The sequence below is a fragment of the Thalassophryne amazonica genome, chromosome 14 (assembly GCF_902500255.1).
Source record: "Thalassophryne amazonica chromosome 14, fThaAma1.1, whole genome shotgun sequence".
In the NCBI taxonomy this organism is placed as follows: domain Eukaryota; kingdom Metazoa; phylum Chordata; class Actinopteri; order Batrachoidiformes; family Batrachoididae; genus Thalassophryne; species Thalassophryne amazonica.
The window spans coordinates 65,217,300-65,289,388 of record NC_047116.1 but is presented as its reverse complement, the minus strand read 5'-3'; the positions used below and the strand labels follow the sequence as shown (position 1 = coordinate 65,289,388).

At 42.6% G+C, this 72,089-nt stretch overlaps 1 pseudogene; it reads right to left on the bottom strand.

Annotated features, from left to right (window-relative positions):
• Positions 1-26,237: 26,237 nt before the first annotated feature.
• LOC117524289 lies at positions 26,238-51,972 on the bottom strand (annotated as a pseudogene).
• Between the last annotated feature and the right edge of the window lie 20,117 nt (positions 51,973-72,089).

Below are 72,089 nucleotides of genomic sequence, written 5' to 3'. Positions count from 1 at the left end.
CAAAATGTTATTTTTGGCTCCTATGTACAATTATAAATGGTTAATGTTTATAAGTAAAGTATGAATAAGAACTGAAAACTGGTTACTAAACCACGGGTTATGCCCATTATGCCAGTTTAGCTGTCACGGTTGCTAGGCATCAAGGGATAGAGCTTTGTAGCGTGCAGTCTTCCAAGGATGCACTCCTTGAACTGAGAGACAGCCATTGTGACTTATTGACTTGTGACTTATATGCTTTCAGTGTGGAGCTAAAAATATGAGCTTACAGTATTTAGAAACAATACCTTAAAAAGGGGAGGTGATGGTCTAGTGGTTGAGCGTTGGACTTGAGACCAGAGGATCCTCGGTTCAAATCCCAGCCTGACCGGAAAATCACTAAGGGCCTTTGAGCAAGGTCCTTAATCCCCTAGGTGCCTCCTGTGTGTCGTGGGCACCTTGCATGGCAGCACCCTGACATTGGGGTGAATGTGAGGCATTATTGTAAAGCGCTTTGAGCATCTGATGCAGATGGAAAAGCACTGTATAAATGCAGTCCATTTACCATTTACCTTTGGAGCAGCCTAATGAACACCATATTATTAACAGTATAAGTTGGCTGCTAAAAAATAGCTCAAGTATACTTGTTTTGCAGCCAGGTGCAAAGGAAGTTAAAAAAAAAAAAAAAACTTTTGCCATATCAACATGCAGATCCACCTCAGATCTGCTGCGGCAATCCCGAGTGAAACAAGGGAGAAGCTGGAGCAGGACCTTGGTAAAATGCTGGCCAGTGGCCACCCAGATAATTCCCTGCACAAGTCACTAGTGATGGCAAAACAGGGCATCATGATGTTTTTGTGTTTTTTTTCTGAGTTCTCTCGATTGCAGCTTGCCTTCAAAGTGCAGTGTACTTCAGTTTCTTTGGAACATTTTTTTCAACAAGTCGTATTCCTCTACAGTTCTTGTATCTGGATAGAAATAACAACTGAGGCCCATTGGAAAAGAGTCCATGACTACCTCTGGATGGGATGCCGATCCATTACAGGTTGCTTCCCCCAGCCAAGGCCAGTACCCACTCACAGCTGGGTGGACTGAGACAATGTAGATGGAGTGCCTCATGCAAAGACACATACAGGTAGACTGAAGCACACACCTGTAAAGGATCTTTGGTCTGTAGCAGGGTAACTTGGGAAACTATGGTCTCACACACACAGATTGTGGCAAATTATACTGAAATCACAGTATTTTGAGCATTTGTCTGTTCCCTGACTCCTCCCTCTACATTTGGCTGATTAATATCAAAGCTGATATGTTGATAACAGTTAATCTCAGAATTTCCCTTGAAGGACTTGTTTTTGCAAAGGTCAAGGTCATTGGAGTGAAAGGTTAAAATTTTGATATCCTTCCTCCAATTCCACTCCAATTTACACCAAATGTGGCACACATTCATCGAGGTGCACTGCAACAAATTCCCATTTTACTTAACAGGATCCCGACTGACAGTCGGATCCTGTTAAGTAAAACAGTAATTTGTTAACAGTGTGGCTTGCCAAGTGAAGGTCAAATTTGCTAAAGCTTAATCACTGGGGCTCAGGTCATACTGCTTTTACTGATTTCTACCACAGCACTGACCACAAAATATCTCTTAAATAATTAATTTTGGCAACGATCATGGTCAAGGAATTTAATTATCACCCGGATTTGGACCAAATGTGGCACATACCTCCAGAATGTCCCTGGCATGCCAACCCAGTCTCACGGCAAGTCGTGATTCAGCAGCACGAATATACATGAATCTATTGGTTTGTGATATTGTGACAAAAAGCACCTCATTTTCGTCAAGGCAGCACAAATTCATTCTAATTCATTCCTTGATGGCTGTGTGAAATTAAAAGTGAAGTGGGGGGTCGGGGGGGTTAGGTTATGGTTAGGGTGGGGGGGAAGAGTAAGATTAGGTTATGGTTAAGGTTAGGGTCGGGGGTAGGAGTAGGGTTAGTAATAGTGAGTTAAAAAAAAACCTGTCATGAAAATTTAACTCATTTCGTCACGGGAGCACAAAAAAAAAAACAAAAAAAAAAAACAGTGTGAGACTGGGCTGGGCATGTACAGCCACATGTCAGTCATCTGTCTGAAGGTCTGCATCACTGGGGCCAAATGTCAGATTGTCAAAGTCCTTACTGCCGTCATGCCCATGGGTATTATTAGCAAGTGAATTAAAACTCAACAGAAAGTTTTCACAAGTGTGATCCCAACTTCACCGCAGCCAATGCAGAGAACTAATATCAGACTTGAAAAGAGCCTGAAGCCTCTTTCTCACATCCCCAAGAGCCATACTCACTGTGTGGAAGAGAAGAGCTCAGTTTAATTAAATGGAACTTAATGCAGCATTTTACTATCAGGTCTGTGCCTCCTCCCCACCTTTCCCTCCCGCATCTTCAAAATTGCAGCACTCTTGTTAGAATGAACAAGAGAAAAGTACTGAAGGAACATCTTGATGGATGCCACCGAGCAACTCTAAAATCTCAAAGATTTATATGCATAAATGAGCAGGTTAATTGCAAACAGTTACAAAGTCATTAATTGCACCTTGTCTTGATAAATGAGGATTTACAGCCTCATGTTTTACAAAGGCAAACATAAGTATTTGCATGATGAGCGGTGTTCAGTGTCTTTAAGATGACATTCATCTCTTCCAAATCACCTGATGCAAAATCTGACCATAAAAGCAATGATCATAACAACATCTCAATAATGGCAGCAATAAAATTGTGCCTCAAATGAGGGGTCACTGTTTATTGCTGCAAAGCAATATTGTGCCACTCCAAATACCCTACTTTGGAAATAAATCTCTCTAATAGTATGCACAGTCTTGTGAGCAGTGTTCTGTCTGTGCTGGTAAACCATTTGCATTCTCAAGTCACATTTGTATTGTATTTTAGGCTAATATAGCTGTTACATCATCATCAGCATCAGCATCATTCAGAAAATATATTTGCTTTTATTATGATGATACTCAGTCACTTCCCACTATGCACATTGCTGCTCACTGTTGGTTCATTTTGGCTTAATACAAAACTTACCCAGCAGACGTATGGTCTTAATATCTCTTATTCAACTGTTTTACATACCATTATGGTTCATTGTGTTAGTAGGCACAAAGTGTGCCTGTTTGAAGTGACAAAACCTCATAAGCAGAGGAACGATTCTGTGCATATGTGAAACCTTGTTACGAAAAAGCAGGAAGATGGACTATAGTGGTTGAAAAACACACACTGGAAGAAAGCGAAGATTGAGATCAAATTGAACCCCCCTCCCCCCCAAAAACCCCAACAACATAAAAACAAAAAAGTGTTTGATTCCAAAAGTAGAGTAGAGATCTAATGAGAATAAGGATGATAGTGCACATTGAAGATAGAGGTGCACAAATGTTTGGATTTTGCCGAATACAGCGCATCCAAGAAAGTATTCAGTATACAGCCTTATGCCCCGGTCACACGGCACTTAACGAAGGGCCACGAAGCACTAACAAAACAAGAAATCTGGACTTTTGTTGGCATCATTTAACCTTCACTCAGCTTTGCTCCTGTCACTGCCGCTTCGTCAGAATTTTCAAACTGTTGATAAATGTGAACAAATCCTAACGACAACCTCAATTTGTCAGTATCTCATTTTTCTTTCTGTCGATGGTTCCTTATCGTTTGCGTAGTTCCCGGAATGTCAGCATTCTGTATGACTGTCATCCAACTTCATCCAACATCCCAAGTCTGACGTCTTGCATGAACGCCTATGATATCTGAAGAATTGATAACTAAAGCTCAGACAAGCTGAATGTAACATCCTTGTATCGCTGATGACCCGTCCATGTGTGGGACGAAAAGCAATGTTGTCATACAGAAACTATAGCGGCAAGAACATTTTATCAATTACTTTAACTACAACCCCAATTCCAATGAAGTTGGGACGTTGTGTAAAATGTAAATAAAAACAGAATACAATCATTTGCAAATCCTCTTCAACCTATATTCAATTGAATACACCACAAAGACAAGATATTTAATGTTCAAACTGATAAGCTTTATTGTTTTTGAGCAAATATTTGCTCATTATGAAATGGATGCCTGAAATACGTTTCAAAAAACCTGGGACAGTGGTATGTTTACCACTGTGTTACATCACCTTTCCTTCTAACAACATGCAGTAAGCCTTTGGGAACTGAGGACACTAACTATTGAAGCTTTGTAGGTGGAATTCTTTCCCATTCTTTTACTATGAAGCCATGCTGTTGTAACACGTGCAGAATGTGGCTTGGCATTGTCTTGATGAAATAAGACGTTGCTTGGATGGCAGCATGCGTTGCTCCAAAACCTGGATGTACCTTTCAGCATTGATGGTGCCATCACAGATGTGTAAGTTGTCATGTCATGGGCACTAACACACCCCCATAGCATCACAGATGCTGGCTTTTGAACTTTGCGCTGGTAACAATCTGGATGGTCTTTTTCTTCTTTTGTCCAGAGGACACGATGTCCATGATTTACAAAAACAATTTGAAATGTGGACTTATCAGACCACAGCACACTTTTTCACTTTGCACCTGTCCATTTCAAATGAGCTCGGGCCCAGAGAAAGTGGCAGCGTTTCTGATGTTGTTGATGTATGGCTTTCGTTCTGCATAGTATAGTTTTAACTTGCACTTGTAGATGTAGTGACGAACTGTGTTTACTGACAATGGTTTTTTGAAGTGTTACTGAGCCCACGCGGTAAGATCCTTTACACAATGATGTCAGTTTTTAATGTAGTGCCACCTGAGGGATTGAAGGTCACGGGCAATCAATGTTGGTTTTTGGCCTTGCCGCTTACGTGTAGAAAGTTCCAGATTCTCAGAATCTTCTGATTATATTATGGACTGTAGATGATGGAATCCCTAAATTCCTTGCAACTGAACATTGAGAAACATTGTTCTTAAACTGCTGGACTATTTTTTTCACGCAGTTGTTTACAAAGTGGTGATCCTCACCCCATCTTTGTTTGTGAATGGCTGAGCCTTTTGGGGATGCTCCTTTTATACCCAATCATGACACTCACCTGTTTCCAATTAGCATGTTCACCTGTGGAATGTTCCAAACAGGTGTTCTTTGAGCATTCATCAACTTTCCTAGTCTTTTGTTGCCCCTGTCCCCGCTTTTTTGAATTGTGTTCCAGGCATCCATTTCAAAATGAGCAAATATTTGCATAAAAACAAAAAAGTCAAGCAGTTTGAACATTAATATGTTGTCTTTGTGATGTATTCAATTGAATATAGGTTGAAGAGGATTTGCAAATCATTATATTCAGTTTTATTTACATTTCACACAATGCCCCAACTTCATTGGAATTGGGGCTGTATTTAATCACCTTCCACCTGTATGTGGCTGGCCTGCATGTGCACACGCAATGTGAAGACAACATCTCTCACCTGTTGTCAAGACCATACATTCCCACACCTGTAGATGCTGCGGACATGAGCACAGGTCTGACTGTGCTAGGTCTCATACCCACTGTCGGTCATGTCATTGTGAATGTTTCGTTTTGATTTTGTTTAAAGCATTGAGGTTGACGTTCGCTTCATTTTTCTTTCTTTCATTTTGGTTTTGTTTTGGTCCTTTTTGTGCTCTTGATTTGCAGGCTTTTCGGTGATGGGAAAAGTGCAGAATCAGTTGTCCACCTTTTCTATATGATTTGTGACTTTTTCTTTTGTTCAGCTATTGCTGTGTTCCATGTGACCGGAACTTAACTTTGTTCCACTTGTGTACATGATTAAGCAATTTATTTTAGAATGAAACTTTTAGCAGTTATCATTATATTTAAAAAAACAAAACACTGTATTCCATGTATATGTCATATAGCCAGAAATGGATTGGCTTTCTTTAAAAGAATTCTGTACCTGTAAGAGGGAATGATTTGCTGCAGTTTTTTTTTCAGGTGTGGAGCCGCTTGTCAGAGTTATGTGAGGAGAGGAGTAGGTGGAAAAATGAAAAAGTAACTTAGCTGTTTTCATTTCTGAAAACCTAAAGGAGTTTTGGGCAGTGTAAGGGAGGGTAGAGCACCCTTTTAGCACCAATAATAATTGGACCTCATGGAAATGATTTTATTATGCTGATAGATGCCAGTGAATGTAGGGTAGCTGCCAACGAGTCAGGCAGATGAGATCTTCGAAATGATTCTAATGGATTCCAATGACTTTGTTGGATTTGTATTTAATCAACAACACAGTACACAGCATGCCTCTGACGGATGGAGGTCTCTTTTCATAATCATCACTGTTGCATATAATGGCTGCATGTGACAGATTTAATAGGAGGCAGTGAGTCCCTGGGACTGGCAGGAGCTGCCAGAAAAGTGCCAATTTCATTTTCAGCCTGTGAACAAGCATCTGGCCATTGACATTCATCACTGACAGCATGTCATTAGAAAGCCATTTTAACCTCACTTTAGGAAACTTTTCAAATCCTTTCTGTGATGGAGACAGACTTTTCATTAACACCACATGAACACTGACACGTATGAGCTTAAAAGCTATACCAGAGAGAGAGAGAGAGAGAGAGAAACTCATTGTGTGTGTTGTGTGGGCCGCTGAAGAGGAGGTACTGCTGGCCCACCACCACCAGATGGCGCCCTGCTTGGAGTGCGGGCTTCAAGCACGAGAGGGCGCAGGAGCCACTGGGAGTGACAGCTGTCACTCATCCTCAGCACCAGCTGTCACTCATTCATCTCATCACCATCACCATAAAGGCCGGACTGCAACTCCACCTCCTCGCCGAGAAATCAACTACCAATCAGGTAATTTTCTCTGCTGAACAAAAACATTGTGTAATAGTCTGAACTTCTTTTGCAGCCGTTATCCTGTGGTGTTTGCCTTATCTGTGGGATTGGCGTTTGGTGTGATCAGCGACGGCTTCGCTACACACTCCAACCAGATAAGTGGTTTGACAGGAGCTGCACGAGTGTGTGATTGGAGGTGGAGGTTCTCCCTCCTTTTCTGAATACAGACTGTGGGATTACTGAGTGTGCGAACTCACACTCATCTGGACTGTCTCTGTTCTCTGCCAGCAGTACTGGGTCTGACTGCTGAAGACAGCGGCCACCTGGGGCGCAGGGCTTGGCGGCTCTGGTGTTCTTCAGCTCCGTTGGCGGTGGAAGCTGTGTGGATCCGGCTTTTCTCTCGCCAGGCGTCTTCTATCGTCGAGCCTGCCCACACGTCACCTGGTGTATGATTGACAGTCACTGTATTATTATTGTGTGTACTTCGTTGTGTGATTCACAACATTAAATTGTTACTTTTTGGCTTATCCATTGCCCGTTCATTAACGCCCCCTGTTGTGGGTCCGTGTCACGACACTTTCACAACAGTGTGTTCCCTATGATTTATTCCATACATTATGAGACTGTTCTAAATATATATTTACATAAATTCAGCAAAATGATGAGTTCCTTTTAAATTGCCTTTTTGTTTCAGTGACACATTCATAATATTGTGAGGAAAATCATTGCTTTTTACACCAAACATGATCTTAATCAGTCCCTGATGAAGTCTGTGTCAACTACTCTAACTGCTATTTGCATCAGTTAACATTTTGGCAGAGGGCTGGGTTTGGAAACAAATTGATTTTCCAATTCATATCAGTCTTCATTTAAAATGTTCAGTGTTGATTGATAAAACACTGAGATTGTTACATTCTTGGCAGACGTAATAAATTAATTTGAATTTACTTATTTGTCTGTCTGTCTGTTAGCAAGATTGTTTCCCCATTTTCCCAACTTTGTCTGATTTGGGGTTTTATTTGAGCCTCCTAGTCTGTTTTTCTCGTAAGTTTAGTATGATTACGTCCAATAACGATGTAATAAAATCATCAGTGTTTATTTATTTTGTCTGCAAGATTACAAGCAAGATTACATCAAAACTACCGCACGGATTTTGATGAAATTTTTTACCACAGATTAGATTAGACCAAGGAAGATGCCATTAAATTTTGGAGATGATCCAGATCCGGACTCTGGAATAAGTTTCACTTTCTATCTATAGGCTATAAAGGATTACGTCAAAACCACTTCACGGATTCTCATCAAATTTGCACAACAGATAGACATTAGGACATGGAAGACTCAACTGCATCCAGGTCATCCAGATCCGGATTGGTGGATGTCATAAATCTCTGATTACTCTTGTTAACAGACGTGTTTGCCTTTGGATGAATGATGCCTTTACTCCATTATTCTTGTGTGACCAACCTCTGATTCTAACACGAGAGCTTACCTCCTCAATTGAAAACAACACTGAAGTTACCACCAGGATGTAAGGCAGATATGTGGATCCATTTTGGATTTAATACAATACAACAGACAAGAGTTGGAGAAGAGCAAAATGGACGTAAAATACAGCAGAAAAAATAAGTATAATTTCTAAAGGTGCTGCAACCCCAGTTCCATTGAAGTTGGGGCAATGTGTGAAATGTAAATAAAAACAGAATACAATGCAAATGCAAATCCTCTTCAACCTACATTCAGTTGAATACACCACAAAGACAAGATATTTAATCTTCAAACTGATAAACTTTATTGTTTTTATGCAAATATTTGCTCATTTTGAAATGGCCACCACCCCTGCTATGTCACTACAGTTGCAGGCATCCATTTCAAACCTCATCCCTGCCACATTTTTCCATGTAATGTGGAGTTGCGTCAGGAAGGGCATTCGGCGTATAACTTCTGCCAATTCAACATGCAGATCTGCCTCGGTTTGCTTTGGTGACCCAGAGTGAAAACAAGGGAGCAGACTTGCTGAGAGTAGTGACATGAACCTATCAACAGGTAGGCTGCATGGAGCTGTTTTGTTTATTAACTCAGTGCATTCTTGAAATTAATTTTTGTAACTTGAACTTTTGTCTTCCACAGACAAAATCACCACGATTGTTAATCCTTATAGATTTGTTTGCACATACATTTATCAACAGATGTAAAAACAAAGAATGAAATATAGTCACGTGATTACATGCCAATGAAAGTAACAAGACTTCAGCTAATGTGGTAATTGTTATATCCTCATACCTTACTTCACCTAACTGCATGGATAATGTTAAGACGGAGACCACTTCACCATGCGGCCGTAGCCATTTATTTTATTTCCTGAAAGAAACAGCAGTCTGAATATGCATCAACCATGTAATACATCCAACCTCTAAAGGGCAGCATCAGATTCAAATCTCATTTGTAAACAAATGTTCTTGTATGCTTTACAACCCCAATTCCAATGAAGTTGGGATGGTGTGTAAAATGTAAATAAAAACAGAATATAATGATTTGCAAATCCTCTTCAACCTATATTCAATTGAATACACCACAAAGACAAGATATTTAATGTTCAAACTGCTAAACTTTATTGATTTTGTGCAAATATTTGCTCATTTTGAAATGGATGCCTGCAACACATTTCCAAAAAGTTGGGACAGTGGTATATTTACAACTGTGTTACATCACCTTTCCTTTTAACAACACTCAATAAGCATTTGGGAACTGAGGACACTAATTGTTGAAGCTTTGTAGGTGGAATTCTTTCCCATTCTTGCATGATGTATGACTTCAGTTGTTCTAAGTCCCTGTTAGTAAATGATATAATAATTGATCAACATATTGATTTATTCTGCCTTACAGAAACCTGGTTACAGCAGGATGAATATGTTAGTTTAAATGAGTCAACACGCCCGAGTCACACTAACACTAGCACGGGCCGAGGCGGAGGATTAGCAGCAATATTCCACTCCAGCTTGTTAATTAATCCAAAACCCAGACAGAGCTTTAATTCATTTGAAAGCTTGACTCTTAGTCTTGTCCATCCAAACTGGAAGTCCCAAAAACCAGTTTTATTTGTTATTATCTATCGTCCACCTGGTCATTACTGTGAGTTTCTCTGTGAATTTTCAGACCTTTTGTCTGACTTAGTGCTTAGCTCAGATAAGATAATTATAGTGGGCGATTTTAACATCCACACAGATGCTGAGAATGACAGCCTCAACACTGCATTTAATCTATTGTTAGACTCAATTGGCTTTGCTCAAAATGTAAATGAGTCCACCCACCACTTTAATCATATCTTAGATCTTGTTCTGACTTATGGTATGGAAATTGAAGACTTAACAGTATTCCCTGAAAACTCCCTTCTGTCTGATCATTTCTTAATAACATTTACATTTACTCTGATGGACTACCCAGCAGTGGGGAATAACTTTCATTACACTAGAAGTCTTTCAGAAAGCGCTGTAACTAGGTTTAAGGATATGATTCCTTCTTAATGTTCTCTAATGCCATATACCAACACAGTGCAGAGTAGCTACCTAAACTCTGTGAGTGAGATATCGTATCTCGTCAATAGTTTTACATCCTCATTGAAGACAACTTTGGATACTGTAGCTCCTCTGAAAAAGAGAGCCTTAAATCAGAAGTGCCTGACTCCGTGGTATACCTACAAACTCGCAGCTTAAAGCAGATAACCCGTAAGTTGGAGAGGAAATGGCGTCTCACTAATTTAGAAGATCTTCACTTAGCCTGGAAAAAGAGTCTGTTGCTCTATAAAAAAGCCCTCCGTAAAGCTAGGACATCTTACTACTCTTTACTAATTGAAGAAAATAAGAACAACCCCAGGTTTCTTTTCAGCACTGTAGCCAGGCTGACAAAGAGTCAGAGCTCTATTGAGCCAAGTATTCCTTTAACTTTAACAAGTAATAACTTCATGACTTTCTTTGCTAATAAAATTTTAACTATTAGAGAAAAAATTACTCATAACCATCCCAAAGACATATTGTTATCTTTGGCTGCTTTCAGTGATGCCGGTATTTGGTTAGACTCTCTCTCCGATTGTTCTGTCTGAGTTATTTTCATTAGTTACTTCCTCCAAACCATCAACATGTCTATTAGACACCATTCCTACCAGGCTGCTCAAGGAAGCCCTACCATTAATTAATGCTTCGATCTTAAATATGATCAATCTATCTTTATTAGTTGGCTATGTACCACAGGCTTTTAAGGTGGCAGTAATTAAACCATTACTTAAAAAGCCATCACTTGACCCAGCTATCTTTGCTAATCATAGGCCAATCTCCAACCTTCCTTTTCTCTCAAAAATTCTTGAAAGGGTAGTTGTAAAACAGCTAACTGATGATCTGCAGAGGAATGGTCTATTTGAAGAGTTTCAGTCAGGTTTTCGAATTCATCATAGTACAGAAACAGCATTAGTGAAGGTTACAAATGATCTTCTTATGGCCTCAGACAGTGGACTCATCTCTGTGCTTGTTCTGTTAGACCTCAGTGCTGCTTTTGATACTGTTGATCATAAAATTTTATTACAGAGATTAGAGTATGCCATAGGTATTAAAGGCACTGCGCTGTGGTGGTTTGAATCATATTTATCTAATAGATTACAATTTGTTCATGTAAATGGGGAATCTTCTTCACAGACTAAGGTTAATTATGGAGTTCCACAAGGTTCTGTGCTAGGACCAATTTTATTCACTTTATACATGTTTCCCTTAGACACTATTATTAGACAGCATTGCTTAAATTTTCATTGTTATGCAGATGATACCCAGCTTTATCTATCCATGAAGCCAGAGGACACACACCAATTAGCTAAACTGCAGGATTGTCTTACAGACATAAAGACATGGATGACCTCTAATTTCCTGTTTTTAAACTCAGATAAAACTGAAGTTATTGTTCTTGGCCCCACAAATCTTAGAAACATGGTGTCTAACCAGATCCTTACTCTGGATGGCATTACCCTGACCTCTAGTAATACTGTGAGAAATCTTGGAGTCATTTTTGATCAGGATATGTCATTCAATGCGCATAATAAATAAATATGTAGGACTGCTTTTTTGCATTTGCACAATATCTCTAAAATTAGAAAGGTCTTGTCTCAGAGTGATGCTGAAAAACTAATTCATGCATTTATTTCCTCTAGGCTGGACTATTGTAATTCATTATTATCAGGTTGTCCTAAAAGTTCCCTGAAAAGCCTTCAGTTAATTCAAAATGCTGCAGCTAGAGTACTGACAGGGACTAGAAGGAGAGAGCATATCTCACCCATATTGGCCTCTCTTCATTGGCTTCCTGTTAATTATAGAATAGAATTTAAAATTCTTCTTCTTACTTATAAGGTTTTGAATAATCAGGTCCCATCTTATCTTAGGGACCTCATAGTACCATATCACCTCAATAGAGCGCTTCTCTCTCAGACTGCAGGCTTACTTGTAGTTCCTAGGGTTTTTAAGAGTAGAATGGGAGGCAGATCCTTCAGCTTTCAGGCTCCTCTCCTGTGGAACCAGCTCCCAATTCAGATCAGGGAGACAGACACCCTCTCTACTTTTAAGATTAGGCTTAAAACTTTCCTTTTTGCTAAATCTTATAGTTAGGGCTGGATCAGGTGACCCTGAACCATCCCTTAGTTATGCTGCTTATTGTATGGCCTTGCCTTACAATATAAAGCGCCTTGGGGCAACTGTTTGTTGTGATTTGGCGCTATATAAATAAAATTGATTTGATTTGATTTGATTTGATTCAACAGTCCGGGGTCTCTGTTGTCATATTTTGCACTTCATAATGCGCCACACATTTTCAATGGGCGACACGTCTGGACTGCAGGCAGGCCAGTCTAGTACTCGCACTATTTAACTATGAAGCCACGCTGTTGTAAAATGAGCAGAATGTGGCTTGGCATTGTCTTGCTGAAACTAAGCAGGGACATCCCTGAAAAAGGCGTTGCTTGGATGACAGCATGTGAAAGGTACATCCAGCAGAGCCTTCAGCTTTCAGGCTCCTCTCCTGTGGAACCAGCTCCCAATTCAGATCAGGGAGACAGACACCCTCTCTACTTTTTGCTAAAGCTTATAGTTAGGGCTGGATCAGGTGACCCTGATCCATCCCTTAGTTATGCTGCTATAGACTTAGACTGCTGGGGGGTTCCCATGATGCACTGAGTGTTTCTTTCTCTTTTTGCTCTGTATGCACCACTCTGCATTTAATCATTAGTGATTGACCTCTGCTGTCTTCCACAGCATGTCTTTTTCCTGATTCTCTCCCCTCAGCCCCAACCAGTCCCAGCAGAAGACTGCCCCTCCCTGAGCCTGGTTCTGCTGGAGGTTTCTTCCTGTTAAAAGGGAGTTTTTCCTTCCCACTGTTGCCAAGTGCTTGCTCACAGGGGGTCGTTTTGACCGTTGGGGTTTTTCTGTAATTATTGTATGGCTTTTGCCTTACAATATAAAGCGCCTTGGGGCAACTGTTTGTTGTGATGTGGCGCTATATAAATAAAATTGATTTGATTTGATTTGAAATGTGATGGAACACAGTGGTAAACATACCACTGTCCCAGCTTTTTGAAACGTGTTGCAGGCATCCATTTCAAAATGAGCAAAATGTTTATCAGTTTGAAGATTAAATATCTTGTCTTTGCGGTGTGTTCAATTGAATATAGGTTGAAGAGGATTTGCAAATCATTGTATTCTGTTTTTATTTACATTTCACACAATGTCCCAACTTCACTGGAATTGGGGATGTAATACATAACATGAATTGCTGATTGATATTGATATTTTGACTGATTTGTTGTTGATTTATTGGGAATCTCCAGGTGCTGGAGTCCTCAGCACTGAGGCGCCCACATGCCGGATAATGCCCAGAAAAAAGACAACTAGCCAGAATGTCAAAGCAGAGGTTCCCACATAATCCAAGTGATATGTTAAATCTGTTTCTCCCCAACTAATCATTTGTTGGCCAGAAAGTCATTCAAATGATCCCCAAAGATCCTTTGAAGAGACAGAGTATGAAAGCCATCCCATGATCTCTTTAGGTCAGTGCCCAGAGTTCAAGTTGCAAAGTGAGACAGGAAGGTCCAGGTCCCTAAGACTTAGACATTCATTTTCTTGTAAAGATATCAGCATCACCAAACACCTCTGTCTAGGCACCTAATTGCCCTTTAACACTTTTCCAGGCATCTCTCAATAATAAAGGCCAATGATCCATTGCATGGATGTCTAATAAATTCAAATTCAAAATCCAGTAACCTGAATGTCACTGCTGAGATAAGTGATTGTTTCTACAAGTTCAAAACTTTAATGGCATACAGATATACTTCCACATGCTGAGTTCAGGAAGTGACAGAAAGCTTAGATTTTAGTCTTGATCCAGGACAACTGCAAACCCACACAAACCAACTCCTCACTCAGCTTCTCAAGGGCTGCAGTTATATGTTGATTCTAAAAAATATCACAGCATTTTCCATAAAGTCAAGTTCAGTAAAAAAAAAAAAAAAATGCTGCTTCGCACAGCCCAAGACCAAATCCACACCAAATCCGTGCAAAAATTGAACAGTATAGGAGCCAGACCACACCCCTGATGAATGCCAAAATTAACTGGAAAAAATGTCACAGATTCTATCATCATTCTTCACAGTGGCTGATATCGAGCAATTTATTGGAGATCTCAGAAATTTTCAGGGAGCACCCTGGTCAACTAAATGGAATGAAAATCAGCACAGGCTGCAGTCAAGCACTACAGATATTTGTGCTTACATTCAGTGAATACTCACAGAGCTAGGATATAGTTTATCGACTTCTCAGGCATAAAGTCAGTTGTTCTGGTCACTGAGTGGCAAGTAGCTTGAACTAAATCCTGTTAAGAATAATCCTTGCAAACACCTTTCCTGAGCTAGATTTGCAACCAACAATTTTTGGCAAAATTCCTTACAAAGAATGCAATTTGAAGTACTGGACCAAATGAAGTAATATTTCTGACTAAAATACATATACGCATCTGTACAAACATCAATCAATCAATCAATCAATTTTTTTATATAGCGCCAAATCACAACAAACAGTTGCCCCAAGGCGCTTTATATTGTAAGGCAAGGCCATACAATAATTATGTAAAACCCCAACGGTCAAAACGACCCCCTGTGAGCAAGCACTTGGCTACAGTGGGAAGGAAAAACTCCCTTTTAACAGGAAGAAACCTCCAGCAGAACCAGGCTCAGGGAGGGGCAGTCTTCTGCTGGGACTGGTTGGGGCTGAGGGAGAGAATCAGGAAAAAGACATGCTATGGAGGGGAGCAGAGATCGATCACTAATGATTAAATGCAGAGTGGTGCATACAGAGCAAAAAGAGAAAGAAACAGTGCATCATGGGAACCCCCCAGCAGTCTACGTCTATAGCAGCATAACTAAGGGATGGTTCAGGGTCACCTGATCCAGCCCTAACTATAAGCTTTAGCAAAAAGGAAAGTTTTAAGCCTAATCTTAAAAGTAGAGAGGGTGTCTGTCTCCCTGATCTGAATTGGGAGCTGGTTCCACAGGAGAGGAGCCTGAAAGCTGAAGGCTCTGCCTCCCATTCTACTCTTACAAACCCTAGGAACTACAAGTAAGCCTGCAGTCTGAGAGCGAAGCGCTCTATTGGGGTGATATGGTACTACGAGGTCCCTAAGATAAGATGGGACCTGATTATTCAAAACCTTATAAGTAAGAAGAAGAATTTTAAATTCTATTCTAGAATTAACAGGAAGCCAATGAAGAGAGGCCAATATGGGTGAGATATGCTCTCTCCTTCTAGTCCCCGTCAGTACTCTAGCTGCAGCATTTTGAATTAACTGAAGGCTTTTTAGGGAACTTTTAGGACAACCTGATAATAATGAATTACAATAGTCCAGCCTAGAGGAAATAAATGGATGAATTAGTTTTTCAGCATCACTCTGAGACAAGACCTTTCTGATTTTAGAGATATTGTGTAAATGCAAAAAAGCAGTCCTACATATTTGTTTAATATACGCTTTGAATGACATATCCTGATCAAAAATGACTCCAAGATTTCTCACAGTATTACTAGAGGTCAGGGTAATGCCATCCAGAGTAAGGATCTGGTTAGACACCATGTTTCTAAGATTTGTGCAAATCTAGCAAAAATCTATTTAAGCATAAAAATTCAAAAAGAAAAAATAATATAGAACCTTCAACTGCACCACAGACTAAAACAGTTAAATGTGGTCTATTAAACATTAGGTCTCTCTCTTCTAAGTCCCTGTTGGTAAATGATATAATAATTGATCAACATATTGATTTATTCTGCCTAACAGAAACCTGGTTACAGCAGGATGAATATGTTAGTTTAAATGAGTCAACACCCCCGAGTCACACTAACTGTCAGAATGCTCGTAGCACGGGCCGGGGTGGAGGATTAGCAGCAATCTTCCATTCCAGCTTATTAATTAATCCAAAACCCAGACAGAGCTTTAATTCATTTGAAAGCTTGTCTCTTAGTCTTGTCCATCCAAATTGGAAGTCCCAAAAACCAGTTTTATTTGTTATTATCTATCGTCCACCTGGTCGTTACTGTGAGTTTCTCTGTGAATTTTCAGACCTTTTGTCTGACTTAGTGCTTAGCTCAGATAAGATAATTATAGTGGGCGATTTTAACATCCACACAGATGCTGAGAATGACAGCCTCAACACTGCATTTAATCTATTATTAGACTCTATTGGCTTTGCTCAAAAAGTAAATGAGTCCACCCACCACTTTAATCATATCTTAGATCTTGTTCTGACTTATGGTATGGAAATAGAAGACTTAACAGTATTCCCTGAAAACTCCCTTCTGTCTGATCATTTCTTAATAACATTTACATTTACTCTGATGGACTACCCAGCAGTGGGGAATAAGTTTCATTACACTAGAAGTCTTTCAGAAAGCGCTGTAACTAGGTTTAAGGATATGATTCCTTCTTTATGTTCTCTAATGCCATATACCAACACAGTGCAGAGTAGCTACCTAAACTCTGTAAGGGAGATAGAGTATCTCGTCAATAGTTTTACATCCTCATTGAAGACAACTTTGGATGCTGTAGCTCCTCTGAAAAAGAGAGCTTTAAATCAGAAGTGTCTGACTCCGTGGTATAACTCACAAACTCGTAGCTTAAAGCAGATAACCCGTAAGTTGGAGAGGAAATGGCGTCTCACTAATTTAGAAGATCTTCATTTAGCCTGGAAAAAGAGTCTGTTGCTCTATAAAAAAGCCCTCCGTAAAGCTAGGACATCTTTCTACTCATCACTAATTGAAGAAAATAAGAACAACCCCAGGTTTCTTTTCAGCACTGTAGCCAGGCTGACAAAGAGTCAGAGCTCTATTGAGCTGAGTATTCCATTAACTTTAACTAGTAATGACTTCATGACTTTCTTTGCTAACAAAATTTTAACTATTAGAGAAAAAATTACTCATAACCATCCCAAAGACGTATCGTTATCTTTGGCTGCTTTCAGTGATGCCGGTATTTGGTTAGACTCTTTCTCTCCGATTGTTCTGTCTGAGTTATTCTCATTAGTTACTTCATCCAAACCATCAACATGTTTATTAGACCCCATTCCTACCAGGCTGCTCAAGGAAGCCCTACCATTATTTAATGCTTCGATCTTAAATATGATCAATCTATCTTTGTTAGTTGGCTATGTACCACAAGCTTTTAAGGTGGCAGTAATTAAACCATTACTTAAAAAGCCATCACTTGACCCAGCTATCTTAGCTAATTATAGGCCAATCTCCAACCTTCCTTTTCTCTCAAAAATTCTTGAAAGGGTAGTTGTAAAACAGCTAACTGATCATCTGCAGAGGAATGGTCTATTTGAAGAGTTTCAGTCAGGTTTTAGAATTCATCATAGTACAGAAACAGCATTAGTGAAGGTTACAAATGATCTTCTTATGGCCTCGGACAGTGGACTCATCTCTGTGCTTGTTCTGTTAGACCTCAGTGCTGCTTTTGATACTGTTGACCATAAAATTTTATTACAGAGATTAGAGCATGCCATAGGTATTAAAGGCACTGCGCTGCGGTGGTTTGAATCATATTTGTCTAATAGATTACAATTTGTTCATGTAAATGGGGAATCTTCTTCACAGACTAAAGTTAATTATGGAGTTCCACAAGGTTCTGTGCTAGGACCAATTTTATTCACTTTATACATGCTTCCCTTAGGCAGTATTATTAGACGGTATTGCTTAAATTTTTATTGTTACGCAGATGATACCCAGCTTTATCTATCCATGAAGCCAGAGGACACTTTTTGATCAGGATATGTCATTCAAAGCGCATATTAAACAAATATGTAGGACTGCTTTTTTGCATTCACGCAATATCTCTAAAATCAGAAAGGTCTTGTCTCAGAGTGATGCTGAAAAACTAATTCATGCATTTATTTCCTCTAGGCTGGACTATTGTAATTCATTATTATCAGGTTGTCCTAAAAGTTCCCTAAAAAGCCTTCAGTTAATTCAAAATGCTGCAGCTAGAGTACTGACGGGGACTAGAAGGAGAGAGCATATCTCACCCATATTGGCCTCTCTTCATTGGCTTCCTGTTAATTCTAGAATAGAATTTAAAATTCTTCTTCTTACTTATAAGGTTTTGAATAATCAGGTCCCATCTTATCTTAGGGACCTCGTAGTACCATATCACCCCAATAGAGCGCTTCGCTCTCAGACTGCAGGCTTACTTGTAGTTCCTAGGGTTTGTAAGAGTAGAATGGGAGGCAGAGCCTTCAGCTTTCAGGCTCCTCTCCTGTGGAACCAGCTCCCAATTCAGATCAGGGAGACAGACACCCTCTCTACTTTTAAGATTAGGCTTAAAACTTTCCTTTTTGCTAAAGCTTATAGTTAGGGCTGGATCAGGTGACCCTGAACCATCCCTTAGTTATGCTGCTATAGACGTAGACTGCTGGGGGGTTCCCATGATGCACTGTTTCTTTCTCTTTTTGCTCTGTATGCACCACTCTGCATTTAATCATTAGTGATCGATCTCTGCTCCCCTCCACAGCATGTCTTTTTCCTGGTTCTCTCCCTCAGCCCCAACCAGTCCCAGCAGAAGACTGCCCCTCCCTGAGCCTGGTTCTGCTGGAGGTTTCTTCCTGTTAAAAGGGAGTTTTTCCTTCCCACTGTAGCCAAGTGCTTGCTCACAGGGGGTCGTTTTGACCGTTGGGGTTTTACATAATTATTGTATGGCCTTGCCTTACAATATAAAGCGCCTTGGGGCAACTGTTTGTTGTGATTTGGCGCTATATAAAAAAATTGATTGATTGAAGTACAATAACTTCAGTTTTATCTGAGTTTAAAAGCAGGAAATTAGAGGTCATCCATGTCTTTATGTCTGTAAGACAATCCTGCAGTTTAGCTAATTGGTGTGTGTCCTCTGGCTTCATGGATAGATAAAGCTGGGTATCATCTGCGTAACAATGAAAATTTAAGCAATGCCGTCTAATAATACTGCCTAAGGGAAGCATGTATAAAGTGAATAAAATTGGTCCTAGCACAGAACCTTGTGGAACTCCATAATTAACCTTAGTCTGTGAAGAAGATTCCCCATTTACATGAACAAATTGTAATCTATTAGATAAATATGATTCAAACCACCGCAGCGCAGTGCCTTTAATACCTATGGCATGCTCTAATCTCTGTAATAAAATTTTATGGTCAACAGTATCAAAAGCAGCACTGAGGTCCAACAGAACAAGCACAGAGACGAGTCCACTGTCCGAGGCCATAAGAAGATCATTTGTAACCTTCACTAATGCTGTTTCTGTACTATGATGAAATGCACATTTGTGTGTGTGTTTCACACCATTTATAAGTGTACGATCCTCCTTAAATAAGCTGGATCTACAGCTCCATGGAAACAAAAAGACTGTATGAACAGACAGTGAGTTTGCTGGGGGGACTTAAAAGTGAAACGTTAATGAGCTCATTGTTTTCTCATCATACTTCACATACTGATGTGACAAATAATGAAAAATATAACACAATGCTAAAATACCCTCGGCTGCATGGGCATTGTCTTCTTTATAATTATACATTTATTGTTATTTACATTAATGATTAAGAACCTATTGTATTACTTACAATTTGTACATGTTCAGTAAAGCCCCTCAAACAATCAGTCAATCAATCATAAACAATATTTATGTTTGTGAGCTTTAAACAAGAGCGGACGTTAGCTTTGAGATAGTGCCCGTTAGCATGCACGCAAAATTGTCTTCTAAATCACTCCACAGGTGCTTTCAGATTGCAAAAACAGCGTTTCCAGTTTTAGAAGTGTGTATTTCTTGCTATATTTTACATAATATATGATAAAGGTGTTCTTTTTAGCCAGAAATAAAGCAAAGTTTGGCAGCTAGCAACACCAGGAAGGGCCCCTTCACACATAGTGTGAAGTTTGGACGAAGTGCACACTTAGTGCACATGACGCAGGAATCATGTGCAAACTGTGTAATGTCGGTCCTGTTGCCTGAACGACGGAGTGTGCGCTGTGCGAACCCATCGCACCCTCTTGCGGCAGGTGCCAGCCAAATTTCAGGTGACACACATGAACACCTAACACCGCTCGCATGACACTTAGAAAATGTGTGGCCAGTTGCACTCTTGGCACGAAAAGAGACTGCAGATGACCACTGTCGTACTCGCAGAAAAATTTGTCAAAGACCCACACGAGTGTGGCCTTGGTGTGTGCCCTCCCACTGAAGTGGATGTGGAAATCTGTGGATCTGGGCATTCCAACTGGACACCACGTAATATGTTTGAACGGACATGGACAAACCACTTCCCACTTTGATACACATGTCTGTTTGCTGTTATCAATTGGACATAAACAAAAACATATATCACTGTGGCGATGTGCTGCAGTCAGCGAGCGCGTGCACAGTGCGCACATGAGCAGGCTGCACCCAGGTTGAAATGGACTATCAGATCAGAACACGCAGGAGGCGATCTCACTGTCACGTCACCCAGCTCTGTTCCACATGATGCGGTGTCCTGCGGCGCGTCGGCCACAAGACACATGCGTGCGGCCGGTTGGAGACACGCCAGCAGATGTGGACATGAATGAGACGAGCGAACTGCTTCTCATTCATGTCATTTCATGACTGTATGTCTGTGACCATGCGTCATTTTTACAGAGGAACAGATGGATGATATTTGTATTGCTTGCTTGATAAATGTGATGTTTTTATATGGTGTGTGATTATAATTTTTTTTTGTAATACTTCCATGTCCTTCCTGATATGAGGCGGATTCCCACAGCTTTCACAGAATAGCTCCACAGCTCAGTGGTAAAGTCACTGACTGGTAATCCAGAGCTCTTGAAAGGCGTGAGTTCGCATTCAGTGGGTGGTGTGTTTTTTCATTTTTTTTTATTTATACCACATAGCTCCTCACTGGTGAACAAGACCCCAAGGTACTTGAACTACTTCACTTGGGGCAAGACTGTATTCCCTACCCGGAGTAGGTAATCCATCGCTTACCTGCTGAGAACCATGGCCTCAGATTTAGAGGTACTAATCCTCATCCCAGCTGCTTCACACTCAGCTGTGAACTGATCCAGTGAGTGTTGGAGGTCACAGGCCAATAAAGCCAACTGGACCACATAATCTGCAAAAAGCAGTGATTAGACCCTGAGCCTACCAAACTGGAAACCCTCCTCCCCCCAAATACACCTCGATACCATGTCCATGAATATCACAAACAGGATTGGTGACAAGGCGCAGGCCAACCCCCACTGGAAACAAGTCCTTCTCCAAGTCCACAAAACACATGTAAACTGGATGGGCATACTCCGAAGCACCCTCCAGGATCCTTGTGAGCGTGAAGAGCTAGTCAGTTGTTCCATGACCAGGACAGAACCTGTCCTCTTCCTCTTCAATCAGAGGTTCGACTATCAGCTGAACCCTCATTTCCAGCACCCTGGAGTAAACTGTAGCAGCGAGGCTGAGTAGTGTGATGTCCCTGTAATTGGCATGCACTCTCTGGTTCCCTTTTTTAAATATGGGGACCACCACCCCAGTTTGCCACTCCTTAGGCACTGTCCCAGACCTCAACTCAATGTTGAAGTGACAACTCATCCAAGACAGTCCCTCCAGAAACAGAGCCTTCAGCATTTCTGGACAGATCTCATCAACCCCCGGGACCTTGCCACTCTGGAGTTGTTTGACTACCTCAATGGCTTCCACCAGGGAAAATTACGATAATCTCCCATCAGCTTCCAGCTCTGCCCCTACTATAGTGGGTGTGCTGGTCTCATGCAGGAGATCCTCAAAGTGTTCCTCTGAGATAACATATCCCAGAAGGACTCCTTCTTCAGTCGGACGGCTTCCCTGACCACTGATGTCTACCATGGTGTTCGAGGATTGCCGCCCCTTGAGGCACCTACAGTGGGGGAAATAAGTATTTGATCCACTGTCAATTTTGCAGGTTTGCCCACCTACAAAAATGGAGAGGTCTGAATTTTTATCATAGGTACACTTCAACTGTGAGAGACAGAATCTAAAAAAAAAAAAAAAAGAAAAATCCAGAAAATCACATTGTATGATTTTTAAATAGCTCCCCCTCTAGCTGCCACCTTATCGTGGTGGGGGAGTTTGCGTACCCGGATGATCCTAGGAGCTGTAGGGTCTCCCAAGGAAAACAGGTCCTAGGTGACGGGTCAGACTAAGGGCAGTTCAGAACCTCCATGACCAGTAAAAGATCAAAGACCGTGACGTCGCCCGGTATGGCGGAGCCGGGGTCCCACCCTGGAGCCAGGCCTGGTGGTTGGGCCTTAGCCCATGGGGCCCGGCCGGGCTCAGCCCGAAAGAGTGACGTGGGCCCGCCCTCCTGTGGGTTCACCACCTGCAGAGGGGGCCATGGGGGTCGGGTGCAGAGAGGATTGGGTGGCGGTCGAGGGCAGGTGGCCCGGTGGCCCGGTCCATGCTCACAGCCCCTGGCTGTTGGGACATCGCATGTCACCTTGCTGGGGGGGAAGGAACCTGAGCTTGTGCGGGAGGTTGAGACATACCGACTAGAGATAGTCGGGCTCACCTCCACGCACAGCTTGGGCTCTGGTACCCAACTCCTGGAGAGGGGCTGGACGCTTCATTTTTCTGGCGTTGCCCACGGGGAGAGCTGGAGTCGCATTGCTTATTGCTCCCCAGCTCAGTCGCCAAGTGTTGGTGTTCACTCTGGTGAACGAGAGGGTTGCGTCCCTACGCCTTCGGGTCGGGGACAGGTCTCTCACCGTTGTCTCGGCCTACGGGCCAAGCAGCAGTGCAGAGTACCCGACCTTCGTGGAGTCCCTGGGAGGGGTACTAGATAGCGCTCCGACTGGGGACTCCATTGTTCTCCTGGGGAATTTCAATGCCCACTGGGCAGCGACAGTGAGAACTGGAGGAGGGTGATCGGGAAGCACGGCCTCCCAGATCTGAACCCGAGTGGTGTTCAGTTGTTGGACTTCTGTGCTAGTCACAGTTTGTCCATCACGAACACCATGTTCGAGCACAAGGGTGTCCATAATTGCACGTGGCACCAGGACACCCTGAACCGGAGGTCGATGATCGACTTTGTAGTCGTATCATCTGACCTTCGGCCACGTGTCTCGGAGACTCAAGTGAAGAGAGGGGCAGAGCTGTGGACTGATCACCACCTGGTGTCACTGGATCCGCTGGGAGGGTAGGAAGCCGGTAAGACCTGGCAGGCCCAAACGTATCGTGAGGGTCTGCTGGGAACGACTGGCAGAACCCTCTGTCAGCGAGGTCTTCAACTCCCACCTCCAGGAGAGCTTCTCCCAGATCCCGGGGGAGGTTGGAGACATGGAGTCCGAGTGGACCATGTTCTCCACCTCCATTGTCGATGCGGCTGCTCGTAGCTGCAGTCGCAAGGTCTCTGGTGCCTGTCGCGGCAGCAATCCCCGAACCCGGTGGTGGACACCGGAAGTAAGGGATGCCATCAAGCTGAAGAAGGAGTCCTACTTATCTTTGTTGGTAGGTGGGACCCCAGAGGCAGCTGACAGGTACCGGCAGGCCAAGCATGCCGCAGCCCGTGCGGTCGCAGAGGCAAAAACTCGGGTCTGGGAGGAGTTCGGGGAGGCTATGGAGGAGGACTATCGGTCGGCCTCGATGAGATTCTGGCAAACCGTCCGACGCCTCAGGAGGCAAAAGCAGCTCTCCACCAGCACTGTTTACGGTGCGGGTGGGGAGCTGTTGACCCTGACTGGGGATGTTGTCGGGCGGTGGAAGGAGTACTTCGAGGATCTCCTCAATCCCATCGTCATGTCTTCCGAAGAGGAAGCAGAGACTAGGGACTCAGAGGCGGGCTCATCCATTACCCAGGCTGAGGTCACCGAGGTGGTTAGAAAGGTCCTTGGTGGCAAGGCTCCTGGGGTGGATGAAATCCGTCCTGAGTACCTTAAGTCTCTGGATGTTGTGGGGCTGTCTTGGCTGACACGCCTCTTCAACATTGCGTGGCGTTCGGGAACAGTGCCTCTGGATTGGCAGACCGGGGTGGTGGTCCCTCTGTTTAAGAAGGGGGACCGGAGGGTGTATTCCAACTATAGGGGGATCACACTCCTCAGCCTCCCCGGTAAGGTCTATTCCAGAGTACTGGAGAGGAGAATTCGACTGATGGTTGAACCTCGGATTCAGGAGGAGCAGTGTGGTTTTCGTCCTGGTCGCGGCACACTGGACCAGCTCGACACGCTCCATCGGGTGCTCGTGGGTTCATGGGAGTTTGCCCAACCAGTCCACATGTGTTTTGTGGATCTGGAGAAGGCATTCGACCGTGTCCCTTGGCGCACCCTGTGGGGAGTGCTCCGGGAGTACGAGGTCCAGGGTCCTTTGCTAAGGGCTATCCGGTCCCTGTATGACCGCAGCAGGAGCTTGGTTCGCATTGCCGGTAGTAAGTCAAACCTGTTTCCAGTGCACGTTGGCCTCTGCCAGGGCTGCCCTTTGTCACCGGTTCTGTTCATTATTTTTATGGACAGAATTTCTAGGCGCAGCCAGGGTGTAGAGGGGGTCTGGTTTGGGAACCACAGAATCTCGTCTCTGCTGTTTGCGGACGATGTGGTTCTGTTGGCTTCGTCAAATCAGGACCTTCAGCGTGCAGTGGGGCGGTTTGCAGCCGAGTGTGAAGCGTCCGGGATGAAAATCAGCACCTCCAAATCCGAGGTCATGGTTCTCAACCGGAAAAAGGTGCTTTGCCCCCTTCAGGTCGGTGGAGTGTCCTTGCCTCAAGTGGAGGAGTTTAAGTATCTCGGGGTCTTGTTCACGAGTGAGGGACGGATGGAGCGTGAGATCGATAGACGGATCGGTGCAGCATCTGCAGTGATGCGGTCGCTGTATCGGACCGTCGTGGTGAAGAGAGAGCTGAGTAGGGGGGCAAAGCTCTCGATTTACTGATCGATCTACGTTCCGATCCTCATCTATGGTCATGAGATTTGGCTCATGACCAAAAGAACGAGATCGCGAGTACAAGCGGACGAGATGAGTTTCCTCTGCAGGGTGGCTGGGCGCTCCCTTAGAGATAGGGTGAGGAGCTCGGTCACTCGGGAGGAGCTCGGAGTCGAGCCGCTGCTCCTCCACGTCGAAAGGAGTCAGTTGAGGTGGCTCGGGCATCTTTTCCGGATGCCCCCTGGACGCCTCGCTGGAAAGGTGTTCCGGGCACGTCCCACTGGGAGGAGGCCCCAGGGAAGACCCAGGACACGCTGGAGGGATTACATCTCTCGGCTGGCTTGGGAACGCCTTGGGGTTCCCCCGGAGGAGATGGAGGAGGTGTGTGTAGATCGGGAAGTCTGGGCGGCTTTGCTTGAGCTGCTGCCCCCACGACCTGACTCCGGATAAAGCGGAAGAAAATGGATGGATGGATGGATTTTTAAATAATTAATTTGCATTTTGTTGCATGAAATAAGTATTTGATCCCCTACCAACCAGCAAGAATTATGGCTTTCACAGACCTAGAACTACCAAAGTGGTGCCAATTGGCACGTCTTCCTTTCATGACCAAGGTGGTGCCAAATGGCACTATCGGGGTAATTTACAACTCATTAGGCCACCTTTTTTTTATGTAAGTGCAGCCATTAGATCGGAATGTGGCAGTACCAGAGTGACCGGCAGTTTGAGCCTGTGAGAATGTTCCGTTTTTTAACCCTTGTATTATGGTGAGAAATAAATATGTTTAGTATGTTGCGGGTTATTTTGACCTGTATTGTTTAAATCCACTCAAAACAGACAAAAATGAAATTAAACCAATCAGAACTTTATCTTAGATTATACAAACATTTTGAAGAGATGAGAAGAGATATACAATTCAAACACTATATCAAAGAACTCCTGTTTTCCATTTTTCCCTCTTCATGAACACTTTATTTTTCATTTAACTTGCCCCATTTTCTTGGATTTTCAATGTTCAACATTTTCCCCACATGATGGACAGAATGTGACTTTGCTTTTTGCAGATGTACTTCTTGCACCTTGCACAACAGGTACTTGTTTTATTGTCATCTTGATAGGGACAGACTTGGCATCTTTTGCGTTTCTTTGCACCTGTATCCAAAGGATCCATTGTGGGTTGGTCAGATGTCCTTCCCTGGACCTTTGCAATGAAAGCTGCAGCTGCTGGGGATCGAGCTGGCCTGGCCCAGTTCTCGATCTTGGGAGTCATGAGTGATTTGTCTAGTTCTTCCAGGAAAAGTTGACATCTGTACAGTTTGCCAGCATTCCACTGCTGGTTGATCTCAATCCATAGCACATAGGCATTGTACGCAGACACGTCCCCAGTGTTGTAGAAAACCACCAAGGGCCAACGGGCAGTCTTGCACTGGCAGCTATATGTTGGTGTGACTTTGTCAAGATGGTCAACTCCTCCTTTGGTGGAGTTGTAATCCAGGATCATCTGCGGCTTCATGTCCTCTCTCATGCTCAGGGATGCATATTTGTGCATTGTGCTCATCACAAGAACATTCTTGTTTCTATTTGGGCAGTAAGAAACAAGTGTTGTTTTCTCTGTGAAAGCAAATTTTGAGGAATGCAGAGGTCTTGCTTGCATCTTCAGAATCTTATGAGGAAGTTCTGGCTTATTTTTTCTGACTGTTCCACATAGTGAGCTTTCTCTCCTGAAGTTCATCTCCAAGACAGTAGGAGGTAAAGAAGTTGTCACATGTTATGTTATGACCTTGCAGTCCTTCATTCATCTCCAATACCACATGCATTCCCTGGTTCTTCTCAGGTGCTCCTCCATGTGGCTTTCCAGTATATAGCTTTCCATGCGTAACTGGATTTTGCATCACAGGCTGGCCATATTTTGATGCCATATTTCACTGTCCTTTACTGTCAGAAAGGACAGCGTCCTCTGAACGGAATGAGGTGCTCATCGACAGTGACATTGGTGCCAGGATTATACAATAAAGGCAGGATTTTGACCCATTTATCCCAGACATCTCTGATCACTGGAAGCTTGTCTCTCTCTCGTTGACCAGCTCTGGTGTCATGGTTGTCAAATTGGATCACACGAGAGATCATGTGAAATGTCTCCAAAAACATTGTTGCTCGGAAGATTGGCCTTCCATTCTCTTCATTCCATAAACTTGCAGTTGCTTCACCCTTTGACCTGTATACTCCAGCTAACACCAGAATTCCAATGTAAGCATGCAAGTCAATTGGATCCAGTGGCTTTTCTCTTGAAAAACATGCCTCCCCTCCAAGTTCATCATGTCGAGGATTATCTTCTCTATGGGTGGGGATATGAAGAGCTGAAGTGCTGATTCAATATCATCAATTCTTTCTGTGTAGGCTCTCAGTTGTCCAGGTGGTTTCCATAATAGAAGCTTGAATCTTCGACTGGACTGGCTTGCTTGACCCGAGGACGTTTCGCTTCAAATCGCAGAAGCTTCCTCAGCTAAAATTCTTGCTCTAATAGTCTGACTTCTGTCTTGACTCTAGTAGAGAAGAAAAAACAGAAGCCACAAAAGCTGGAGTTTTAAACCTAACCAGACCCCTCCTACCGAGAGACAGACTGCTATAGGCTAGTGACTAAACAATAGCTCTAATTAGCACCTATTGTGCTCTAGTTAGCACCCTCCTAATGACAGGGCAGCTGTCCCTCCTAATGATGGGATGGACGCCTCTCCTGTCGGCTCCCTTGATGACTCTCCTGATGACGTGAATGACACATTACCATGAACAAAAGACTGAAACTGCTTTGACCTGAGTACCCCATTGTAAACAGGGGACAAAGCGTGTCTCAGACCCCCTCCCCGGTTAAAGCTGGGTTTCAACTGTTTCACATAGAATGCCTCCTTGACCCCTCTCTCAAACCATTTCTTCTCTCTGGCTAAGATTTTAACTTCCTTGTCCTCAAACGTGTGGTTAATGTCTTTAAGGTGGAGATGAACTGCAGACTGAGGTCCACTGGCACCCTCTCTGCGGTGCTGGTATAGCCTTTTGGTTGCTTAGTCTCACCTGTGTAGTGTTCGCTACAGTTTTCCTGACATCTGATAGAATACACTACATTGCTGTTTGTAACTAGGGATCCTGTCCTTAGGGTGAACTAATTTCTGTCTCAAGGTGTTAACCGGTTTAAAGTAAACTGGGATTTTGTGCTGTCTGAAGATCCTCTGTAGTTTTTCCCCTACTCCTGCTAAATAAGGGAGAGACACTCCTCTTCTTCTTGTCTCTGTCTCCTGTCTATCTGGTCTCTTTGTTCTCTGGGACTTCTGCACTTTGTCCAGGGACCATCGTGGGTACCCACATAATGTGAGGGCTTTCCGGACAAGTTGTTGTTCTTTAGCCCTTCTTTAGCCCTGTATAAAAGACACCTGTGCACACACTCAATCAATAACACTCCAACCTATCCACCATGGCCAAGACCAAAGAGCTGTCTAAGGACATCAAGGACAAAACTGTAGACCTGCACAAGGCTGGGATGGGCTGCAGGACAATAGTCAAGCAGCTTGCTGAGAAGACAAAAACTATTATGATTATTTATTAGAAAGTGGAAGAAACATAAGATGACTGTCAATCTCCCTCGGTCTGGGATTCCATGCAAGATCTCACTTCGTGGGGTAAGGATGATTCTGAGAAAGCTCAGAACTACACAGGAGGACCTGGTCATTGACTTGAAGAGAGCTGGGACCGCAGTCACAAAGATTACATTAGTAACACACGATGCCGTCATGGTTTAAAATCCTGCAGGGCAGCAAGGTTCTCTTGCTCAAGCAAGCACATGTCCAGGCCTGTTTGAAGTCCACCATTGACCATCTGGATGATCCAGAGGAGGCATGGGAGAAGGTCATGTGGTCAGATGAGACGAAAATAGAGCTTTTTGGAATCAACTCCACTTGACGTGTATAGAGGATGAGAAAAACCCCAAGAAAACCGTCCCAACCGTGAAGCATGGGGGTGGAAATATACTATTGGGGGGCTCTTCTGCAAAGAGGACAGGATGACTGCAATGTATTGAAGGGAGGATGGATGGGATCATGTATTGTGAGATTTTGGCAAACAACCTCCTTGCCTCCATAAGAGCATTGAAGATGGGTCATGGCTGGGTCTTCCAGCATGACAATGACCCCAAACACACAGCCAGGGCAACTAAGGAGGGGCTCCGTAAGAAGCACTTCAAGGTCCTGGTGTGGCCTAGCCAGTCTCCAGACCTGAACTCAATAGAAAATCTTTGGAGGGAGCTGAAACTCCAAACCTGAAAGATCTCGAGAAGATCTGTATGGAGGAATGGACCAAAATCCCTGTTGCAGTGTGTGAAGAACTACAGGAAATGTCTGACCTCTGTAATGGCAGACAAATGTTTCTGTACCAATTGTTAAGGTCTCTTTTTCTAGGGGATCAAATACTTATTTCATGCAATAAAATGCAAATGAATTATTTAAAAATCATACAATGTGATTTTCTGGATTTTTTTTTCAGATTCTGTGTCTCACAGTTGAAGTGAACCTATGATAAAAATACAGACTTCTCCATTCATTGTAGGTGGAAAAACCTACAAAATTGACAGTGGATCAAATACTTATTTCCTGCACTCTAAGATCTTCAGGCCACAACTCCCTGCTGCAGCTTCAGCAATGGAAGTTTTGAACATTGCCCATTCTGGTTCAATGCCCCCAACCTCCACAGGAATGCTAGAAAAGCTCCACTGGAGGTGTGAGTTGAAGATCTGTCAGACAGTGGACTCCTCCAGGTGCTCCCAGTTCACAAGCACTATCTGTTTCGGCTTACCAGGTCTGTCCAAAATCCTCCCCCACCCCCTGATCCAACTCACCATGAGATGGTGATCAGAGGACAGCTCTGCCCCTCTCTTCACCTGAGTGTCCAGAACATGCAGCCTCAAATCAGATGATATGATCACAAAATCGATCATCAATCTTTGGCCTAGGGTGCTCTGGTACACTTTTTAGCATCTTTATGTTTGAACATGGTGTTCGTTGTGGACAGTTCATGACTAGCACAGAAGTCCAATAACAAACAATCGTTCGGGTTTAGTTCAGGGAGGCCGTTACTCCCAATCACGCCTCTCCAGGTGTCTCTGTCAGTGCCCACGTGTGCGTTGAAGTCCCCCAGCAGAACAATACAGTCCCCCACTGGAGGCCCATACAGGACTCCATTCAGGGACTCCAAGAAGGCCGAATACTCCACACTGCTGTTCGGTGCATACGCACAAACAATAGTCAGAGTTCAATTCGATTATACACAACAAGCTCCTTAACAATAAAACAACAAAACAACAACCTCTAATCCAGTTCCACTTTGTGATATGAGCTTTTTCAGTGAAACTTCAAGTGAAAATCGAGTTTACTGCTGGGTTTTACAGTCATGTCTACTTTGGTAAACAAAGCCACTTGGAGTAATGCTGTTTATTATTGCTAATTATTTTGCTTTTCATTGCAGCAGAGTGCTGACGGTGCCAGATTAATGGCTGTGTTTACCACCTGCGTTGACACACTTTTGCAAAGTAGTACACCAGGTGGGTGATACGGTGCATCTTAACATGATCATGTAATACTCTTCATTGCCACGATGAGGCTGAGGAAAATGTTTGTACATCATCTGAACACTGGCTGCTTCTGAAATTAAACATAATATTTATCATACAGATGATATCTATAAGTGTCAACCTTTGGGTGCAGTGATTTTTTTTTTCTTTTCTTTTTTTTTGTTGAGCCACTGAAGCAGTGCTGTATTGGCAGCTTGGTGATATGTGAACTGATAACAAGAAGCCGATCTGCACACTGCACTGTCACAAGTTTTTATTAATACAGAAAAGTCTTCCACCAAACAACTGGGGATTTACAAGCAGCCTCCCAGAGTCCCAGTGGAGGTCATTACAACTGGAACGAACAGCTTCTCCTACTGAAAAACACAGACACACAAAACTAACATTGGCCACATGAAAGGAAACACAAGATTAGATGACAGATCGATCGACTGGCCTTTCACATTGTGCACGAAGCGACGAATGCTGTTTCCTTTAATTGGTACAATGCAGGGAAAATCACGCAGTACCTACTGCACCAGCATGTTAAGATTAGATTTACTTGATTGGATCAAGGATCAGAGCATCATTTATTTTCAGTCCAGGCCCACCTTTTTTGAACTTCCAAAGTGGCAAAACTTAAGGCAAATCAAAAATGTAGTTTTTGCATAGTTATATATATTCAAAGATGTTTAGTTTTCACTATAACTTACAGTGCTGGGTTGACAAAATGATGAAAAAGTTGATAAATGCCATGGATAAACATATCTGTGATCAGTTTTCACCTTTAAAAATAATTTGAGATGGTCTCCTGAAATTTTGAAATTTCTACGAAAATTAGGGTGTATGTAATCAGTGCCGTCATGTACGTACAACCAAAAAAAAAACAAAAAAAAAAAACCCCAAACTAACCAGCTTTTCAACTTGATAAAGAATGAGAAAAATATGTTTGAATTGAAAATTAATAAATGAATGAATCCATTCCCTGCCCATAGTTGACTTTGTTTACCCTGTGCCTGTTTCCAGACTCCTGCTGGAAAATGACGTCCAAAATAAACTGAGTATTTCTCAGAAACTACAATAATTATTTGTATCTCAAAGCCATTAAAATATGTCCATCGTGAGTCACTTTTGTGCAAATTGAAGTGACTAAGTGGGACTCCTGTCTTGTTGCAAAGAAGAAACGAGATTTGTACTCCATTCCGTTGCTCCAAACACTGTGCCGCTCTCTGCTGAGTCGAGTCCGCTTGGAATTCATAACTTCAAAGTGAATCACCGTTGAAATCAAATTACACCTCTTTCCAAACGCTGTAATACAAACAGTAAACTGCTGTTGATCAAAATATATTTTTTCCTCCCAAAATGAGACGTCCTGCGCTGATGTGCAGCAGCCCAAGACTGTATGGCTGCAGACCTGCAGATTCCAGCAGCCACCTGAGCTCAGCTCAGATGTATGGAGAAACAATTATGCCATTAATGTCTGAAAGGAAATGCTTTGACAAAAACTACAGATTTTATTTCTGTTTATGTCCAGAGATAGAGGATCCACCATGTAGAGTTTATTTACGTCCATAAATCAAGGAACCAGTTACCAATTTCATATTTATTTACTTTAAGACTCAGTAAAATGTTGTTGACATAGAAACCTGTAAAGCCTATTTGTAGTACACATAAAATTCGATAAGGGAATTGATAAGGAATCGGATCGATAAGCGGAATTGATAATGGTATCAATATTGATAAAATCTCATCATTACCCATGCCTAATCATAATAAAATTTACACCTGTGAGACTACTGCAGAGGTAAAAGAATGAATATATATGTTACTGGGTCAGAGTAAATGAAGCTGGCACTCAACAACAACAAAAATTTCATTTGAGCCTAAAAAGGTGCAATTTTAGAGTGAATTGGCCTTTGGAATGATTAAGCTGCAACCCAAAACCTCTAGAAAATCATATTACAACTTCTGACAACTGAAGCAGATAGGTTCTGGAGAGGTATGCATTGAGTAATATTTAGGCAGACTCCCCAAATTGGCCATTTTTCACAATGTGTGCCATTTGATTTTTCTCAGGTACCAAATGGCACTACTCATTTTGTTTCACTTATGTCACAAAACATATTCTTTCCATCTATTAATAGCTGTTTTTCGGGTTAGTTTTGAAAAAAAAAAAAAATCAATCCACCACATAAAATTCCTCTGCGCACACGTGTATGCTCAGTGTACCTCTGAACACAATGAATGATATGCTTGGCATTATCTTGAGAGCCCATTGGTCTGTTTGGGTGATTGCCACCTCTATTGAGCCATTAGAGCCAATAGCATCGAGAGGCAGTCCCCAAATCTATGTCCTCAACATCATTCACCAATCACAACAAAGAATATGTATCAGGTGTTAAGAGAAATCACTGCCGTACTCTCCAATGTGTTCCATCGCCCAGAGTGAAAAGTTGGCAAAAACACTCCTGAATCATTTCAGTGTGGATTTTCCATTTCTAAGGGCCTCTTCACACATAGTGTGAATTTGGTTGAAGTGGGCATGAAGCAGAAGTCGTATGCAATATGTGTAAATTCGTCGCTGCCTCTAACGCCTCGTACACCTGTTGCTACAACTATTTACACACACCAGCAGCTGAAAGACAGAGTGTGCGCTGTGAGAGGCCATTGAACCCTCTCGCAGCAGGTGTCAGCCAAATTCCAGGTGACACATAAACATCTAACACCACTCACATGGCCATTCGCAATGTGTGGCCATTCGCTCTGTTAACATGACAGCAGTCAACAGACGATCACTGTCAAGCTGGATGTGAAATTTGTCTAAGTGCCCCATGAGTGTGGCTTTGCAAACAGACACAGTGACACGTTGGTGTGTGCGCTGAACTGACAGGGGGTGTGCCTGGTGTAACAGTATGTCTTACCCCCCTGGATATGTTACCCCCGGGTGGGAAGATACCCTAGGATATCTTACCCCTCACCCTGGAAGTCAACCCCCCACTCCTGACAGGCAACATTCCTACAGGGCAGCACTGATTAGCCCAAACCTTGATAAGGCCCAATCAGGACAGAGCAACCTTTAAACTCTATATTTCATGGATGTTTTATGGTCACAGATGAAGCAGTTGATTGATGGTAAATGATATTGGTGCTCTTTCTGTATGTATAGCTATCTACAATAGTAACATTTCCTATTCTGAAGTATGTTTAAATCCCCCTTCCAAATGCACTCTACAAATACATGGACCTGATTGACAACCTGAAATATATGATGTGATGTGATGGAAAATACTCCAATTTAATTTTGCATAAAATATCCACAATATATGGATAGAACACACAGTACCATACCATCTTTATGTATAAAGCACTTTACTACAACCAAAGCTGACCCAATGTGTTGTACACTAAAACATAGTTAAAACATTAAGATGTATATTTAAACAAGTTAATAAATAAATATAGCGCACACAAAAAAACACATACATACAGACACAATAGTATGCAAAGAAACATATGTTTAAGAAACATAATGAAAATGAGGGGCCTATAATGTCTGCCACCTTTCTCAAATCTCTTTTGTATAAACTAGGTCATAAATATAAAGAGTGGCAGATAGGAATCAACAGAATAATATAAATGTAGCATGAAATTGACAAATATGATTATTTGAAAGTGTGATTCTCACTGGACGAGCAGCTCGACAGGGGAAAGAATGAATAAAGATGTGTTCAAATAATTTTTATCCACTAAATATTACAGCAAAGTGGATTCAAGCCCCAAATGGTGTTGAACTACAAGGCAAGTGACCCCACAATAAGTGAAGATCAAATGTATTCAAAAGAACAAAGTCCCTGGAACAGACCCTTCTCTACCCTGCAAAAATCAGTTTACTTCTTATACTGACAGTATGATAATAAGCAAGCAATACATTTATGTTAGTTATTCAACACCCAGTATGATAGCAATAGTTTGCTGTAGTGACTTGTAATGTAATTAAAGTTTTATCTGTTTGTAATCATATAGCTATATTCTGGTAGTACTAATGTAATCATAAAATATTATTAATTTGGTATATTACATGACATGTTTTACTGTAATCTGACGTTTGACCTAATTTAGGTGACATTTGACCTCAAGTGAAACCCTGAAGGTCAAGGTCAATTGCTTATCCCAGGTAATGGGCAAGGCCTATGGCTATGTTCATGCCAATTTTGGAAGTTAAATTTCCAAAATTGCAACCAGGAAAGTTGTTTAGTTGAATTTAGTGTTTAACCTTCCTGTGACCTTGACCTTTGACCTTGATCCTTTTATGTAGTGAAAGGTACCTTACTCGGGCTGCTATATGTCAAGTTGCAAGAGTGTGATGTAAACTGTGTGCTGTACAGTGAGTTAAAGGTGAAAAATGTAGTGATTATAAACAAACATACATACTGACAAACATCTTGCCAAAATATCTTGCCAAAAGAAGTTTTGGCAAGATATGGGGGTGGGGGGAAGATAAACTGTTACACCAGTCACAAGGGCGGCTGTGGAGATATGTGGTTCTGGATGTCACGGCTGGGGTACACGTACCATGTTTGGATGGACACGAACAAACAACTGTCTCCTGTGATGTGCGTGTGTGCTTGCTGCCATCACGTGGACATACATAAAAATATATATCGCTTGTTGCGCCCAGCTGCAATGAGTGCGTGCATGTCGCACACATTGACAGGCTACCCCAGGTGATCCGGACCATCAGACCATAACACGCAGCGGGCAATCTGAATGTCACCCACATGAGTTCTGTTCCACATGATGCGGTGTCTGTCCTGCTTTTGGGCTTTTAGTGGAGCATCTAACCATTATGTTAATTAGTTTGGTGCACCAGCTCCACTGGCAGGTGTTACTTACCAGCCTCTGGACCACAGGTTCCTCCTCCTTCTGTGCCTCCATAGTCTAGTCTTATGAACATCGGTGAAATCCTCTGTTAATAAACCTTTCTGCATTTTAATCCACTGCCTCTTGCACTTGAGTCCACCTCTCTAGGTCTTGATTGCGACAAAACAAATGGAATGGAATTAATGTTTACGAAATCAGAGAAATTAATCATTTTGTTGTAATTGTTATATTCAAAAACTGAAATCACACAATTATGAAGATGAAACACTCTTCTGCCTTTTCTCCCAGTCTTTCCCAACCAGTGCTGCATGGCCTGTGGCCCACATTTGGTCTACACTCCCTTTGCTTTGGCCCATCATGGCAACTGACAAAGTTACTGTTAAATGGTAGTGTATTATTTATTATTATTGTTATTTTCAAATTGTATTCGGTGTGTTCACTGTCTGTAAAATACATCTTTAAATGTGATTGTAGGTATATAATTCACTCAACATTTAAGCCCCCATCACACATAGCAAGAATGTGCCAGAGCCATGCCTGATACGGCAAATATTGCCATAATCCGATGCAGTTGGGAGGAAAAGAAGCAGTGTCAGAGCGCAGACAGACTGCCTCGTCCACACCTGTCAGATTGGATCCAGAGCATATATAGATGACACAGACTGCTGTCAGACGGCCATAAAAGGTGCTGAAGACTGCCCAATCTCCAAATGTGTGGATGGCAAACATGGGAGACTGGGATGTTGTGTTCCTCACGTGCATGTGCACGCGAGTGTACAGCATGCATGTGTGTGTGGCACACGGGTGCTCCGCGCACACGCGTGGGGTTGCAATAATCACTCAGCCATGTGTGTGTGTGTGTGTGTGTGTGTGCATAATGCTGCATGGGCCACTAAGCATGAGTGCTGGGTGCACATGCGCACCTGCCACTGGACAGCTTCGCTAAAAGTTTGCTGGCATTGGGCCATGCAGTCCCTCAAATGGAGCGCCTTTCTTTTTTCTTGTTTGCACACTTCAGGAGCACAACGCAACTCTGGATACCGTCATGGTTGGATTATCACATGGACCGCAGGCTGTTGTCCTGGCTTCATGTCCATGTCTGTGCTGTGAAACACTCCTGGACCACTGTTGGAGGTGAGATTCATGTTTATTAATGGTGTAACGGCCTGGCACAAGTTCCATGTCATAACTCCTACAGAGTTAGAAGGTGATCATTTATTACAGCATGAGATCCGTTCAGCTCCGAGCCTGACGTGTGCTATGATGCGTTACTGTGCAACACAGTGAGGCAGCTGCATGTGTTATGATGGAGACAACAGTTCACATTATTACGTTACCCATGGGAAAGAATGGACAAATATCTGTACTATAAGGTCTATTGTGGATATAACAGCCTGTTCAGATTTGTGGCGGTGTGCACGCAGTAGCGCAGAGCTTTCGGTTTGATAGCCACTGTTCAAATTCACTGTAAATCAAATCAAATCAATTTTATTTATATAGCGCCAAATCACAACAAACAGTTGCCCCAAGGCACTTTATATTGTAAGGCAAGGCCACACAATAATTACGAAAAAACCCCAACGGTCAAAACGACCCCCTGTGAGCAAGCACTTGGCGACAGTGGGAAGGAAAAACTCCCTTTTAACAGGAAGAAACCTCCAGCAGAACCAGGCTCAGGAAGGGGCAGTCTTCTGCTGGGACTGGTTGGGGCTGAGGGAGAGAACCAGGAAAAAGACATGCTGTGGAGGGGAGCAGAGATCAATCACTAATGATTAAATGCAGAGTGGTGTATACAGAGCAAAAAGAGAAAGAGACACTCAGTGCATCATGGGAACCCCCCAGCAGTCTAAGTCTATAGTAGCATAACTAAGGGATGGTTCAGGGTCACCTGATCCAGCCCTAACTATAAGCTTTAGCAAAAAGGAAAGTTTTAAGCCTAATCTTAAAAGTAGAGAGGGTGTCTGTCTCCCTGATCTGAATTGGGAACTGGTTCCACAGGAGAGGAGCCTGAAAGCTGAAGGCTCTGCCTCCCATTCTACTCTTACAAACCCTAGGAACTACAAGTAAGCCTGCAGTCTGAGAGTGATTGGGGTGATATGGTACTATGAGGTCCCTAAGATAAGATGGGACCTGATTATTCAAAACCTTATAAGTAAGAAGAAGAATTTTAAATTCTATTCTAGAATTAACAGGAAGCCAATGAAGAGAGGCCAATATGGGTGAGATATGCTCTCTCCTTCTAGTCCCTGTCAGTACTCTAGCTGCAGCATTTTGAATTAACTGAACGCTTTTCAGGGAACTTTTAGGACAACCTGATAATAATGAATTACAATAGTCCAGCCTAGAGGAAATAAATGCATGAATTAGTTTTTCAGCATCACTCTGAGACAAGACCTTTCTAATTTTAGAGATATTGCGCAAATGCAAAAAAGCAGTCCTACATATTTGTTTAATATGCGCATTGAATGACATATCCTGATCAAAAATGACTCCAAGATTTCTCACAGTATTACTAGAGGTCAGGATAATGCCATCCAGAGTAAGGATCTGGTTAGACACCATGTTAAGATTTGTGGGGCCAAGTACAATAACTTCAGTTTTATCTGAGTTTAAAAGCAGGAAATTAGAGGTCATCCATGTCTTTATGTCTGTAAGACAATCCTGCAGTTTAGCTAATTGGTGTGTGTCCTCTGGCTTCATGGATAGATAAAGCTGAGTATCATCTGCGTAACAACGAAAATTTAAGCAATGCTGTCTAATAATACTGTCTAAGGGAAACATGTATAAAGTGAATAAAATTGGTCCTAGCACAGAACATTGTGGAACTCCATAATTAACCTTGGTCTGTGAAGAAGATTCCCCATTTACATGAACAAATTGTAATCTATTAGATAAATATGATTCAAACCACCGCAGTGCAGTGCCTTTAATACCTATGGCATGCTCTAATCTCTGTAATAAAATTTTATGGTCAACAGTATCAAAAGCAGCACTGAGGTCTAACAGAACAAGCACAGAGATGAGTCCACTGTCTGAGGCCATAAGAAGATCATTTGTAACCTTCATTAATGCTGTTTCTGTACTATGATGAATTCTAAAACCTGACTGAAACTCTTCAAATAGACCATTCCTCTGCAGATGATCAGTTAGCTGTTTTACAACTACCCTTTCAAGAATTTTTGAGAGAAAAGGAAGATTGGAGATTGGCCTATAATTAGCTAAGATAGCTGGGTCAAGTGATGGCTTTTTAAGTAATGGTTTAATTATTGCCACCTTAAAATTTAAGATCGAAGCATTAATTAATGGTAGAGCTTCCTTGAGCAGCCTGGTAGGAATGGGGTCTAATAGACATGTTGATGGTTTGAGGAAGTAACTAATGAAAATAACTCAGACAGAACAATCAGAGAGAAAGAGTCTAACCAAATACCGGCATCACTGAAAGCAGCCAAAGATAACGATATGTCTTTGAGATGGTTATGAGTAATTTTTTCTCTAATAGTTAAAATTTTATTAGCAAAGAAAGTCATGAAGTCATTACTAGTTAAAGTTAAAGGAATACTCAGCTCAATAGAGCTCTGACTCTTTGTCACCCTGGCTACAGTGCTGAAAAGAAACCTGGGGTTGTTCTTATTTTCTTCAATTAGTGATGAGTAGTAAGATGTCCTAGCTTTACGGAGGGCTTTTTTTTATAGAGCAACAGACTCTTTTTCCAGGCTAAGTGAAGATCTTCTAAATTAGTGAGATGCCATTTCCTCTCCAACTTATGGGTTATCTGGTTTAAGCTGCGAGTTTGTGAATTACACCACGGAGTCATGCACTTCTGATTTAAGGCTCTCTTTTTCAGAGGAGCTACAGCATCCAAAGTTGTCTTCAATGAGGATGTAAAACTATTGATGAGATATTCTATCTCACTCACAGAGTTTAGGTAGCTACTCTGCACTGTGTTGGTATATGGCTTTAGAGAACATAAAGAAGGAATCATATCTGTAAACCTAGTTACAGCGCTTTCTGAAAGACTTCTAGTGTAATGAAACTTATTCCCCACTGCTGGGTAGTCCATCAGAGTAAATGTAAATGTTATTAAGAAATGATCAGACAGAAGGGAGTTTTCAGGGAATACTGTTAAGTCTTCAATTTCCATACCATAAGTCAGAACAATATCTAAGATATGATTAAAGTGGTGGGTGGACTCATTTACATTTTGAGCAAAGCCAATTGAGTCTAATAATAGATTAAATGCAGTGTTGAGGCTGTCATTCTCAGCATCTGTGTGGATGATAAAATCGCCCACTATAATTATCTTATCTGAGCTAAGCACTAAGTCAGACAAAAGGTCTGAAAATTCACAGAGAAACTCACAGTAACGAGCAGATGGACGATAGATAATAACAAATAAAACTGGTTTTTGGGACTTCCAATTTGGATGGACAAGACTAAGAGTCAAGCTTTCAATGAATTAAAGCTCTGTCTGGGTTTTGGATTAATTAATAAGCTGGAGTGGAAGATTGCTGCTAATCCTCCGCCTCGGCCCGTGCTACGAGCATTCTGGCAGTTAGTGTGACTCGGGGGTGTTGACTCATTTAAACTAACATATTCATCCTGCTGTAACCAGGTTTCTGTAAGGCAGAATGAATCAATATGTTGATCAATTATTATATCATTTACTAACAGGGACTTAGAAGAGAGAGACCTAATGTTTAATAGACCACATTTAACTGTTTTAGTCTGTGGTGCAGTTGAAGGTGCTATATTATTTTTTCTTTTTGAGTTTTTATGCTTAAATAGATTTTTACTGGTTATTGGTGGTCTGGGAGCAGGCACCGTCTCTACGGGGATGGGGTAATGAGGGGATGGCAGGGGGAGAGAAGCTGCAGAGAAGTGTGTAAGACTACAACTCTGCTTCCTGGTCCCAACCCTGGATAGTCACGGTTTGGAGGATTTAAGAAAATTGGCCAAATTTCTAGAAATGACAGCTGCTCCATCCAAAGTGGGATGGATGCCGTCTCTCCTAACAAGACTAGGTTTTCCCCAGAAGCTTTGCCAATTATCTATGAAGCCCACCTCATTTTTTGGACACCACTCAGACAGCCAGCAATTCAAGGAGAACATGCAGCTAAACATGTCACTCCTGGTCCGATTGGGGAGGGGCCCAGAGAAAACTACAGAGTCCGACATTGTTTTTGCAAAGTTACACACCGATTCAATGTTAATTTTAGTGACCTCCGATTGGCGTAACTGGGTGTCATTACTGCCGACGTGATTTACAATCTTACCAAATTTACGCTTAGCCTTAGCCAGCAGTTTCAAATTTCCTTCAATGTTGCCTGCTCTGGCCCCCGGAAGACAATTGACTATGGTTGCTGGTGTTGCTAACTTCACATTTCTCAAAACAGAGTCGCCAATAACCAGAGTTTGATCCTCGGCGGGTGTGTCGCCGAGTGGGGAAAAATGGTTAGAGATGTGAACGGGTTGGCGGTGTACATGGGGCTTCTGTTTAGGGCTATGCTTCCTCCTCACAGTCACGCAGTCGGCCTGCTTTCCCAGCTGCTTGGGATGTGCTGGAAGGGAACTAACGGCGGCTAAGCTACCTTGGTCCGCACCGACTACAGGGGTCTGGCTAGCTGTAGGATTTTCCAAGGTGCGGAGCAGAGTCTCCAATTCGGCCAGCCTGGCCTCCAAAGCTACGAATAAGCTACACTTATTACAAGTACCATTACTGCTAAAGGAGGCCGAGGAATAACTAAACATTTCACACCCAGAGCAGAAAAGTGCGGGAGAGACAGGAGAAGCCGCCATGCTAAATCAGCTAAGAGCTAGTAGCTGCGCTAAGCTAGCGGATTCCTAAAAACACACAAAGTGAATAATGTGTAAATAATTTAGAGGTGATTCAGCAGAGGGAAGGCACGTAAAGATTACACTGTGAAACAAATCGTTATCTAGATCAATCTAACTGCGCAGATTAAACAGCTAACAGATACAGCAAAACACCACTGTGCTCCGGAACAGGAAGTGATACAATACCGCAGTGATAGCCAACCACCAGTAGAGGCAAGCAAGAGTCACCAAGCAAGAGACATGATACATACATGTACATGATAATAATTCATAATTATTATCATGATGAAGTGTGCCACATACATTTCAAGAGTTCCTACGCACTCTGGGGGTGGACATTATTATACATGGCACGTGCAGGTCATAACGGCAGGCTTTGCGGTGCCAGACCTATCTTGAGGTCCCCTTCATATGCTCTGAACTCATTTTGGATCCCGTTTTTCCGCCATTGTAATATGTATACATTTACATGGCTCACCGTCAGAAAGGTGTCCCATCTCTGCCTTGCCCGAAGAGTTTTGAACTTTTTACACTGGGGGCTGCCAGCCGATTTTGACCAACTGTGTCGACTTCCACAGATGGCTGTCAGAACGTTTTGGAACTGAAATCCAAAATGTTTTGGATGTGCGCCGATTCATAAGTCCAACTCCACTCTGCGTGATTCCGGCTATGTGTGACGGGGATATATTACTTTGGCCTGTGGTGTCCCGTTTAAAGGAAAAACTTTGGGTGCCACTTTTATATGTGTGGTTTTGAAGTTGCATGTATCTTGAAATCAGCTAGTGTGACAGTTCTGTTTATTCTCAAAGCTTGGTCTGATGCTCACTAAGGCCAATAGTCCTTATGATAACAAAATTATAATTATTTATATTATACAAATAATGAATCTTTATGAGTTCAATGGTATGAAGCCTTCACCGAATTAAATAGTCGTTCCATTGAAAGAATGAAAAACATTCATTATCTGTTTTATATAACAGCTAAAATAGATCCTTGTCATTTGACATTTTATTCATTTATAAACAACAGAAAAAGGACTTACATTTTGGTGTTCCACTGCTGCTAAAGTCCAAATTGTGACGTGTAGTCCAGTGATGCTGTGCACTGACTTCAGACTTCCATTAAAAAAAAAAAAAAAAAAAAGACTTTGTGTAGTTCCTCAGTCCAGCCAAAAATCATGTCAGCTTTTCATCTGTACAGGTCTTCATGCATCCAGATGGCTTACAGCAGAGTGGATTGTGTGTGTGTGTGTCTCTGTATGTGTGTATGTTCCAAGAATTAGCGGCGTCAGTTAGCTCAATCAAATCATCGTGTCGTTGTTCCCTGTGTGAGTGCACACACACGCAACCAGGTCGGCCCTTTTGCGCGCATGTACTACCAAAAAAAGACTGTGTACATCCTCAGTGCAGCGAAAAAAAAATCATGTCAGAAATGAGTCCAGCTTTTTATTATTTCTTCCTGCTATTAGCGTCCATACAGCACAGTGGAGTTGTTTTGTGTGGTGCGTGTGTGCACGAGCACGTTTGGGCACGCGTACATGCGCGTGCACGAGCACGTGTGGACGAGCGTGTGAGCACGTGAGTGTGCATGTGCATGCACGAGCACATGAGCATGTGCATGCGCAAGAACGTATGTGAGAGGACATGCGGGCGTGCGTGTGTGTGCAGAGTGCAATGGTACCAAATGTATGTAATGAAATTTGCACTCTAGCTCAAGCTGCACTCTAAATGCAATGCAAACCAAATGGGATGAATTAATCCATGTCATGTGACATACAAAGCAGAGATCAAATGACATGGATCCACTCAGCCGTTATATAAAACTCTATAAAGTAGTTAGGGAGCACGGTGGCTTAGTGGTTAGCACTGTCGCTTCACAACAAGGAGGTCATGGGATAACTTCCTGTGGCCTTTGTGTGGAGTTTGCGTGTTCTCCCCATGTTTGTGTGGGTTCCCTCTGGGTGCTCTGGCTTCCTCCCACATCCAAAGACATGCAAGTTAGGTGGATTGGAAGCTTTAAATTGTCTACGGTGTACCCTGCCTCATGACCAGGGTCATGACTGCTGGGATAGGATCCAACCCCTCCCCCCCCCATGACCCTTAATTGGAGAAAGTGGGTATAGAAAATGGATGCATGGATGTAAAGCAGTTGGTAAAAACATCTCCATAAAAATACAGATTTTTTTCTTTATAAAACAAAATATTTCATGATTAAGAACATTATTCCAAACCAAAATTCAGAATAACTAATTGTAAATAATGGCAAGTGAATGTGTTTTAATTGTAGATTCAAGACTGATTGGCAGCCTGGGTGGCTGCCATGCAAGACCCAAGGTGCCAGTACATACTCTCAGACTTGATTTGCTCTGATTTCTAGATTTCACTGATTTGACAGAATTTAACTGTCAGAAATACCTAATCAATAGAAGTGTTTGGATTTAAATAAAATTTTCTGTTGAGTCAGTGGTGTTTTAAAAACAACCATCCCCACCCTAAAAACCAACCAACCAACCAACCAAACAAACAAATAAATAAATAAAGGTTCTAGGGTGCAATTAGCACAGCACTATGCCCAAAGTTTGTCTTTACTTTTTCTTCCATTTTGTTTTTATATCTTTTTATCTTTATATATCTTTAACAATCAGCAGTATGCTTGAGAGAGTGTTGATGACTTCCTGTCCCTCTTTTTTTAAATTCTGCACACTGGCATTAATCATTTCGCAATATATTATTGGAGAGAGAATCTTTCACCACTGCTATTAATTTGAATTTGGTAATTGGTCTGCAACAGTGAATACAGGAAGTAATTGCTAACAATCAAGCATTTGGATGCCCCACCAACTCCAGCGTGCAGGCAAATAAATTGATGGGGAATCAACCAATGTAACTCAAGGTGAGGTTTCTTCTTCACAGTTTGAGCATAAGGCATGTACGTGTGGAAACGCAGCCTCAATCCTATCTGTGTGTGTCAGAAGCAGATACCCCGTCGAGGCCTTAATTGCATCTTTCGTTAATCCTGTTGCTTGTCAGGGCTGCTGCTACCAGCGGCCCTTTACAGAAGGATAATCGGCAGGCTGATTGGGCAAAACAGTGCACACCTGTCTCTGTTCCCTTGCTGCAGAATACTGATGACTGTACCTTGTGTTGTAAAGGCCTTGATGCAGATAATTCAGACATCACTGCCAGGAACGGAACTGTTAAAGGACTGAATTTCCACAATTCATACTCAGAGACTGGGCAAAAATATTTTTTAAAGACAGCTAAGTGTGAAACAGTTACTTATGTGGTTGTTCTGGCAACAAGCAGTCTGATTTTATCTTTATCATTGAAAAATGTTGTATTTGAGTACACAGGGAAAATGTAGGCAACCCCTTGTCCTTGCTCAGCTGGTGGGGTTCATAATACTGTGACACCTGTGTGCTGGATCATACCAGAGAATTGTTCCACATGGCCAAAATGTCATAGCTGTTGTGCTGCCTTGGTGTTTGTTCCCACTCTGCTCTCTGTTCTCCCCAAGCACTGCACAACATATCTGATTTAACTGCACCTGTCACTAATCAACATGCTTTCACTTAAGGCCAGGTTCTTCCACTCCACACTCGCCAGAAACTCAGTTTTGCTCTGCGGTAACCTGGGCTCAGTATCCCTCATTTTTTAAAATCTTTTGACTATTGAATTGTTTCCATTTTGTCGCCTAATGACATGTTCTGTGTTCCTCTTCCTAGCATTCTGGTTCTCCGTCGGTTCCGTTGCGGCCACCTGGACCTGCTTCCACTCTGAGCATTCCATTCTGGCTGGCTTGTGTCTCCGTGCTCTGGTGCCACCACAAACCATCCTCAAATTCCATTTACCCTTATTAATAAAACTGTTATCGTGTTTTCACCACAGCTCCTTGCATTTGAGTCATGCTCATTTTGCAGCAAAATTGTAAGACTTTTCTGGCCACATTATGGAATCAGCCGATCCTGTTCACAAGGCTTTCAGCTCGCAAGGGACACTGTTAGGACACCAGCAGCAGCAAATCCAGACCCTCACAGATCATCTACAAACCTTGTCTGCACAGGTATCACAACTCTGCTTTCAACTGTCAGCACTAACCAGTTAACTCAGATCACCACTGCATCACCTCCATCACTGCCACAACCTACACAAATAGTTTCCTCGCTGACTCCGGTAGTGCATGAACTTGTATTCTGCAACTCTGAACCATACTCCAGATCTGTAGATACAACCCCAATTCCAATGAAGTTGGGACGTTGTGTAAAATGTAAAAAAACAACAGAATACAATGATTTGCAAATCCTCTTCAACCAATATTCAATTGAGTACACCACAAATACAAGATATTTGGATGGATGGATGGGTTTATGGATAGCTTTATTATCATTGTCATTACAACAACAAGATTTCCCCACTCACATTCCACAAAGAAACAGCAATTAATCCACAATTATTACTTGTTTACCGTAATAATGGCACACATCAGAATTAAGACAACACATATACATTTGACATTGTTTATGTGCACTAAACTTGAAACAGTCCAAATTGAGGCGATGTGAGTGTGTGGTAGCCGCTGCAACTGGAGTCTCACCGCTGCCAGCTTGGGGGGAACGGGGGCCTGCAGCAGCTAAAAACCGCACAACCCCCGCAGGGGAAGGAATGACGTTGGCGGGCGCTGGAGAGGGGAGGTGTTGATGGGGAGGGAGGGGGTGGGAGAAGGGAATGGAACATGCTTCAGTCCTGTGAAAAACAGTTTATTGTCTTTGTGAGATGAGATTTCTTTGCTGTTGTGTTTTGCACTTCAGGGCCACCTTAATTTTGGTTTCATCTGACCACATGATATTCTCCCTATCCTCTTCTGGATCATCTATATGCTCTCTAGCAAACTTCAGACGCGCCTGGACATGTACTGGCTTAAGCAGGGGGACACGCCTGGCACTGCAGGATTTTAGTCCCTCTCTACGTAGTGTGTAGCCTTTGTTACTTTGGTCTCAGCTCTCTGCAGGTCATTCATCAGGTCCCTCCGTGTAGTTCTGGGATTTTTGTTCACCGTTCTCATGACCACGGGATGACATCTTGCGTGGAGCCGCAGATCGAGGGAGATTATCAATGGTTTTGTATGTCTTCCATTTTCTTGCAATACTCCCACAGTTGATTTATTCACACCAACCTGCTTGACTATTGTAGATTCACTCTACCCAGCCTGGTGAACATCTACAATTTTCTTCCTGGTGGACAGCTCTTTGGTCTTGGCCATGGTTGAGTTTGGAGTCTGACTGTTTGAGGCTGTGGACGGGTGTCTTTTATACAGATAACGAGTTCCAACAGATGCCATTAATACAGGTAACAGGTGGAGGACAGAAGAGCTTCTTAAAGAAGAGGTTACAGGTCTGTGAGAGCCAGAAATCTTGCTTGTTTGTGGGTGACCAAATACTTATTTTCCAACATACACTCAACAAAAATATAAACGCAACACTTTTGGTTTTGCTCCCATTTTGTATGAGATGAACTCAAAGATCTTTTCCACATACACAATATCACCATTTCCCTCAAATATTGTTCACAAACCAGTCTAAATCTGTGATAGTGAGCACTTCTCCTTTGCTGAGATAATCCATCCCACCTCACAGGTGTGCCATATCAAAATGCTGACTAGACACCATGATTAGTGCACAGATGTGCCTTAGACTGCCCATAATAAAAAGCCACTCTGAAAGGTGCAGTTTTATCACACAGCACAATGCCACAGATGTCGCAAGATTTGAGGGAGCGTGCAATTGGCATGCTGACAGCAGGAATGTCAACCAGAGCTGTTGCTCGTGTATTGAATGTTCATTTCTCTACCATAAGCCGTCTCCAAAGGCGTTTCAGAGAATTTGGCAGTACATCCAACCAGCCTCACAACCGCAGACCACGTGTAACCACACCAGCCCAGGACCTCCACATCCAGCATGTTCACCTCCAAGATCGTCTAAGACCAGCCACTTGGACAGCTGCTGAAACAATCGGTTTGCATAACCAAAGAATTTCTGCACAAACTGTCAGAAACCGTCTCAGGGAAGCTCATCTGCATGCTCGTCGTCCTCATCGGGGTCTCGACCTGACTCCAGTTCATCGTAACCGACTTGAGTGGGCAAATGCTCACATTCGCTGGCTTTTGGCATGTTGGAGAGGTGTTCTCTTCACGGATGAATCCCGGTTCACACTGTCCAGGGCAGATGGCAGACAGCGTGTGTGGCGTCGTGTGGGTGAGCGGTTTTCTGATGTCAATGTTGTGGATCGAGTGGCCCATGGTGGCGGTGGGGTTATGTTATGGGCAGGCGCCTGTTATGGACGAAGAACACAGGTGCATTTTATTGATGGCATTTAGAATGCACAGAGATACCGTGACGAGATCCTGAGGCCCATTGTTGTGCCATACATCCAAGAACATCACCTCATGTTGCAGCAGGATAATGCACGGCCCCATGTTGCAAGGATCTGTACACAATTCTTGGAAGCTGAAAATGTCCCAGTTCTTGCATGGCCGGCATACTCACTGGACATGTCACCCATTGAGCATGTTTGGGATGCTCTGGACCGGCGTGTACGACAGCGTGTACCAGTTCCTCCAAATATCCAGCAACTTCGCACAGCCATTGAAGAGGAGTGGACCAACATTCCACAGGCCACAATTGACAACCTGATCAACTCTATGTGAAGGAGATGTGTTGCACTGCATGAGGCAAATGGTGGTCACACCAGATACTGACTGGTATCCCCCCCCAATAAAACAAAACTGCACCTTTCAGAGTGACCTTTTATTGTGGGCAGTCTAAGGCACACCTGTGCACTAATCATGGTGTCTAATCAGCATCTTGGTATGGCACACCTGTGAGGTGGGATGGATTATCTCAGCAAAGGAGAAGTGCTCACTATCACAGATTTAGACTGGTTTGTGAACAATATTTGAGGGAAATGGTGATATTGTGTATGTGGAAAAAGTTTTAGATCTTTGAGTTCATCTCATACAAAATGGGAGCAAAACCAAAAGTGTTGCGTTTATATTTTTGTTGAGTATAATTTACAAGTAAATTCTTTAAAAATCCTACAATGTGATTTCCTGGATTTTTTTCTCATTTTGTCTCTCATAGTTAAAGTGTACCTATTTTGAAAATTACAGACGTCTCTCATCTTTCTAAGTAGGAGAACTTGCACAATCAGGGGCTGACTAAATACTTTTTTGCCTCACTGTATGTCCACCTGAGGAAAAGTGATGCTTTTTCTCTCAAACCCTTGCTGTCATGTCTTGAGGATATTAAGGCCTGGATGGCCCTAAACGTCCTAAATTTTAATGATAAAAAAACTGAGGCAATTGTGTATGGCCCTAGCTGCTCCTGTATATCCTCCCCTGTTGATTTGGGTCCATTGGCAGCATATGCAAAGAATACTGTTACTAATTTTGGTTTTAAGATGGACAGCGATTTTAAATTGGATCCCCAAATTAGTGCAGTCATTAGGTCAAGTTTCTTTCACCTCAGGCAGCTTGCTAAGGTGAAATCTTTTCTTGCACACCAGCACTTTGAAACAGTAATCCATGCCTTCATTACCTCTCGGCTGGATTACTGTAATGCACTTTATTTTGGACTTAGCCAGTCCTCCTTTGCATGTCTCCAGTTGGTTCAGAACACTGCCGCTCATCTGCTAATTTGAGTACGAAAGAGGCAGCACATTACACTGATCCTGGCCTCCCTCCACTGGCTGCCTGTGCACTTTAGGGTTGATTTTAAGATTAATTTATTTGTTTTTAAATCTTTAAATGGCCTTGATCCACCCTAACTCTCTAAGCTTCTTCACCCCTATGTCCCTGCACGGTGCTTCCGGTCAGCTGATCAGCTGCATCTGGAGGGACCGAGGTCCAAGCAAACACTGAGAGGGAAGGAGCATTTTCTATTGCAGCTCCCAAAATTTGGAATGATCCACCTCTGTACATTAGGCAGGCCTCTTTACTGTCTGTTTTTAAACCACTTTTCTTATAAACCACTTTTATTCACTGGCTTTTAACACAGTATGAGACTTCGCTCTGGTTTAGTGATTTTTATTTGTTCATTGCTGTTTTTATCGTTGTTGGGTTGCTTTGTTGTTTTTTATGACCCCCCCATGTACAGCACTTTGTTTCAGTTGGCTGTTCGAAAATACTCTATAAATAAAGTTGAGTTGAGTTAACTATAGTTCCGAAAATGTTAATATGCTTGAATTAAAGCTAAAAGTTTTCATTTCAACTCCAGTATAGTGGTATACAAAAGCTAATTTAAAAAAATTGTGTCACTGTCCAAAATACAAATTCCTAACTTTACGCAGTAACATCTTCCTGCATTTTACTATGTAGTAACATGCACCAAGACTCCGGTTTTCAAAAGTGAAAAATAAACTCTTGATTGTTGTGAGCCTCCAGTGGATTTCATGTGTTGTGAGAACCATCTGCACTTGAGATGACTGGGGCATACTGTCACAGAAGAAGCCAAGGCTGCACAGTATATGAAGAACCTCAACATGTCCACACAAAACACTCTGCTGTCAGATGAAGGTAAGGTGGAATAACATGAAGTTTGTTCACATCCATCAATCTTTGTCTCGCTTAGTCATGGCATGAGAGTTTGATGGTATGATAACCTGAGTTGAAAATACCACAGCTCATAGTATTGTTGTATTGTACATCTTAGTGGATACATTATTTCAGTGTTGCTGCATCTGTTCTGTCTCTCCCACTCCTTCCATCCTTTCTTTCATCACATAAGCAGAGATTCTGATTCCCATCTTTTTTATTTGCACTGATGATTATGCTGAATCACACAACCAATTACAATACTAAAGTTTGTCAGAATTCATTCCGACTAAAGTGTTACTGCATCATGGTTACCTTGCGCACACGCACACACACACACACACACACACACACACACACACACACACACACACACACACACACACACACACACACACACACACACACACACACACACACACACACACACACACACACACACACACACACACACACACACACACACACACACATCTCCTCAGTATGTATCAGACAGAAAGCATTTTCCGCTGGCAGGTTAGAGGAGTCCTTCGTAATTCAAAAGTGTTTTGTTCCATATCTCACTGGCTCTGGGGTATTTTGTTTTGAATTCTGACCAAATTGAGTGGAAGGAGTAAAAGAGTAGTTAATACAAGTTTTCGACTGGCAAAGAGATGGCCTAAGGCTTAGAGTTGTGATTTATACCCTCAAGGTTGATGGGAAGAAACTGAAGAAATTTGTGATCTATCCCTGAGTTGGTGTGAGAGTGCACTTGAATCCCTTAAGTAAGCAGGATGTGGAAATGAAAAAATGAGTCCAGTCTGTTGAATCAAGGTGTCTGACAATCAGAGGGAGGAGTTCTACAGTTTGATGGCTACAGGCAAGAATTGTTTCCTGTGGTGCATTTAGGTGAAATGAGTTTGTTGCTGAAGCTGCTCCTGTGTTCCACCAGGACATCATAAGGGGTTCAGTGATGAAATCCAGGAAATCTGGATATTTACCTCCGTGGTGAATGTTTTCAGGTTACTTTTGCTTTCCTGGCCTTCGTCAGATTTAGTCTGATGCCATGATGTTCATATCTGTAAAATTGTTTGGAAACGTCAATGATGAGTTGCCACAGTGGATATTAAGTTTGACGTTTTCACATCGTGATCCGACACTGAAGATAAATGTTATGTGCTGCCTTTTTTCTGTTACATGGGCATGAAATATCTAACTGGAGGAAAATATGATGAACATATAACATGCTCTAAAAGTCAAATATTGATGTGAAAAACATTTGTGTTGTCGTGGGCTCCCCTTGTTCCTTCCTATCTCTCCCCTGTATTTTGTCTCTGTCCCTCCAGGTGGCGTGCAAGCAGAGTTGGGTCGACACATATGCAGCTCATCTGCGCCTCATCATTCCTCTGTATTTAACCCCTGGTTCTTCATTTCAATCTTTGCCTTAAATTCAGTGATTCTCGCCTGGTAACCTGGGCTCTCTGTATTTTTCCAATTCAGAGTCTAGTGTGTTCCTACGCAGTTACATTTTGAGCTCTCACGCTCAGCAATTTGTAATTTGACTTTTTCTCAGAGCCTACATGCTCGGCATCCAGCTCAGCCATTATTGCTGCTGTTTATCTCTAAGCTTCCTGGTTTAGTTGTTCAGCTGATTGCATTCTGCACTTCCAGCCGCCATCTGTGTTAGAGACTGTGAACTTGGGCTTTCCTGTATCAAAACTCTCCGGCGTTCAGACTGTGCTTGCATGTTCACACGCACTCCAACTCAACTGTACCTTTCCTCTTCCTCAGAATCCACTCCTCGACAGCTGCGCTGCATGACCACCTGGCTCCGGTTTTCCACACCATCAGTTCTGGTTCTGTGTTTCATCTCCGTCATCCTGGTTTAGTTTCCATCGGGCTGCGGCTCCCTGTGTCCACCGCAGGGTGGGTCCAACAACCCAGTCAAAATCGTCAGTATCCCAGAAATGCTCACATCATCAATGGGCAGAAAAATCCATGTTATTGTGTTTCCCATTTATATAAGTGAATAAGACTCAAATTTAAACCCAAATCAGTGTTTCTGAGAACTAAAAGTGATATTGTTAACTTAATGAACAGTAAGTGCAGCTTTACTTGTAACAATTTTATTTATTATTTTTGTTCATATTAACACACCATCACTGGTTATAAAAGCTGAAGTCAAATGTTTAGATAAATGTAGAGAGAGAAGAGTAACAGTCCAATGCAAATATGTGATTTTTATTGCAAGTAACAACACCATATTGTAATCCATGTGACAGAACATTGGGGGGTTGGTTATTTTGAGATACCCATTTCTCTGAAACCCCCATTACACAGGGATGGGGCCCATTCTGCTGTCCTTGTGAGGTCATGAAATCATGTCAAAAGCTGCATGCCACCAAATAGCTGCTCAGCTGCTGCCAGGACCTTACAAGGCCCGCTCAGTATCCGCTCACAAATGATCATGATCGCAATGGCTTCCTTGAAGTATGAAGCTGCACCTGACTTCTGCAGAAGAGTCCCCAAGGATGGAGGACTCACAAATACAACACAGGCCAATCACAAACACCTCACAAAGCACCCCATGACCACCCAGCAAACACGCAATGACTACTGTGTTTTCACCATGGTGACAGTAGAGTGTCCACTATAACATGATCGGAGTGACCTGATTTTGGATGTGAACTCACACAGTAAAATGAGTAGGACCAACACTGCCAGTGTTAGTTTTACATTTGTGGTTTTACTGTGCATAAAAAATTGGGCAATATCATTTCAATATCACAGCCAATGGGTGTAATGATCAGGGCTGTGTACCATGATTTTTATGAATAAAGTTCATTTTTAAAGAGCTGCTATGAAATGCAAAATGAGTTCCTTGTCATCTGATGTCTGTGGAGTTCATCAGAAAGTTTTTTGTGTGTTAAAAACCTTGAGCGGAGATCAGATGGAGAGATTAGTCCTATGTGTCAATTCAGCACAAGCGGACATGTCTGCGGACTTGGCTGTCACTGAAAGCGCACGTCATGTCAGACACATAATCTGTGCACTGTTAACTGCTATGACGACAACCTGTAGCATTAACTAACTAAAAAACCTGTCACCAAAAATTAGCTAAATATTAAATGACTGTTTTTTTTTTCAAATTTCTGTATGAAATATGAAACAGACCCTGCACATATGTGCATGTGCAGGTTTTTTTTTCTCCACTGGCTGGCGCATGAAAACACCTCGCGTGGGACGTTGTAATATGTGATGGCATGGTAGCTTAGTTGTTACCACTGATGCCTCACAGCAAGAAGGTCATGGGATCACTTCCCCCCCTTTCTGTGGAGTTTGCATGTTCTCTCCATATCTGTGTGAGTTTCCTCTACGGATCAATAGCATGATCAAAACAAATGCAAAAGGGACACAGGGGCTGGAGGACACTCAACAGAGGTACAGATGAGGTACAAGTGAGGCACAGATGAGGCACAGACAACACCATGGCTGGCCAATGGGCACTCAATGAATGCAGAATTATGTGGGCAGTTTGCCATGATTTTATGAACAAATTTCATGATAAAGCGGTGGTGTTGTATTTATGATACAGATTACCACAGGTCAATGCAACAGCAAACAAAATTCATCTGACCAATCAATCACTGTTGCAAAAAGTAAACAGTGGGTAAGTTTTTGACACACTAGTTTTTCCTTTTTATAAAGAGAGGAGATGTGATCAGGCATGAGTGACCTCTGTGGTGATAAGTACTGGAGCATAGGCAGCACAGACCCACTGTGGACATTTTGGCAATACTGTTTCAGCGCCTTGGACAGCAGCATGGCCCAAGGCTCATGTCTAAATGAAGGTCACAAGTCTGTATCCAAATCATACAGAGGATGTTTCTTCTTCAATATCTCGGAGTGATGGAAAAGTGGCTGATTCTTCTATATGTATAACCAGATGCATAGGGTTGTAAAACATATGCCAGTGTCACCTAAAATAGCTCATGGGTCTAGTAGGAGGCAGAAGCACCACTGACTAGTTACTCAAAAAACCCCATTGGTCACTGAAGAGTGGCACAGAGGAAGTACAAAGGAAGCTCAGTGGATGGATATGACTCTCTGGTTACATGGAAGAGGCACAGTGGAAGCACAGTGGATGCTCGGTGAATACATAGATCACCAAGAATTTTGGTCTTTACAAAGCTGCACAAGGGACATTGGAGCACTTACACAGAAAGGTGTATTTGCATCCCTTGTGTGTCCTGGCAATGTTTTTGGATGAACAAGGGGCTCTCAAAGGATGCCGTCCTGTGTAAGGGAACCTTAAGCAAGGCAGAAGTGCAGGCAGAAGATACACTGTCCCACCTGGAGTTCATGCGCCACCTATTGTTTTTTTTAGCCTTTATTTGGAATCCAGCAGTGAGATCTCAGAAGACCCTAATTTACTTCAGATTCCTCTCTTGGCTTCTTGAGAGATGCAATCAGCACATCCACTGATTCAACAAAGATCACAGCATTGTCTGCAAAGTCTAAGTCAGTGAAACTTCCATCAGTTTTCGCTCACCCAAGAAGTGAGCGCATCCTTGACTGACACAATTGAATGAAAAGAGAGACTTTGTGTATTGAGAAGTTGTGTTGATGTAAAAACCTTTACTGTCGATGTTGGTGATTTCAAACAAAGGCTTGAATGCAGGTTGTAATGACAGTAATATATACCTATAGAGGCAGAGAAAATATTTCTTGCCACTTATTTACTGAAGTGAGCAAGCTGAGGCTTAAATCTAAAGCCTCACACATTGTGCTGTGTGTTTTTATGACAGATTTGTGGAGGGATGTGTTTGCTTCCTGATGGATTCATCGCCTCCAACTCCTTTTCCAAAGCCGCTGTAATACTTGGCACACAATGAAGCAGTGTTTTGAATATAATGAGTCCTAAAATGTTCCAGGCAAGTTAATAAGGTATCACTGTTTACAGATGCTGGTATTTTCCTCAAAGCATTTTCTAAGGTCTGAGCACTGCTGAGACCTTAGAGTGCTCAGACCTTAGAAAATGCTTTGGGAACCTCCTGACTTTGTTCTGGGATTGTCTAAGAAGCTTTAAAAAGATATATATATATATATATATATATATATATATATATATATATATATATATATATATATATATATATATATATATATATATATATATATATATATATATATATATATATATATATAAGCCATTTGAAAAAAAATGGAAATTTCATGGACATTGCTTTTAAAATGGTTCATCAAAAAAAGCAATGTCCATGAAATTTCAACATGCACTAATGGACGCTAACATATTAACAAAAATTACTCTTTTTCCAGGTATTTCAATGAAGGCCTTTCAGTCGTTTATGAAGACTTTGCAGCATAATATATCACTTATATTTGTAGTCAGACTCAATGCCATTTCCCATGGTGTACCTTTGTGAACAACACTGTTCTTTCTTTGACAGTGTATCACTTTGATGCCAGTGTTTTTGCTCTTCCTTCATGCTTCTGTTATGATGCACTGCATTTCAAATGGGCTGAAATTAATATTTTGGAATCTTTCAAGTTGGGTGCACTTACCCTCATGTCTGTCTTGGATCAGGACTTTTTGAAAATTAATTCAAGCAAGTCATGTGTGGGTGGATTCTGTGGGACAGTTTTGGTTCAGATGTAAAGGTCTTGATCTTGACAATATGTATGGCCAATTTGTTATTCACACAGCATTTAATCTGACCACAAAGTAAGGCACAGGATGCAAAGGGGCTATGTTAAGGGAATTAATAATGTGTGCATTTTGGATGTAACATGAATTACGATGAATTACACCATCAGTCAGGGAGCTGAGACCACCCTCTATGCACCTCAGCCCCATACCCAGGGACTAAACCAAACAAGCTTTTTAAAGCTTCTTAGACAATCCCAGAACAAAATCAGGCAGTTCCCAAAAATATAAAAGGGACATCAAGTCAAGTATTCAAAATTGTACCCAAACTGGCCACTAAGGGTGTCATGGTCTGCCTTTGTCCTAGCCCTTTTTAATCTCTAGTGTGTAGTTTGTCTGTTTTCCCTCCAGGTGGCGTGCTGCAGAGCCGAGGAACACCTGCATCTCATCTTCTGGCAGCTGACACTGAACATCCGTGGTAACATTATTGTCCAATGTTCTGGGAACCAAAAAAGGAACTTTCCTTAAAAACCTTCAAAGAATGTTACAGCTAAAATTCTGATAACATTTGTCAAATGTCTTATAGCGTTTTGTGAACTTAATTTTTTTATGTATCCATCCCCTGACTTGTCTGAAGAAAATTGGCAATAAAATAATAAAAAGGCAATAAAAATGATTATTTGCAGGTGTGATACCAAAGGGCCCCATTACTTATGCAACCTATCTTCTTGGCTTTTATATTTTTAATCAATTTATATCAAGTTGTAGATATTTGCTTTGAGTTTGCTTCAAGGAAGATAATTTTTGTAATTTTTATATTGAGAAGCCTGATCTTTGAAACAGCATAAATAAATTAAAATGTATGAAATACCAAGTCACTGTATAGATGTTGAGATCACACTGTGTTTTAATTCTGAACTCCTGATTTTGCTGTGCAGGTAAAACTACACTGGCCATAAATTAAATGCATAATGTAACTATTGATACTGTTTTATTATATTGTACATTTTAGGCATTTCTTCTTGTTGTCATTTCCCACTGATTCATGGATGAAGAGTATCACTTTCATTCATCAGTTCAAAGATTGTGCATTCAAATTGCAAAGACTCTCAAATGACCTGCAATTCATGAAGGGAAATTGCACATAATGTTGATTTGGAGGTTGATGATTGTATAATGAAGTGGATGTTGTTGAGGGACAAATTGAACCAGAAAAAGTAAAAAAAAAAAAAAGACCTGGAACAGTGGCGGAGCAGGCGGAAAGAAAGTCCCTGCCTTGTTCTCCACACTGTGCCCCCTATTATTCCAGTGGTAAATTGCATTACGATACCTTCCAACCCATTGGAGAACTTTGAAAGGGTCACACCCACGGTGGCATCATTACGTGGCCATGAAATTACAGAGTTGTAGAAGCATAAATCAAATTTAATTCACTTCTCTCCACTGTCACCAGTTGGTCTCTGTCCTGATATTGGGTAAATGGCTCCTTGCTCCTGTCTTTCTCTTACAGCAGGATCTGAGTTCTGCATCTCCCTGATGTCCATTAATGGGTAGGGAACTATGCCAAAAACTGTTTTCTACTGTTAGATGAGCACTTTACAATGTTGTTTACTATGATAGCAGTTTATTCTATTCAGAATTAAATTTTGTATTTCACTTCTGGTATCCTGAGTCCGATGGCGATAACATTATATTCAACAACTCATTATTCATAATGATTCCCAGTTTGTTGTCTTTGTGGGAGGGTGTACTGATCTCTAAACCTACAACATAATTAAGTTTTTATGAATGTGAAAGGGTCTATTACTCCCTTTAATAAAGAAGAGAATGTTTAATTAACATATGGACAAATTTGTTGTTTTACTGACATAATAATGAAACATTTTTTTTCAAACACCACATGGAAACTATTTTAGATGACATTTCTTGTGTGTTTATTTTTACTTTCTCTTAGCCAAACAATACAAAAATAATACTTTTTGCTGACTTTTTCACTTTTGTTGAAGTCAGTGTCAACAGGAACTCCAGGGTGCTTAAGATTATTGCACAGTGCTGTACATCCCAGGATTGCACAGCAGGGCATCCGCACAGTAACAATAAACTTGAGGCTAAATAACGCCCTGAAATGTGCAAAACACAGCAGTGTTGGTGTATGTGCATGGCTATAAATATTCTCTTTGCTTGTAATTATGCTTTGAACTTCTTACCAAGCAGGAAAAAGGGATGTGGCCTACTTAACATACATCTGACCGCCTTCGCCATGTAACTGCAGGAGCAGGTGAACTCTCCAGGGGAGTGGAGTGAATCAGATTTTTTTTCTTTCTATTTCCTGCCTGAGCGAATTTGAGCTCAGGCTTTCCTCTGCTTTTGTCTCTCCCCTCAGCTCATCCTCACATCTCTCCACTGCCTCACGCTTGACATTTCGTCTCCATATATTTTTGGTACATCTCCATCCGGGGTTGGGAACCTGTAGGGGCAACAAGGAGCAACAGCTATTTAGAAACCTCTGATGTTTTATGTCCAAAAGGAGAAGGTACTAATTATACACACACAAAAACACACTCATCTTCAACCGCTTATCCAAGATTGGGTTGCAGGGGGCTGGAGCCTATCACAGCAGTCATAGGGCGTGAGGTGGGGTACACCCAGGACAGGACGCCATTCTGTCACAGGACCACATATAGACAAACAAACATTCACACCCGCACGCACACCTACGGACAATTCAAAGTTTCCAGTTCACCTAACCTGCATATCTTTGGATGTGGAAGGAAGCCGGAGCACCTGGAGAGAACCCACGAAAAAAAAGGGAGAACATACAAACGCCACACAGAAAGGCCACAGGTGGGAATCAATCCCATGACCTTCACTCTGTGAGGCAACAGTGCTAACCACTAAGCCACTGTGCTACCTGGTACTAATTACATTTTCTGAAAAAATGGTGTATGCTTCATTTTTTCCTTTACCCCACAAGCCCCTGTGTTGGTTAATTAGGAAGGCAGGGATCATGTTTTTGTCTTGGAAAGTAAATGAAAGCAGATAGAAAACTCTGAGGCCTCTTCATTACATGGAGGTATCTTTTAATAGAATAGAAAGTAAAACGTAGACCACATCAAATGTGATTAGCCGCATGTTGTCTGAGAGATTGCGAGGAAAGAGAAATGTTTTGGAACTAATGGGAGGGGAAGCTTCATGAATCTCAAATGCCTCTGAAGGAAAAAAAAAAAACACGAATCAGAACAACCAGACAGAAGAGTGTGGAGATCAGATAATTTCTACACCCTCTCAATCATGGTGCCGTGACGGCAAACACCAAAAGCCCACAGATTAATTTGTAAGATAAATAAAGCTAGATGCAGCAGTCTGCCCTGCTGAAGCAGACATCGGAACAGTAGACTCTGTCTTCTCTCTTTTTCATGTGTCTGAGGTCCAAAGCCGAGCCTGGAAACTATCAGGAAGATGATGTGTCTCTGGAGATAAGGACGCCTGGGGAAAGAGGTACCTCTTAATCATCAGGGACCCACTTCTCTGACATTTTTCTCATTGTTGTGACACACTTATGCACCTACACACATACACCTTATAATTCTGTTTGCATACTTGCAAATCCTTACAAAATGCTATTATCTGCTCCCATTTACTTTCAACTTCAAAACAATGGCACATCTAAACTGCAAGTGCTACTTATTTCCTTTCAGAGTTGTGCAGTGCTTGTTATTAGGCTGTATAATAGCTCTGTGAACAAGGCAGAGGCCTACTTGGCTAATTAGAGACTTGGACTGAAACGTGGCTCATCTCTTCAAATAGAGTTTGGCATGCTCAAGTGGAGAGAAGAGAATCCATCTCTGGTTGTCTCCCCCTATATGGGAAGAGCAGGCTGATACTGTGGGCTGTTTCAGCTGGGCAGCACAGAGCAGACTAGAGGACAATCATTTGTAAGCAGTCAGTCAAGAGGCTCTAGACCACATTGAGGCTGGAGGCAATGTTTTGACCTCAGGCAAGTGTGATAGACACCGACTGTGAGAGAAATGTTATCTGATATGTGATCAATAGCAGTGCATCTCAACTGCTTGTGAAAATAACATAGTGAATAATGGATTTGGCAGAGGTCCGTGTGTTTTAAAAAGACAAGGTTCAACCTATTTATGACAATAGCAGTGATTTTTCATGTTTGACCTCAAAATATTGATCAGCCTATAAAATCAATTGACACCTAGGAAGAGCTTAAAGGATCACAAGGTCCTTGGACAGAGCTGTTTGGCAATGCTGACAGGTTTGCAGGAGAACAAAGTTCCAAGGCTTTAGGGTCCTTGAGCCTCAATTACCAATCCTTTATACACAGATTCCTGCTTAAACTGTGTGTACAAACATTTCTATGTGGTCTATGTGATTTATCAACTTGAACTTGGAAAAGCATGTAATGTCATCCAAACAGTCTTTATTTCTTCAAATTAATAGATTAGATTAAATAGAACTTTATTAATCCCTCGGGGAGACTCCCTCTGGGAAACTGAGGTTCCAGTACACAATGAGTAATTATGTCGAGTTAGAGCAAGACGTGTTGCCTCATTGGTGAGAAAACCTACAAAATATGCCTGTATGAACGATACAGGGGGTTTTGGCCATCAACAAGCACCACAGTCTCCATCTGCTATTGCAAGACACAAAGAGAATAGCTTCCCTCTTGCAGTTCTATGTTAAAAACTGCTGCTCAAATTTAATTGGGGAAGAATTTATCTTAATAAAGACGACAGCTGGTGATGTCACAGGAGAGGAAAACATTCTGGGGAAAAAAATGTACCAAAACAGAATTGTCTACTATTAAATACAAAATTTTATGCTACCTGTAATGGTGAGCATATTGAAGTTGTGTTTAACAGCACGTTAAAATTGTGTCCATAAATTATTCTGTTGTCTAAATTACAAAACACAACACCATAAGTAAATGTTTGGTACCAGTGGTGGATTTCAAAACTACTGGTGGACAGGTGGTCACCGCCTACTGGTGCATTTATTTTTCATGCTTTACATCTCTCTGCTGTGCTCTCACACAAACATCTCGATCACTGTTTCACAAAAGTTATTTTTCTTCACTCTCTTGGCCATTATTCCAGAAAGGAGCGTGAACACCAAACAGATGTTTTGATAGCATATAGGTTTAATTGAGGGCTTTCTGAATGCAAATGACCGTGAACGTGCATGAGCTTTCAAGCATGTGGGCTAATCAACAGGTGATACTTAGTGATGTGCATGCGAGCAGTGTCTGGCTGTTTGATAAATAAGAATTGTTTTGTACTTACATACATACGAAATTTCTGAAACATATTTTTATCTGGATTTCACCTTGCGACAGATGATTGTGAGACTTGTATGCTAAGGCTCCCATTTCACTGGGCTGCTACAGCGTGCAAATGGAAATTGTGAGGAAAATTGCTTGATTTCATGTGACATTCGCTAGATGGCGCTCCTCCCTCACTTGACTTGCAGGCCGTTGCATGTGGCCTTCCTTTTGAACAGTTCAAAGTTGGCAAGGAAACAAAGGTCCTTGCCACACAGTCCAACATACTGAGGAGCCACCGTATTATACATTACATTACCAAAAAAAAAAATGAGGTGGGCTTCATAGATAATTGGCAAAGCTTCTGGGGAAAACCTGGTCTTATTAGGAGAGACGGCATCCATCCCACTTTGGATGGAGCAGCTCTCATTTCTAGAAATCTGGCCAATTTTATTAAACCATCCAAACCGTGACTATCCAGGGTTGGGACCAGGAAGCAGAGTTGTAGTCTTACACACCTCTCTGCAGCTTCTCTCCCCCTACCATCCCCTCATTACCCCATCCCCGTAGAGACGGTGCCTGCTCCCAGACCACCAATAACCAGCAAAAATCTATTTAAGCATAAAAATTCAAAAAGAAAAAATAATATAGCACCTTCAACTGCACCACAGACTAAAACAGTTAAATGTGGTCTATTAAACATTAGGTCTCTCTCTTCTAAGTCCCTGTTAGTAAATGATATAATAATTGATCAACATATTGATTTATTCTGTCTTACAGAAACCTGGTTACAGCAGGATGAATATGTTAGTTTAAATGAGTCAACACCCCCGAGTCACACTGACTGCCAGAATGCTCGTAGCACGGGCCGAGGCGGAGGATTAGCAGCAATCTTCCATTCCAGCTTATTAATTAATCAAAAACCCAGACAGAGCTTTAATTCATTTGAAAGCTTGACTCTTAGTCTTGTCCATCCAAATTGGAAGTCCCAAAAACCAGTTTTATTTGTTATTATCTATCGTCCACCTGGTCGTTACTGTGAGTTTGTCTGTGAATTTTCAGACCTTTTGTCTGACTTAGTGCTTAGCTCAGATAAGATAATTATAGTGGGCGATTTTAACATCCACACAGATGCTGAGAATGACAGCCTCAACACTGCATTTAATCTATTATTAGACTCAATTGGCTTTGCTCAAAATGTAAATGAGTCCACCCACCACTTTAATCATATCTTAGATCTTGTTCTGACTTATGGTATGGAAATTGAAGACTTAACAGTATTCCCTGAAAACTCCCTTCTGTCTGATCATTTCTTAATAACATTTACATTTACTCTGATGGACTACCCAGCAGTGGGGAATAACTTTCATTACACTAGAAGTCTTTCAGAAAGCGCTGTAACTAGGTTTAAGGATATGATTCCTTCTTAATGTTCTCTAATGCCATATACCAACACAGTGCAGAGTAGCTACCTAAACTCTGTGAGTGAGATATCGTATCTCGTCAATAGTTTTACATCCTCATTGAAGACAACTTTGGATGCTGTAGCTCCTCTGAAAAAGAGAGCCTTAAATCAGAAGTGCCTGACTCCGTGGTATACCTACAAACTCGCAGCTTAAAGCAGATAACCCGTAAGTTGGAGAGGAAATGGCGTCTCACTAATTTAGAAGATCTTCACTTAGCCTGGAAAAAGAGTCTGTTGCTCTATAAAAAAGCCCTCCGTAAAGCTAGGACATCTTACTACTCTTTACTAATTGAAGAAAATAAGAACAACCCCAGGTTTCTTTTCAGCACTGTAGCCAGGCTGACAAAGAGTCAGAGCTCTATTGAGCCAAGTATTCCTTTAACTTTAACTAGTAATAACTTCATGACTTTCTTTGCTAATAAAATTTTAACTATTAGAGAAAAAATTACTCATAACCATCCCAAAGACATATTGTTATCTTTGGCTGCTTTCAGTGATGCCGGTATTTGGTTAGACTCTCTCTCCGATTGTTCTGTCTGAGTTATTTTCATTAGTTACTTCCTCCAAACCATCAACATGTCTATTAGACACCATTCCTACCAGGCTGCTCAAGGAAGCCCTACCATTATTTAATGCTTCAATCTTAAATATGATCAATCTATCTTTATTAGTTGGCTATGTACCACAGACTTTTAAGGTGGCAGTAATTAAACCATTACTTAAAAAGCCATCACTTGACCCAGCTATCTTAGCTAATTATAGGCCAATCTCCAACCTTCCTTTTCTCTCAAAAATTCTTGAAAGGGTAGTTGTAAAACAGCAAACTGATCATCTGCAGAGGAATGGTCTATTTGAAGAGTTTCAGCCAGGTTTTAGAATTCATCATAGTACAGAAACAGCATTAGTGAAGGTTACAAATGATCTTCTTATGGCCTCGGACAGTGGACTCATCTCTGTGCTTGTTCTGTTAGACCTCAGTGCTGCTTTTGATACTGTTGACCATAAAATTTTATTACAGAGATTAGAGCATGCCATAGGTATTAAAGGCACTGCGCTGCGGTGGTTTGAATCATATTTGTCTAATAGATTACAATTTGTTCATGTAAATGGGGAATCTTCTTCACAGACTAAAGTTAATTATGGAGTTCCACAAGGTTCTGTGCTAGGACCAATTTTATTCACTTTATACATGCTTCCCTTAGGCAGTATTATTAGACGGTATTGCTTAAATTTTCATTGTTACGCAGATGATACCCAGCTTTATCTATCCATGAAGCCAGAGGACACACACCAATTACCTAAACTGCAGGATTGTCTTACAGACATAAAGACATGGATGACCTCTAATTTCCTGCTTTTAAACTCAGATAAAACTGAAGTTATTGTACTTGGCCCCACAAATCTTAGAAACATGGTGTCTAACCAGATCCTTACTCTGGATGGCATTACCCTGACCTCTAGTAATACTGTGAGAAATCTTGGAGTCATTTTTGATAAGGATATGTCATTCAAAGCGCATATTAAACAAATATGTAGGACTGCTTTTTTGCATTTACGCAATATCTCTAAAATCAGAAAGGTCTTGTCTCAGAGTGATGCTGAAAAACTAATTCATGCATTTATTTCCTCTAGGCTGGACTATTGTAATTCATTATTATCAGGTTGTCCTAAAAGTTCCCTAAAAAGCCTTCAGTTAATTCAAAATGCTGCAGCTAGAGTACTGACGGGGACTAGAAGGAGAGAGCATATCTCACCCATATTGGCCTCTCTTCATTGGCTTCCTGTTAATTCTAGAATAGAATTTAAAATTCTTCTTCTTACTTATAAGGTTTTGAATAATCAGGTCCCATCTTATCTTAGGGACCTTGTAGTACCATATCACCCCAATAGAGCGCTTCGCTCTCAGACTGCAGGCTTACTTGTAGTTCCTAGGGTTTGTAAGAGTAGAATGGGAGGCAGAGCCTTCAGCTTTCAGGCTCCTCTCCTGTGGAACCAGCTCCCAATTCAGATCAGGGAGACAGACACCCTCTCTACTTTTAAGATTAGGCTTAAAACTTTCCTTTTTGCTAAAGCTTATAGTTAGGGCTGGATCAGGTGACCCTGAACCATCCCTTAGTTATGCTGCTATAGACGTAGACTGCTGGGGGGTTCCCATGATGCACTGTTTCTTTCTCTTTTTGCTCTGTATGCACCACTCTGCATTTAATCATTAGTGATCGATCTCTGCTCCCCTCCACAGCATGTCTTTTTCCTGGTTCTCTCCCTCAGCCCCAACCAGTCCCAGTAGAAGACTGCCCCTCCCTGAGCCTGGTTCTGCTGGAGGTTTCTTCCTGTTAAAAGGGAGTTTTTCCTTCCCACTGTAGCCAAGTGCTTGCTCACAGGGGGTCGTTTTGACCGTTGGGGTTTTACATAATTATTGTATGGCCTTGCCTTACAATATAAAGCGCCTTGGGGCAACTGTTTGTTGTGATTTGGCGCTATATAAAAAAATTGATTGATTGATTGATTGATAAACATTATACCAAACTACATTAGGAGTGATTGGAGACAAAAATGAGGATCTGATATTCACCGTGGGCGGTGTACAAAAATAGTGGAGATGATCGGAGTGAGACAGTCAGTGCTTCTGGAGGTGGCTGAGGGAGTCCAGCAGCTGCAGCTCAACACGTGTGCACAAACAGTGGGCTGGACACACTTGTCAACGCCAGTTGGGATTATCTTTAATTTTCTTCTAAAACAGGACTACAATGGGAAAAAGTCTCATGCTGATTGCTGTAAGTCGCCACTTGCATACATGGTCAGCCTGTGCGCACAAAGGTGGGCTTCAGCACAGCAGTGTAGGAATGCTGGCCATTCCCAGGAACCAAGGAGGACGTCTGTCCACAGGAGCCATCCGTGCATGATGGTGCCAGGCAGGCACTGCAGCTGGCTGGATATTACATATTTCAAATCATTCTAGAAGTGGGTGAGTGCCCTGTTCACATTTTTCATCCTTTTGTTTTTTTATCCTCAGTGGAACCATACTAGGCTTTGTTATTATTACTATTTTTGTTATTTATTATTATTTTTATAATTTTAGCATTTATTTTATTTTACAGAGGAGAGCTGGTTCCAGAAGAAACTGCTGGTTCTAGAAGAAACTGCTCTATCCTCTGCAGGCAAAGGAGAACTGGTCACCAAAAACAAACAAACAAAAAAAACAAACATTTCTTTTAACTCCATACTGATACGTGGCCAATATCACCCAAGTCATCCAGAGGCATACATTTTTTACCTCCGCCAAGGAGGTTATGTTTTTGGTTGCGTTTGTTTGTTTGTCTGTCTGTTTGTCAGCAGGATAACTCAAAACGTTTTGAATGGATTTTGATGAAATTTTGTGGAGTGGTTGGATGACAAGAGGAACAAGTGATTAAATTTTAGTGGTGAACCGGATCACGATCCGGATCCAGGAATTTTTTAAAGGATTCTTCACCATTACAGGATGGGGGAATTTTGACATTCTAGTTTCTAACTCCACAAAAACAAGGCAGAAAGGCTTGAAAAAAATTAGGGTGTAACATAGTCAAATGTTCTATCAAACAACAAAGTTTGGTGATGACCGGATCCGGATTCAGGATCTGGTGATCCAGAATATGCAAAAATATAGGGAAAATAGAAAATGTGTCAGTGTGAGGTGAGAAATGAAGCTAGAGATGCACAACTAACACCAAATTGTAGCTGAATCTGTATTGATTCAGTAAGGTGTCATCAGATTTGATGTAGCTTCAAATGTTATGGAGCTAGATCCAGAAGAAAACTGCCATTACCGAAAAATCGTTTTTATACAATAACTTTTGAACTAATAAAGACATAAAAGTGATTCCAAGTTCTAGTGGTATGTTTTCATGGTCAAGGATGTCAAATATAAAGGAAAGAAAAGTGTATGTATCATAGTTTTGGTTGTAACACTGAATTGTTGAATAGATCACTGTGCCAAGGAGGGAATCTCTTTAGGGTCAGTGACCCTATGGCCTTGTTTAGAGAAGTGTTTCATAAATGTTAAAAAAATTCATATATTTGCAGTTTAGTTGAATAATAAATTGAATATTGTCTCTTATTTGTTTTTGTCTATAAGCACATGCAATATCAATATCAGTGCTCAGATGACAGTAGCTTCTGGGAAAGGTGCAAGTTGCAATAAACTGTGATGCCAAGCGGTAAGGATACATGCTATCCAGTCACAGCAGATGAAACTTTGTTACTACTGAGCAAACATCATTGTTATACTTTTTTAGGTTCAATGATTCCACGGCGTGTAGATGTTATGGCGTCAGTGACCCCACGGCCTTGGTGGAGGTTTGCACTCTCTGAGTGCTTCTAGTTATGTTATGTTATTATTTACAAGCCTGTTCCTTATTGCGTACAGTGAGGAAAATTTCCAGACCATCTTTTCACATGGGTAATAGCAGGTCAGGTCACGTTTGCACTTTACGTCATTTCAGCAGTGGGTGGCATTCAGTGACAGTGCTGTACAGCATTTGCATGAAAATCAGCAAATTCTGGCATCTGGGAAGGCTGCGCACAACATCTGCATGAGTATCATTTCACATTCACGTATGTGGACACCGTTATAACATCTATTACGTAATAATGTCTGTGTATATTTTAATAGTGTCTGCATTTAATGTAATAATGTCTGTGTGTATTGTATTAATGTCTGCATATACTGTATCTCAATTTTGCTGTGAAATATGGCCGACATTCTAACAATATGCACTGACGTGTCGTTTGTACCACTTCAGTGACATACCAACTGCGAATTTGTTGCTCATTTGCATGTTTGGACTCTAATTTGCTTCTCCACATACTCTCCAACAGTTGCAGTCCAGTGAGATAGTACCCTCACCAGTAACCTAAGGTAATGACTGGATATCTTTGATCATGGCTTTCTTTGATGGATGCTTTGGTTCCACTGGAATGGCTTTGTGTAGTGCTGGGTTGAAAAGATCGATTCGCCGATTTTAAATTGATAAATTCTCATTTTAATTCCCACAGATCGATTCATACATCCAAAGATCGATAAAAATAAAATAAGATAAAATAATAATAATAATAATATATATATATATATATATATATATATATATATATATATATATATATATATATATATATATATATATATATATATATATATATATATATAATTTAATATGAGAATTTGACAGGTTTATTTTTTATATTATTATATGGCATGGGATTTTGCCAACTTCTGATTGGCCGATTCGCCACTTTCTGAGCTGTACCACATGCCGAGTTGACCGCTGGTGGAGCCGAGTAGACCACGCGTACGAAACGAGTACACCTTGCTTGTAGCGTAGCACTAGCTAATTGAGTGATGCCTTCTATCGATAATGACCAATCAGATAACACAATACAATGCCTACTTTGGCTGTCAGTTTGTTGACAAGATGGCAGAAGTGTTGTGTGGGCCGCTGAAGAGGAGGTACTGCTGGCCCACCACCACCAGAGGGCGCCCTGCTTGGAGTGCGGGCTCCAAGCACGAGAGGGCGCCAGACCCAGAGGAAGTGACAGCTGTCACTCATCACACCAGCTGTCACTCATCTACACCAGTACTTAAGCCGGACTGCAACTCCACCTCCCCGCCGAGAAATCGACTACCGAGAGGTAACTTCTCTGCTGACTCATATCATTGAGTGGATTCTGAACTTCTGTTGCAGCCGGTATCCTGTGGTGTTCGCCCTTATCTGGGAATTGGCGTGTAGCGTGACGACGACGACTGCGCTACAGATAAGTGGTTACACTAGGAGCTGCACGAGTGTGTGATTCGGAGGTGGAGGTCCTCCTCCTAACTGTGTACAGACTGTAGACCACTGAGTGTAAGGATTTACACTCATTCATCTTGTCTCTGCTTTTTGCCAGCAGTACCAGGGTCGACAGCCGAAGACAGAGGTCACCTGGGGATTCGGGACTTGGCGGCTCCGGTGTTCTTCAGACCGTTGGTGGTGGAGGCCGTGTGGGACGCGGCCTCTCTCTCGTCGGGGTCTTCTATCTTCGAGCCTGCCCACACGTCACCTGGTGTTAATTGACTTTGCAATTTCTGTATATTTAGTTGTGTATTGTCACAACAGTAAATTGTTACCTTTTGGCTTACTCATTGTCCGTTCATTTGCGCCCCCTGTTGTGGGTCCGTGCTACGACACCTTCCCAACAGGATTTCTCGGCCAATCGTCATGGATTCCGAGGGGCGTCAGCTCGAGCGTGAACGGCCAATGGCAGAGCCAGGAGCGCAGGCGTCAGCGGGAGGCGTGTTGGGTGAGCTGCAGCAGATCTTAACCGCCTTCATGGCTCGGTTGGATTTAGTGACCGAGCAGAATGTCCTCCTTAATCGGAGAGTGGAGGCTCTCGCCGCCAGGGTGGAAGCGCACGATCAGGGCGCTGCTGCAGCTCCTCCTCTGGCTGGTCCTGGGCCTGAATCAGACGTACCACTGGTCATTCAACAAACCCCCCCACCATCCCCTGAAGCTTACATAAGCCCTCCGGAACTGTACGGGGGCTGTGTCGAGACGTGCGCGGACTTCCTCATGCAGTGTTCGCTCGTCTTTTCACAGCGCCCTGTCATGTACGCATCAGATGCTAGCCGGGTAGCTTATGTTATTAATCTGCTTCGAGGAGAGGCACGCGCATGGGCTACGGCGCTTTGGGAGCAGAACTCACGGCTCCTAACGTCTTATACTGGGTTTGTACGGGAGTTCAAACAAGTGTTTGATCATCCCAACACAGGCGAGACCGCTTCAAACGTGCTGCTGTCGATAAGACAGGGGCGCCGTAGCGCAGCCGAGTATGCAGTCGACTTCCGCATCGCGGCAGCGAGGTCCGGCTGGAATAACGTTGCGCTCCGCGCCGCCTTGGTAAATGGACTGTCACCGGTCCTCAAGGAGCACCTACTGGCTAAGGAGGAACCGCGGGATTTTGACGGGCTTGTCGATTTGGTTATACGCTTGGACAACCGTTTGAATGAGCATCGTCGGGAGCAGGCCGGGGGGCGTGACCGGGTACGAGCCGTCCCTCCCCCTTCCGGTTCCGACAAGGCGACGTCGTCCCCACGCTTCACTGCCAGAGAGCCCCGTGGGGCTACAGCTCCCCCTGCTGAGGAGGCTATGGACACGAGCAGGGCCAAAGTAAGATTAAATGACAGACAAAGGAGACTGGCCCGCGGGGAGTGTTTTGTCTGCGGCTCTTGTGAGCACATGCAGAGGGACTGCCCTGAACGGTCAAACTACAACGCCCGTCCTTAGAATCTGGGCTAAGGGTGGGCCATAACACACACGCGGAAAGACCCCGCAGATCGGCACGAATCCCAGTAACAATCCTTTGTGAGGAGTTAACCCTTCACACCCCAGCACTGATAGACACGGGGTCAGAAGGGAATCTGCTGGACAGCAGATGGGCAAAGGAAGTAGAGCTCCCTCTGGTGGCTCTGCCGGCACCATTGCAGGTGCGAGCACTAGATGGCACTTTTCTTCCATTAATCACACATCAGACACAACCAGTGACCTTGGTTGTGTCTGGGAATCACAGGGAGGAGATAGTGCTCCATATAACACCATCTACCTCCCGAGTGATTTTGGGCTTTCCATGGATGGTGAAGCACAATCCCCGGGTCGATTGGCCGTCCGGGGTTGTGACGCAGTGGAGCGAAACCTGCCACCGGGAGTGTTTAGGATCCTCGGTTTCCCCCGGCACTACAGCTAATGAGGAGGTCAAAGTTCCCCCCAATCTATCGGCGGTGCCAGAGGAGTACCATGATCTTGCTGACGTTTTCAGCAAAGATCTGGCGCTCACTCTTCCTCCGCACCGACCGTATGATTGTGCCATCGATTTAGTCCCGGGCGTTGAGTACCCGTCCAGTAGGTTGTACAACCTCTCACGTCCGGAACGCGAATCAATGGAGACCTACATCCAGGACTCCTTAGCTGCCGGGCTGATCCGGAACTCCACCTCCCCGATGGGTGCTGGTTTCTTTTTTGTGGGCAAGAAAGACGGCGGACTCCGTCCATGCATTGATTACAGAGGGCTGAATGAGATCACGGTTCGCAACCGATACCCGTTACCTCTGTTGGATTCAGTGTTCACGCCCCTGCATGGAGCCCAAATCTTTACGAAATTGGATCTTAGAAATGCGTACCACCTGGTTCGGATCCGGAAGGGAGACGAATGGAAGACGGCATTCAACACCCCGTTAGGTCACTTCGAGTACCTGGTCATGCCGTTCGGCCTCACTAACGCCCCCGCGACGTTCCAAGCTTTGGTAAACGACGTCTTGCGGGACTTCCTGCATCGGTTCGTCTTCGTATATCTGGACGATATACTCATCTTTTCCCCGGACCCTGAGACCCATGTCCAGCATGTACGTCAGGTCCTACAGCGGTTGTTGGAGAACCGGCTGTTTGTGAAGGGTGAGAAGTGCGAGTTCCACCGCACTTCTTTGTCCTTCCTGGGGTTCATCATCTCCTCCAACTCCGTCGCCCCTGATCCGGCTAAGGTTGCGGTGGTGATAGATTGGCCCCAACCAACAAGCCGCAGGAAACTACAGCAGTTCCTCGGCTTTGCAAATTTTTACAGGAGGTTCATCAAAGGTTACAGTCAGGTAGTTAGCCCCCTGACTGCCCTGACCTCCACCAAGGTCCCCTTCACCTGGTCGGATCAGTGCGAAGCCGCGTTCCAGGAGTTGAAACGTCGGTTCTCGACTGCACCAGTTCTGGTGCAGCCTGATCCTGATCGCCAGTACGTAGTAGAAGTGGACGCCTCTGACTCAGGGATAGGAGCCGTGCTGTCCCAGAGCGTGGAGGCTGATAAAGTTCTCCATCCTTGTGCCTTTTATTCCCGCAGGTTGACCCCAGCTGAACGGAACTATGACGTTGGCAATCGGGAACTTCTTGCGGTGAAGGAGGCTCTTGAAGAGTGGAGACACCTGCTGGAGGGGGCTTCGTTGCCCTTCACGGTTTTCACTGACCATCGGAACCTGGAGTACATCCGGACCGCCAAGCGGCTGAACCCCAGGCAAGCCCGCTGGTCTCTGTTCTTCGGGCGCTTTGACTTCCGGATTACATATCGCCCCGGGACCAAGAACCAAAAATCAGACGCCTTGTCCCGGGTGCACGAAGAAGAAGCCAAAGCGGGGCTGTCGAACCCCACCGAGACCATCATCCCCGAGTCCACTGTCGTGGCCGCCCTTACCTGGGACGTGGAGAAGACCGTCCGGGAGGCCCTGACCAGGAGCCCGGACCCGGGGACTGGCCCCAAGGACAGACTGTACGTCCCACCAGAGGCAAGAGCTGCCGTATTGGACTTCTGTCACGGGTCCAAGCTCTCCTGTCATCCCGGAGTGCGTAGGACCGTGGCAGTAGTCCAGCAGCGCTTCTGGTGGGCGTCCCTGGAAACCGACGTCCGGGACTACATCCAGGCCTGTACCATCTGCGCCAGGGGCAAGGCAGACCATCGGAGGACGACGGGCCTCCTCCAACCCCTGCCAGTGCCTCATCGCCCCTGGTCTCACATCGGCCTGGATTTCATCACGGGCCT